General features: G+C 38.1%; 1 protein-coding gene and 2 pseudogenes across 1 annotated transcript; all 3 read right to left on the reverse strand.

Moving 5' to 3' along the window:
* Window positions 1-12,843: 12,843 nt before the first annotated feature.
* Window positions 12,844-16,947, reverse strand: LOC113897610 (annotated as a pseudogene).
* Window positions 16,948-23,888: 6,941 nt separating this feature from the next.
* On the reverse strand, window positions 23,889-26,969 carry LOC113897612 (olfactory receptor 13C2-like). The gene has a single exon (XM_027550428.1). The coding sequence runs from the start codon at window positions 24,952-24,954 to the stop codon at window positions 23,998-24,000; it is 957 nt and encodes a 318-aa protein (XP_027406229.1). The 5' UTR covers window positions 24,955-26,969; the 3' UTR covers window positions 23,889-23,997.
* Window positions 26,970-36,838: 9,869 nt separating this feature from the next.
* LOC113897613 lies at window positions 36,839-38,075 on the reverse strand (annotated as a pseudogene).
* Between the last annotated feature and the right edge of the window lie 34,014 nt (window positions 38,076-72,089).

Raw genomic sequence — 72,089 nt, forward strand, 5'->3', positions numbered from 1 at the left:
TCTTAGTTTTCTGAATGCTGAGCTTTAAGCCAACATTTTCACTCTCCTTTTTCACTTTCATCAAGAGGCTCTTTAGTTCTTCACTTTCTGACATAAGGTTTGTGTCATCTGCATATCTGAGGTTATTGATATTTCTCCCGGCAATCTTGATTCTAGCTTGTGCTTCCTCCAGCCCAGCGTTTCTCATGATGTACTCTGCATATAAGCTAAATAAGCAGGGTGACAATATACAGGCTTGACATACTCCTTTTCCTATTTGGAACCAGTCTGTTGTTCCATGTCCAGTTCTAACTGTTGCTTCCTGACCTGCATATAAGATTCTCAAGAGGCAGGTCAGGTGGTCTGGTATTCCCATCTCTTTCAGAATTTTCCACAGTTTATTGTGATCCACACAGTCAAATGCTTTGGCATATTCAATAAAGCAGAAATAGATGTTTTTCTGGAACTCTCTTGCTTTTTCCATGATCCAACATATGTTGGCAATTTGATCTCTGGTTCCTCTGCCTTTTCTAAAACCAGTTTGAACATCTAAAAGTTAACGGTTCATGTATTGCTGAAGCCTGGCTTGGAGAATTTTAATCATTACTTCACTATCATGTGAGATGAGTGCAATTGTGCGGTAGTTTCAGCATTCTTTGGCATTGCCTTTCTTTGGGATTAGAATGAAAACTGACCTTTTCCAGTCCTGTGGCCACTGCTGAGTTTTCCAAATTTGCTGGCATATTGAGTGCAGCACTTTCACAACATCATCTTTCAGGATTTGAAATAGTTCAACCTGAATTCCATCACCTCCACTAGCTTTGTTCATAGTGATGCTTCCGAAGGCCTACTTCACTTCACATTCCAAGATGTCTGGCTCTAGGTGAGTGATCTTACCATTGTGATTATCTTTGTCATGAAGATTTTTTTTTGTACAGTTCTTCTGTGTATTCTTGCCACTTCTTCTTAATATCTTCTGCTCTCTTAAGTCCCTACCATTTCTGTCCTTTATGGAGCCCATATTTGCATGAAATGTTCCCTTGGTATCTCTAATTTTCTTGAAGTGATCTCTAGTCTTTCCCATTCTGTTGTTTTCCTCTGTTTCTTTGCATTGATCACTGGGGAAGGCTTTCTTATCTCTCCTTGCTAGTCTTTGGAACTCTGCATTCAAATGGGTATATCTTTCCCTTTCTCCCTTGCTTTTTCTGTCCCATCTTTCACAGCTATTTGTAAAGCCCCCTCAGACAGCCATTTTGCTTTTTTGCATTTCTTTTTCTTGGGGATGGTCTTGATTCCTATCTCCTGTACAATGTCACAAACCTCCATCCATAGTTCATCAGGTACTCTGTCTATCAGATCTAGTCCCTTAAATTTATTTCTCACTTCCACTGTATAGTTATAAGGGATTTGATTTAGGTAATACCTGAATGGTCTAGTGGCTTTCTCCATTTTCTTCAATTTCAGTCTGAATTTGGCAATAAGGAGTTCATGATCCCAGCCACAGTCAGCTCCTAGACAGCATATTGAAAAGCAGAGACATCACTTTGCCAAGAAAGGCCAGATAGTCAAAGGTTTGGTTTTTCCAGTAGTCACATACAGATGTTAAAGTTGGACCATAAAAAATGCTGAGCACCAAAGAACTGATGCTTTCAAATTGTGGTGCTGAACAAGACTCTTAAGAGTTCCTTGACAGCAAGGAGATCAAATCAGTCAATCCTAAAGGAAACCAACCCTGCCTATTCATTGGAAGGACTGATGCTGAAGCTGAAGCTCCAATACTATGGTCACCTGATGCAAAGAACCGACTCACTGGAAAAGACCCTGATGCTGGGAAATATTCAGAGCAGGAAGAGAAGAGGGTGGCAGAGGATGAGATGATTGGATGGCATCCTCAACTCAATGGACATGAGTTTGAGCAAACTCCGGGAGTTAGTGAAACCCAGGAAAGCCTGGTGGGCCACAGTCCATTGGGTTGCAAAGAGTCAGACGTGACTGAGCGACTGAACAACAGCAAAATATGGATGCAAATATTTGTAAAAGTGTGTATATTTACATGTACATAGGTGCATATAAAAGCACATTTATTCCCCACTTGTGACCACTGAGAACACCTGGGAGCAGTGATATGTTAATAGTACTGTATACCTATTGCCAGACCTTGATTACTAAATTCAATTTTCCACTAAAATGGAACCAGTGCTGATTCTAAGAATGATAAATGAAAAAATGTTAACTTTGAAATATATGTACATTGGGTATAGAATACTATCAGTTCAGTTCAGTCAGTGCATGTCCAATCTGTGCAAGCCTTGGACGGCAGCACACCAGGTTTCCCTGTCCATTACCAACTCCTGGAGTCCACCCAAACCCATGTCCATTGAGTCGGTGATGCCATCTAATTGCTCCTTCTTGAACATCTAATTGTTCCTTCTTGACCTGCATACAGATTTCTCAGGAGGCAGGTAAGGTGGTCTGGTATTCCCAACTTGTTAAGAATTTTCTTCCATAGTTTGTTGTGATCCACACAGTCAAAGGCTTTGGCATAGTCAATAAAGCAGAAGTAGATGGTTTGTTTTTTTTTTTTTTTTTTTTCTTGAATTCTCTTGCTTTTTCTGTGATCCAACAGATTGTTGCCAATTTGATCTCTGGTTCCTCTACCTTTTCTAAATCCAACTTGATCATCTGGAAGTTCTCAGTTCATGGACTGTTGAAGCCTAGCTTGGTGAATTTTGAGTATTACTTTGCTAGCTTGTGAAATGAGTGCAATTCTGTGGTATTTGAACATTCTTTGGCATTGCTTCTCTTTCTACGGGATTACAGAATATTATAGAGACTCTTTCTTTCAGTATTTCAATGTTGTGGTTTCTTCATTATCTCAGGCTTGCAGTGAGAACAAACCTCTCTCTTATGAACATAAGGTACCTCTTTTCTGATTTTTAAGCAGTTTGTTGCTGAACCTTGGTGTGGTTTTCTTTCTGTTTCTCATTATTTTGTCTACTGAGATTCTTTTGTCTGTGTATTTATTGTTTTCATCAAGTTTAGAAAATTTCTATCCATTATTTAAATATTATTTTTGTTTTGCATTTTGTGTTTTCTTAAAATACATTTTATTTCAATGCATTTTCTATTTACTACTGCTTTTTATTTTTTGGACTACAGTTATATGTATACCATATCACTTAAAGCTGTCTCACACAGTTAGTGATCTGTTCACTTTTTTTCATTGTCTTTTCTCTTTGTTTTATTTTAAAAAGTGTTACTATTTCTCTGATTTCTTGTTCACTAATCTTTCCTTCTGCAGGGTCCAATTACTTTAATTCCATCCAAAGTATACTGGATAGATTCATATTAGATACACTTCATTACTAGGTCTTAGAATTTGTATTTTTAAAATATCTCTAAATATAATTTTATATATATAAATATAAATAAATACATTTATTTATAAATATATATCTCTAAATATAATTTTATGTATCTCAAATGACATGATTTTTTCTCTACCTTCTTGACTATATTAAATACAGTCAGAATAAATTCTTAATGTCATGTCTAGTAATTCTATCAGTGTCCTGTTTGCCACTTTAAAAATCTACTTTCTTTCTTTTATGTTGTTTTATTAAAATACTATTAACAACTAAAAGGTGTGTCCATTTAGGTTATACAAGGTGAATTTTACAGGTGTGCAATGTGTTGATTTTATTCTCAGCCTTGTGTGAGCTCTGAAAATCATTCCCTCCAGTTCTCCTAGATGATCCTTTCCCAGGTCCTGCTTAGTTTCTTCATACACCTTCACTGATCAGTACTCAGCTGAAAGCAGAGTGGTATCCCTTTAGAGCTCTAGCTCTTTTTTCTGTAGCTTCCTCCTCTCTGGATTTGGACTTGAAAACTAGCTGCCTTGTTCTCCCTGGCCTCTCAATTCCATCCTTAAATCCTTTCCCGATGGGTTCCCTCTCCCTATCTTATTACCTGGAAATTCATCATTCAGGAAGGTAAGTTGGGAAAATTAAAGGGTTCACTTCATTTGTTCCTCATCTCTCAGGGATCACTGTCCTATGTTGTTTCATGTTCGATATCTTAAAATTGATTTTTCACACTTATTTCTGTTTTATTTTTATTGTTTCAGGTAGAAGGGCAAAACACAGTCCCTGTTTCTTCTTGGTCAGAAGCAGAAATCTAATCCTCCCCTCCTTTCTGTTTTCCCCATCAGAAAACAAATCTGTTCAGTTCAGTCACTCAGTTGTGTCAGACTCTGCAACCCCATGGACTGCAGCACACCAGGCTTCCCTGTCCAGTACCAACTCCCAGAGCTTGCTCAAACTCATGTCCATCAAGTTGGTGATGCTGACTTAGTTAATGAAATATTAAACAAATATTTCAGTATATTCTAGAATGGGTGGCAATGGAGTAAAGCTGAGAAAGAAAGGTAAATAGAGAGAGACAAAGAGGACAGAGATAGAGTGGAGAGAGACAGACAGCAAAGAGAGGAGGAAAGATTTGGGGGTATTTTATGCTAATATTCCTAGAGCTGCCAGAGTGAAAGGACTAGACATGAAATAAAGTAACAGGTGCTGCTCAATCTAATTGAAATCACAAGTAAATTCAAACGAGCTGAATTTAGAATCTAGCCAGAATAGAGATCAAAAACTGACTATGTAGCCAAGAAATGGAAGCAACCTAAGTGTTCATTGACAGGTGAGTGGATAAAGAGGTGATATACATACTGAAAGGAATATTACTCAACTATTAAAAAGAATGGAATAATGACATGTGCAGCAACATGGATGACATATAGATTGTCATACAGAGTAAAGTAAGTCAGAGAAGGACAAATACTGTATGATATCACTTTTATTCAGAATCTAGAAGAATTGATGCTTTTGAACTGTGGTGTGGAGAAGACTCTTGAGAGTCCCCTGGACTGCAAGGAGATCCAACCAGTCCATCCTAAAGGAGGTCAGTCCTGGGTAATCATTGGAGGGACTGATGTTGAAGCTGAAACTCCTGTACCTTGGCCACCTGATGCAGAGAGTTGACTCATTTGAAAAGACTCTCATGCTGGGAAAGATTGAAGGTGGGGGAAGAAGGGTACGACGGAGGATGAAATGGTTGGATGGCATCACAGACACAATGGACATGGGTTTGGGTTGACTCTGGGAGTTAGTGATGGACAGGAAGGCCTGGCGTGCAGCGGTTCATGGGGTTGCAAAGAGTCGGACACGACTGAGTGAACTGAACTGAAAAGTAGACATGAACTTATAAAACAGAAACAGACTTACCGGCTTAGAGAATGACTTACTATTACCAAGGGAGAAGGAGGGAGGGGGAGGAATAGATAGGGGGTTTGTGGTGGACATGTACACACTGCTGTATATGAAATGAATCACTAGCAAAGATATACTGTATAGCAAGGGAACTCTGCTCAGTATTACTAACAACTTATATGGGAGAAGAATTTGAAGATTAATAGATACATAAACATATTACTGAATCACTTTGCTGTAAACGTAAAACTAACACAACATTTTTTATCAAGTACACTCTAAAATAAAATAAGTTGACTGACAGGTGGTCTTTCAGAAGTAGCAAGAAAGAATTTTATTATAAGTATAGTAAATAAGTTATCTGTATTTCATAGAAGAGAAAATCAAACTAGCATGTTTAAAAAATAGCCTAAGTTCACTCAGTTTGTGCAGACAAAAATCAAATTGGAATTCTATACTCCAAATCACAAGTGTTCTGTTCTTTTCCGTTTACTTCAACTCTGACCAAGTGTAGAAAAATGAAGCCAATCATTTTATAGATATCTGTCCCAAACTTCTGCATAGACCATATCATCCACACCTAGGGCTCAATTGCCATCTGTGAGCAAAGGACTTTTTCATATACAGCTTGACTCCTGATTTCTCTCCTGGACTTCACTAATCTGTCTTCCCCTGGAAGTCTAATCATCAACACAGTCAGCCAGTCATCCAACTTACATCATTACCTTTATGAAGTCATCATCCTTAAGCTTCTCCTCTTATTCAATCAATGGTTGCATCAGAGTTCTTTACTTATACTACTAGAATCATTGTTGATGACTATCCATACATGAAAGATCCTCAAATCCAATACTATAACCATGAAATTCCCATATTCATCCTATCTTTTCACTGCCTCTATGTACACTGTCTCCATGGTCCTCTAACTCATTTGTCCTATTCTCAGTTGATCCTCTATACTGTCAAAAGACCAGTCTTTCTAAACCTAATATCTTAGCCTGATCACATCACAAAAGTATGAGAAAACATTCACTGACCTGCTTTTTTTTACAGAAAAAAGCCCAGTATGATAAGATTTTTGACAAACAAGCTTCATCAAACCATTTTACCTTCATCTCTTAAACAAATGCTCATTAAAGTCCTGAGAGGATCTCTTTCTTCCCTTGCCTTTGATAATAAAAATTACTAGCAATTGGTTGCTTGTTTTTATTTTCTCATTTGATTGTCACAGGTTCATAATGTAGACATTGCAGTGTCCATCTTCCAAAGCACAGAGAGGTCACATTCTTATATGGAAGAAACCATTAGCCTTGACTTCCAATTTCCTCTTTTTATTGTATTTAAAAAGAAATAAATAATGGTAACACCATCCTAATATTAAATGTATTAAATATGTATTAAATGTATTAAAATAATGTATTAAAATAACCAACTATGAAATACTAGTCATAGGAAAAATTTGGCTTAAAACTCAATATCCAAAAAACTAAGATCAGGCATTTGGTCCCATCAATTCATGGCAAGTAGATGAGGAAAAACTGGAAACTGACAGATTTTATTTTCTTCTGCTCCAAAATCACAATGGATAGTGACTGGAGCCATGAAATTAAAAGATTCTTGCTTCTTGGAAGAAAAGTTATGACAAATCTAGACAGTATATAAAAAAAAGAGAAATTATTTTGCTGACCATGGTCTATATGGTCAAAGTTATGGGTTTTTTTTTTCCAAGTAGTCATGTACAGATGTAAGAGTTGGACAATAAAGAAGGGTAAGCATCAAAAAGTTGATGCTTTCAAATTGTGATGCTGGAGAAGATCCTTGAGAGTCCCTTGGACAGCATGGAGATCAAACCAATCAATCCTAAAGGAAATTAATACTGAATATTCATTGGAAGAACTGACACTAAAGCTGAAGCTCTAATACTTTCACCACTAGATGTGAAGAGCCAGCTCATTGGAAAAACCCTAATGCTGGGAAAGACTGGGGGCAGGAGGAGAAGGGGACGTCAGAGGATGAGATGGTTGGATGGCATCACCAACTCAATGGATGAGTTTGCGCAAATTTCAGGATATAGTGGAGGACAGGGAAGCATGGTGTACTGCAGCCCATGGGGTCTCAAAGAGTCGGATATGACTTAGCAACTGAACGACAAGTCATAGGCAATAAAGTAACAAGCATCCACCATTATCTAGTATGTGTACTATGGAAGTTTATTAAAATCAGGTGATTTTATAGTGATACCTATAGTGATACCTATACATTATAGGGATACCTATAATGGTATCAGAAGACTTAAGAGGTCTTCACAAAGTGAAGTTATATCATAGGCTTGAAGATGTCTGGTGAAGTCAGTTTCAGAAAAGTACTTACTGGAGATAATAAACCCAAGGCCAGATAACAGAAAATTTTAAAAGGAATGCAAACTTTACTTTAGAAAGGCTCCATATAGAAATAGAGTTTTAGGGGCTTGGTTAAGTTCTACTTCCTCATCCATAGATCAGATTCTCTCTGACCTTGTGAAGACAGTTAAAGTCTAATCTTTAAAGGAAGGCAGATGAGTGAATATGACAAGTTGGAATTAATAACTATCTTAAGCCTCATCACTGTGTTAGCTTTTATTTATATATACTTCTGATACCTCCATTCTTGCCGGGGTCCAGCCCCGGCTGATCCAGGGTATTCAAAGGGGAGACAGCTTTGGCAACTATTTAAATATTCATCAAAGATATAAAGAGTAATAGAATGAGGATAGCTCAGTAGGAAAATTCAGTGGAGAAAAGAGGCTGAGTAGCTTGGTTTATGCGGGAGACCAATAAAACTTCAAGACAAGAAGTTTGCACCACTTACGTAGGCCACAGGCGTCCTTCCGTTCTCCTGAAGGAGAGGAGACACTGAGGCCACCCCGGTCGGATCTTAGAAGCCCAGGCATAATTAGCAAGCATGGCGGGTTCCATGCTCCAGATGGAGACTCAGCCAGAGTGAGAGAGCGACATGGGGAGACCAGTCTTTCGAGGAACTGATCCCATTTTTTATTTTCCATGGTCTACTTTTATACACTGAGATGTTATGCAAAAGTCACGTGGGGTCAGCAGTCCTGACTTTTATCAAAGTCAGGTGCTTCATACAAATGTATACAGAGGTCTTAGTGGTGTTACATCATCTTCTCGCCAGGGAGGCCTGCTGACAATTTATGACCCTCTCCTTGTGACAGTGGTCAGTCAACCAGAACACTTTTTTCTCCAAGGGTGATTATTCTTAAAACAGACATCACTCAAATAAAGTTACATTCCTATAGGGTGAGGGTGTAGTGGGTTTTAGTTAAGGAAAGAATTTACTTAGCCTAAGGTCTAATGTGATTTATATCAAAGGTTAATACTTATTTCTTCTATATATTCATTAATGTGTATAAGGGCAGGGGATGTTGAGTCAGCAACAAACATTGGCTCAACAAATGAAAAACCCTTCACCAATACAATTTCTAATCAGCCTACTATACTTATGCTAATAGTTTTCTAACTTCTCTAAAGAACCTGTTTTTAGAAGGTTTAAAGCATCTCGTGCCTCACACGGTTGGGAGGCTGTGAGCAATCCCATGTGGCCGGACAAGCCTGTCAGGCAGGCTAGAGAACCTTCAGAGGAGTTTGTAAGTTGAAACACTCCTGTCAGGCCCAGGAATTATTATTAACTGGAGTTCTGAGTAAACTCCTTCTCTGAAAGAGGTGGTGGGGGACAGCCCCCCGTAAAGTCAGAGGTGTAGGTGAGAGCACAAAGTAGTAAAGTAGGCAGGCTCTGGTTATGGGGGTAGATGCTCGAGAATTTCCAGGGGGACTCCTGAGGCTCGATCCCGCCTTTGCATACATCGAGCCTCCTTCCTCATGACCTTTGCCATGGGCGGAGTGCCTCACGCCGACCCCCAACACATTCTTTCACCTTTCTATTATTGCTCCAATAGTCAGAAATCATTGCTTTCAAGTATTATTATCAGATACTTATTGATCAGTCCATTGACTCCAGTCTAACTACCTGAGGTTGTTGCTCTTTGGACAAACTAGATAAATCTTTGTTATAATTTGCTAACATGTCCTAAAATTAATCCCAGTACATCTTCTATCTCTTTCTTCTTTACCAATGGCCAGTCCTCAACTTGAGTCCAAGCCATTAAAAAAAATCTACAGATATCATTAATGATTCCATGACAAAAAACAAATATGTTTTGTACATTTAGCTATCTGGTCCAGAGAGGGATTACAAATGCTATGAAAATTTCTAAGTATACATTTTAATTCTTTGTATATTGTGGTTTATATAATAAGATATTTCACATATTTCAATATTTTACACTCATTTAATAGGCTTTCATTATTGTAACATCTATAGCACAGATTTCATGTCTTTTTTTTTTTCCTAGGTGCTAATGAGTTCATTTATACCATCGGATTTATACCAGGTGTCTGGAATAATAGGAATAAACAGAGTACTAATAGTTTTTGAATATTCATTGGAAGGGCTGAAGCTGAAGCTGAAGCTCCAATACTTTGGCCACCTGATGCGAAGAGCAGACTCATTAGAAACGACCCTGATGCTGGGAAAGATTGAAGGCAGGAGGAGAAGGGAACGACAGAGGATGAGGTGGTTGGATGGCATCACTGACTCAATGGACATGAGTTTGAGTAAGCTCAGGGGATAGTGAAGGACTGGGGAGCCTGGTGTGCAGCAGTCCATGGGGTCACAACAGTCAGACACTAGTGGGCAACTGAACAACAACAGCAACAACTAGTAGCTTCACTGAAACACCTTTTATCTTCTTGTGAATTTACAAAAAAAAAAAAAAAAGATGTAAGCATCTGAAGACTAACAACATGCCACTAAAGTCTCTGATATTTTTTTCTTGACTGGAACTCATCCACTCTATTTCTATTCAGGATATATTTCTGCAGATATTTTATATCTGTATATAGATGTTCACATTACACACACACACATATCTGCATACGGAAACATATCCACACATTTAAAACACAGCCACACATTTAGAGAATATGTAATTATTTCTATTCCATTTAGTTATGTTAAAAAAGAGTTCATACTAGTTTGCTGATGCTGCCATAACAAAACATCAGGGACTGGGTGGCTTAAACAACAGAAATTTATCAGGTCATAGTTTTGGAAGCTAGAAGTCCAAGATTAGGATGTTAGCAGGTTTAAAGTCTTCTGAGGCCTCTGCTTGGCTTCTAGAGCGTCACCTTCTCACTATGTGCATTCAAATTTTCTTCTCTTATAATGACACAAATTAACTTGTATAAGGGCCTAAAATAACAGTCTTGTTTCAATTGAACCACCTTTTAAAGGTCATATCTTCAAATATAGATGCATTCTGAGGTACTAGGTATGTGTGGGAGTAGCGGATGTGGGGCTAGGCCTTCAACAGGAGAGTTTTGAAGGGACACAATTCAGCATTACACAGAGGCTAATAATAAATTAGCTAAAAATCTAGTAAAGTAATTACATTCGCCTATTGTTGTTTTTATATCAGTTGTTGTTGTTCAGTTGCTCAGTCGTGTTCAAATGTTTGTGACCCCATGGACTGCAGCACACAATTGAGTAATGCCATCCATTGAGTCAGTGTTGCCATCCAACCATTTCATCCATTGTCATCCCCTTCTCCTTCTGCCTTCAATCTTTCCCCGCATCAGGGTCTTTCCTAATGAGTTGGCTCTTTGCATCGGGTGGCCAAAGTATTGGAGCTTCAGCCTCAGTATCAGTCCTTCCAATGAATATTCAGGATTAATTTCCATTAGGATTGACTGGTTTGATCTCCTTGCAGTCCAAGGACTCTCAAGAGTCTTATCTAACACCACAGTTCAAAAGCATAAAGTCTTCAGTGCTCAGCCTTTTTTATATCCGACTCTTCACATCCATTTGTATATTACATGTACATAATTTTGAATACTCACCAATATGCTAATTTAATGTTTAAGTTATATTTACACTGAAGTAGCACCTAACACTGATCAGAATGGCTATCATCAATATGTCTACAAATAATAAATGCTTGAGAATGTGTGGAGAAAAGTGAACTCTCCTACATTGTTTGTGAAGATGCAGATTGGTACAACCACAATGGAAACCAGTATGGAAGTTCTTTAAAAAACTAATAATAGAGTTGCCATAGAATACTGAAATCTACTCCTGGGCATATATACAGAGAAAATGCTAATTCAAAAAGATACATGCACCCCAATGTTCATAACAGCAATATTTACAATAGGCAAGACATGGAAGCAACCTAAGTGTCCACTGACAGATGAATGAATAAAGAAGATGTGGAATACATATACAGTGTAATGTTACTCAACTATAAAAAGGATAAAACAATGTCATTTGCAGCTTATTTATTTCTAGGCAATTAGTGCTAGGTTGGGCCTAGAAATAATTATACTAAGTGAAGTAAATTAGAGAAAGACAAATAGATGACACCATCAATTTGTGGAGTCTACAAAAGATGATAAAAATGAATTTATTTACAAAATAGACTCACAGATACAGAAAACAAGTTTATCATTAACAAAAAAGAAAGGAGATGACGGATAATTTGAGAATTTAACACTAATTGATTGCTGTTGTTGTTTAGTTACTAAGTTATGTCTGACTCTTTTGCAACCCAATAGACTATATAGCCCCCCAGGCTCCTCTGTCTGTAGGATTTCCCTGGCAATAATACTGGAGTGTATTGCCATTTCCTTTTCTAGGGGATCTTCTGGACCCAGTGATAGAACCTGAGCCTCCTGTATTGTCAGGCAAATTCTTCACCACTGAGCCACCAGAGAAGCCTGAGGTTAATAGATACCCAGTTAGCTGATACTACATACAAAACAGATAAATAACAAGGACTTACTATAAACATGGGGAAATATATTCAATATCTTATCATAACCTACTTTGGAAAAGAATCTGAAAAAGAATACACACACACACATAATTGAATTATTTTGTTATACACTGGAAACAATATTAATCAATATATTTCAATTTTTAAAAATTTTAGAAAGAAATAAAAATATCACTAAGACAACAAAAATAATTATATTTAGCCCTATCAGATCAGATCAGTCACTCAGTCATGTCAGACTCTTTGTGACCCCATGAATCACAGCACGCCAGGCCTCCCTGTCCATCACCAACAACCAGAGTTCACTCAGACTCATGTCCATCGAGTCGGTGATGCCATCCAGCCATCTCATCCTCTGTCATCCCCTTCTCCTCCTGCCCGCAATCCCTCCCAGCATCAGAGTTTTTTCCAATGAGTCAACTCTTCACATGAGGTGGCCAAAGTACTGGAGTTTCAGCGTCAGCATCATTCCTTCCAAAAAATCCCAGGGCTGATCTCCTTCAGAATGGACTGGTTGGATCTCCTTGCAGTCCAAGGGACTCTCAAGAGTCTTCTCCAACACCACAGTTCAAAAGCATCAATTCTTCGGCGCTCACCCTTCTTCACAGTCCAACTCTCACATCCATACATGACCACAGGAAAAACCATAGCCTTGACTAGACGGTCCTTTGTTGGCAAAGTAATGTCTCTGCTTTTGAATATGCTATCTAGGTTGGTCATAACCTTCCTTCCAAGGAGTAAGCGTCTTTTAATTTACCCCCAATAAAAATTAAAATTTGTCATCATGAGACTATTTGTTTAAGATCAGATAAACTTATGTATGATACATTGATATTACTTAGACTTTCAGTGATTAGTCAAAGAAGAGACTTAGAAAATTACACATCACATTTAAAAATGAGTGTCAAAAAATAAATAAATAAATAAAAATGAGTGTCTACCCCAATTATCTCCTGATATATATAGAAAGCACTAAATATCCTTAATATTTACAGATATTATGTGCTACTAGAGACTGAAAGAGCACAAAGAGAATTCCTAACCAGCAATTTTTTCACAGCCACTTTCACTTCTCTGTTCCGTAAACTATAAATGATAGGATTCAACATGAGGGTTAAGCCAGCATATACCAAGGCTACAAATTTATCTATTTCCTGTGAATCCATAGTTGATGGCTTCAGGTACATGGAGAGAGCTGTCCCATAGAATAAAACCACTACACTCAGGTGGGCTGCACATGTTGGAAAAGCTTTGCTTCGACCATCCAATGAGCTGATTCTTAGGATGCTAGAGAGGATGAATGCATAAGAAATACAAATGAGGAGCATTGGCATAGGAAGAAGTACACTGATCACCAGCATGATTAACTGCACCTTGGAAGTGTCTACACAAGCCAGTTTCAGGACGGCCAGAATCTCACAAGTGAAATGATTGATGACACCACTTCCACACAGTGACAGCTGCAACACAGACACAGTTTCCACCAGGGCAGTGAAGGAGCCTGTCACCCACGAGCCAGCTGCAATCTGAACACAAATCTTCTTGTTCATGATGATGGGGTATCTCAGGGGGTTGCAGATGGCTACATACGGTCATATGCCATCACAGACAGGAGCACACACTCAGTTGAGCCCATGGCCAGAGAGAAGTACATCTGAGCAACACACTCTGAGAATGAGATGGTGTTTTTCCCTGAAATAAAATTTGCCCAGAATTGGAGTCAGGGCAGAAGAAGTATACCAGATGTCCAGACATGACAGGTTGCTGAGGAAGAAGTACATGGGTGTGTGTAGGTGAGAATCCAGGACACTAACCACGATCAGAATAATATTACCCAGTAAGGTGATCAAGTACATCAGTAAGCACAACACAAATATGGTGATTTCAACTTTGGGATAGTGAGTAAATCCCAGAAAAATAAAATTAGAAATGACTGTTGCATTTGTCTTGTCCATTTTATTCTTCTTTGTTCATCTGGAATAGTGAATAAAAGTACACATGGTCTATGTTTAAAATTTACACTCTACCAACTTTTCAAGGAGTTTTTGTTGGAGGAACTTTAAAGGGAGCATTGCCTTCCAATATTACTAGCAATATTCACTCATTAATCCAACATTTACTGAATACACTCTAAGGCACTGAGAATCTAGAGTGAGATTATACAAGTTCTTCTCTCAGGCAAAACAAAATCAAATGAAAACACACTCTTGTAAATTAAAAGTTACAATAACATGATATACATATTCCCCAAGATACTAGGCAAACACAGAGACAAATGCTAACCTATGTCAGGGGTATTGCTTCGTAAGATACTTTGAGATTTTTTTTAATCAAAATATGAACTGGCCTCAGTCAAGTTAAAGATCAGAAGAAGTTTCTGGGCAAAGAAACATTTTTTTGTGGTTGTAAAAGTTGAAACAGGAAAGGTTTTGGTTGCAATTCAAAAAGTTTCACATTATATGGGGGAAAAAAAAAAAAAAAACAGATGGAAATGCCACACACTAAGGAATATAAACAGGAGATCAGCAGGATCCACTCACTCTAATACTATGTGCTATCTGTCTTCAAGAAGGTATTTTTGACTATGGAATAATCTTGAACCCATCCTTTATTACAAAGGTAACTACTTCATAATGTAAAGCAAATTATTTACAATATATCTCACAACTGATCACATATGGAAGTATGTTTGAAAACCACTGTCTTTCAAAATAGAGTTCAAACAAATTCAGTCACAAATTACACAAGCCTCACATTCTCATCGTTGCCTAATTCTCTGATCTCATCTTCCAACACTACTTCTACCCTTTTGTCTAAAACAACCACTCTGTGGGTCCACATTCTTAGCATGCAAACTTATTTTTTATATATTTTAATATACAATTATCTACCTGAAGTACCTTTCCTTCCCGGCTCTAATCTTAACTTTCTTGAATATTTCAATTAGGTATCAAAACTGTATGCCATACATCATAAGTACAGCTTCATTTTTTGTACACAGTTACGTTGTTCAAGTATATCACACTGACTATACCCAGATATGCACATCCCTATTGCCGCTGCAGTGGATGCTGAGCTTGTGAAGAGATTGTTCCTCACAATACTAGCAAAGTAACGTCATGTTTTAGATTTTTAATTACACATGGCTGCTTTGAACATGGCAAGTTTTTGATATGTGTTAAGATAAATGCATTTTCCCTTTGGTTCTCTGTGTCAACATAAAAGCCTGAAGACCTCTGAACTTGTTATATACATCTGCAAAGTTCTCTGATCATTTCTCTGATCTTAAAGAAACCAGTTGAATTAAGAAACAAAATGATTAGCTCTTAGTTTTAAGTATTTGATATACAATGAGATGTGAAAAAGACAATGATCACTTGTGCTCTTAGAAGAGGAAGAAATAGTTTCCAAAAGGTCATCTTCTGTAAGAATTAGAGCACTATCCTCAGAGTGTGAGATTTTAGGCTCTGAAACCAACCATGATATTTACTGGCATGCAAAATTTAGCAAATCACTTGACCTCTTTGAAATGTGATTTTACCGGCTCTCTGGTGGCTCAGCAGTAAAGAATCTGCAAGCGATGCAAGAGACACAAGTTTGATTCATGGGAGAAGAAGAAAGCCTGGAGGAGTGTATGGCAACTCCCACCAGTATGCTTGTTAAGAAAATGCCATGGACAGAGGAGCCTCACGGGCTACGATCCATGGGGTCACAAAGAGTTGGACACAACTGAAGGGTAACAGCTTCTACTGTGTGCAGATTTGCAAGATCTAGATTAACTTGCTTTAAATTCTCCCTCCATAACCCCAATTCCATGATCGCTTTAATGTTTCACAGAACCACAATAGTGGTTTATGATTTCACGTTCTCCCTGCTTTCCTGAAGCATAATTGCCTCTGTGCTGCTACAGTGCTGGCCCACATTGACTCAGATTTTTAAAACATAGCAAATTTTTCAAAATTTATTAAAATTTCAACCTCCAATCCATGTATGAAAATGAAACACTTTACCAATTATTTCCAGAAAGGCAAAAGTTAGACATGTCTAGTCTCTAACATCCACTTTGGTCAGAATATACCTCCACTCCACTGAGGGTTTCTCTATTGGGTTTTCCCCACCCAGCACTCAGTTTTCTTTTTCTGGCTCTGGGCCCTCGTGTTCCTTCTCCCTTCACCTGCTCTTCTGTCTACTTTTAGAAACAAAACAACGAAGTCTTCTCCTTTTCTCATCCAGATGGAGTCCCACTCATTCTCTCATTCTTTTTTTTTTTTTTTAAACTTTACAATATTGTATTAGTTTTGCCAAATATCGAAATGAATCCGCCACAGGTATACTTATCTTACATCTTTGTCAGGGTCTCACCTACTCCAAGTCACTTTATATTTTCTCTTTCTCTAAATGATTTCTGATTACAATGCTAAGATAATTAAACTTTTTTCAACAAATCCTTCTCTTTCTTGCTAAATGTCAGAGCCAGAATAGACTCTAAACTCCTAACCCAACCTTCTCATTTTAAAATTGACAGATAATTCAGGGAACTATAATATATGTAAATCCTATAATAAACCCTAATGAAAGAGAATATGTGGATATATTTGACTGAATCACTTTGCCATACACTAGACACTGACACAAATTGTAAATCAACTATTTTTCATTAAAAAATTTTTAATGCAAAAAAATAGTTGACATATACTTGAGGGAGTTCAATGACTTGTCTAGGCAAATGAGAAACTCTGGAACACACATAGTCAAAAGTTTTATCCCACCTTCAAAACTCATTTCTTCATCTCAATATTTTTCCTACCAACTAGTGTTTCTTTTTATTTATTTATTTATTTTATTTTATTTTTAAACTTTACAATATTGTATTGGTTTTGCCAAATATCTAAATGAATCCGCCACAGGTATACATGTGTTCCCCATCCTGAACCCTCCTCCCTCCTCCCTCCCCATACCATCCCTCTGGGTCATCCCAGTGCACCAGCCCCAAGCATCTCGTATCGTGCATCGAACCTGGACTGGCGACTTGTTTCATATATGATATTGCTCATATTTCAATGCCATTCTCCCAAATCATCCCACCCTCTCCCTCTCCCACAGAGTCCAAAAGACTGTTCTATACATCAGTCTCTTTTGCTATCTCGTATACAGGGTTATTGTTACCATCTTTCTAAATTCCATATATATGCATTAGTATACTGTATTGGTGTTTTTCTTTTTGGCTTACTTTACTCTGTATAATAGGCCCCAGTTTCATCCACCTCATTAGAACTGATTCAAATGTATTCTTTTTAATGGCTTAGTAATACTCCATTGTGTATATGTACCATAGCTTTCTTATCCATTCATCTGCTGATGGACATCTAGAATATTGGAAATAAAAGCAAAAATAAACAAATGGGAACTAATTAAACTTAAAAGCGTCTGCACAACAAAGGAAACTATAAGCAAGGTGAAAAGACAGCCTTCAGAATGGGAGAAAATAATAGCAAATGAAGCAACTGACAAACAACTAATCTCAAAAATATACAAGCAATTCCTACAGCTCAATTCCAGAAAAATAAATGACCCAATCAAAAAATGGGCCAAAGAACTAAATAGACATTTCTTCAAAGAAGATATACAGATGGCTAACAAACACATGAAAAGATGCTCAACATCACTCATTATCAGAGAAATGCAAATCAAAACCACTATGAGGTACCATTTCACCCCAGTCAGAATGGCTGCGATCCAAAAGTCTACAAGCAATAAATGCTGGAGAGGGTGTAGAGAAAAGGAAACTCTCTTACACTGTTGGTGGGAATGCAAACTAGTACAGCCACTATGGAGAACAGTGTGGAGATTCCTTAAGAAACTGGAAATAGGACTGCCTTATGATCCAGCAATCCCACTGCTGGGCATACACACTGAGGAAACAAGAATTGAAAGAGATACGTGTACCCCAATGTTCCTCGCAGCACTGTTTATAATAGCCAGGACCTGGAAGCAACCTAGTGTTTCTTTTTAAAGTAAATATCTTTATTCTGGTTTCCTTTATTCTGGTTTCCTGGCATAGCTAAGATCTATTAATATATTTTGTAAATCTGAGATTTCAGAAGGAGATGGCTAATGTCTGTTCCCATTTACCTCAGCACATGGAATGCACATCTTCACTTTTGGTTAAAGTGTGCTTCAATATTTAAAGGTGATCTTCAGCAAAGTCTTTCTTGACAGTCCAGTGTAGTGCTCAAAAGAGTAAAAGATTCTAAAACTTGCAATTTTGATAGTATTCTATGAAAACTGTATTAAAGTGGGTTGTGCAGAGGTATTTTTACTCAGAAGATTACACTAGAAAAGGACATGGATATTCCTAGTTGGCAAAAAATCAACCCAAATCTTGCCTGACTCACTGTGTCAACATACATAGCACATGTTAATTAAAAACTGTTTAATAATTTCTTAAGAGAAATAATGATCTGAAGATTTGTTCTGCCCAAATCACCCCCTATGACTTTCTCCAAAATCGTCCAAAGGGCAATCCCTAGAACTTCACTACTAAAGTCTCCTACTGCTTTAGGGACCTTCCAACTCCCTTAACAATTTAACTTTGTTATTCTGAAACCTAAAGAAGTTACCAAAGTTTCCATTTCTCCTGGGTGTAATTCTCCAAGTTCAATTAAGAAATTCAGGGCAAAAAAAAAACAATAGTAAAATTTTTGTAATTATTTCAAGGCACTTGGCTAAGTAAAAGGCCTGATTCTTGAGAAATATCTGTGCAAGCAGAACTAGAGGGGCCTATTTGCCTATTCCATTCCTCTGCAGATGGCCCTTGAACTATATAGCAAACATTCCAATTAATAGAACTGTAGAGATGCCATCCCAAATTAGCCTCTGAGCTTGTAATGTGACCCATTCATTTTCAGCAATCTCTACAATTATCTCAGTTATCAGAGTAATAGAAGATAAAACATTCTTATTCCACTTTAAAATGGCCACAAGGTGAGATTTGGGCTCTAGATTGTTTTCTTGGGCTCTATTTCTTTGAGGAAAAATGTCTGTTATTTACTTTGACTGAATTTTATATTCATTTTTATTATTGGTTTTCTAAAATCTTACAAAGAGATTCTTAAATGTGGCTTTCTTTTTATTTACCCTTCTTAACATTATAGATCTTCTTGAGTTTAAGGCTTGATGTCTTTCATAAGTTTGAAAAAATCATTCAGTATTAGCCAATTTCTTTTCTACCCCATTTCCCCTTTTTCCTCTCCCCCTGAGTGTTCAGCTATACATACTAGTCTTTTCCAACACGACCCATATAAGCTCTTACACTCCTTTCTCTATTTTCCATTCTTTTTTTCTCCATACATCAGTCTGGATATTTCTACTGATTAACCTTTCAATTTGTTAAGCCTTTCTTCAACTTGGTCTAAGTTGTGGTAAATCCATCTCTAGTTCCTCATTCTGGCTGTATTTTTCAGCTCTATAATATCTACTTGACGATTTAATATAATATCAAATTCTCTAGTGAACTCGTCATCTTATAATGTATGTAAAGGTACATGTTAACACTGGTTCTTTTCAAATAGATCTGGTAACTTCTATATTTGGATCATCCTGAGAGACTTTCAATCATCTGTTTTTATCTTTTGATCTTATATCTTACCAGTTTTCATACATAAAAAACATATAATCACTGGATGATGTTTTATTTATACAAAGAGAATTTCCCTTATCCTTTGATACAAGCCTAGATTGAGAAAGACTGCTTTAATCCAAAGAGTCACTGAGACAAGGTAGAGATGGATTTCAGATTTTGTAGAACTTGGCCAAAAATCTGTTTCATCTCCTATTTTAGATTTATCCCTTTAAGTTCCAAACTGAGAACCTGGAGTTTGTACAAGGGAGATTTCCCTTTCAAGAGTCAATGGACTTCAGTTTTTATCTCATACCCACTGTGGGACTGATAAAACCTAACTTAACATATTTAACCTCCTTTTGCTCAATTTACAGCACTCTTACTCTGGGCAGCCTAAAAATTAGCAAGTGCTTCATGTGGTAAATGAATTATATCTGTTGAGATCATTTAACTTCCTTAATTCAGAAACTTGGCCTCCCTTCAGTTCAGAATAGAATGTCTTGGTAGGTTTAACTTGCTCTCTAGAACCTTAGTTCCTCATATCCTGACTCATTCAGAAGCAATCTAATTTGTTAAAAAATATATATATATATACTTGTCTACGCTTGTCATAACTTTTCTTCCAAGAAGCAGGCACCTTTTAATTTCATGGCTGCAGTCACTATCTGCAATGATTTTGGAGCCCAAGAAAATGAAATCTATCACTGTTTCCACTTTTTTCCCATCTCTTTGCCATGAAGTGATGGGACCAGATGCCATGATCTTCATTTTTGAATACTGAGTTTTAAGCCAGCATTTTCACTCTCGTCTTTCACCTTTATCAGGAAGCTCTTTAGTTTCTCTTTGCTTTCTGCCATTAAAGTGGTAACATCTGCATATCTAAGGTTGTTGATATTTCTACCAGCAATCTTGCTTCCAGCTTTTGATTCATCCAGCCCAGCATCTAACATAATGTACTCTGCATATAAGTTAAATAAGCAGGATGACAATATACAGTCTTGGCTATTGCAAATAGTGCCACTATGTACATTGGGGTGCACATATCTTTTTCAATTAGAGTTTTTGTGTTTTCTGGATGTATATCCAGGAGTAGAATTGCTAGGTCATATGGTAGTTCTATTTTTAGTTTTTTGAGAAATTTCCATATTGTCTTCCACAGTGGCTGCACAAATTTATATTCCCTCCAACAGTGTACAAGGGTTCCCTTTTCTCTACATTCTCATCAACATTTGTTATTTATGTTCTTTTTGATGGCAGCCATTCTGATATGTGGGAGGTGATATCTCATGATTTTGATTTGAATTTCCCTGATAATTAGCTATGCTGAGCATCTCTTCATGTACCTGTTGGCCATCTGCGTTTCCTCTCTTGAAAAATATCTATTCAGTTCTTCTGCTTATTTTTAAATCAGGTTGTTTTCTTTTTTGAGGTTGAGCTGTATGATTAACTTATATATACTGGATATTAATCCTTTATTGGTCATATGATTTACAAATATTTCCCCTATTCACTAAGAGGTCTTTTCATTTTGCTGATGGTTTCCTTTACTGTGCAAAAGCCTTTACATTTAAGTAGGCCCCATTTTTTTATTTCTACTTTTATTTCCTTTAAGATACATATCCAAAAAAAATTATTGCTGCAATTTATGTCAAAGAATGTTCTGCCTATGTTTTCCTCTAGGATATGTGTAATATCTGACCTTACACTTAGATCAAAAGATTTGCGGTTTGCAGCAATATGGATGGTCTCAGAGGGCATTATGCAAGTGAAACAAGTCAGACAAAGAAAAAGTGATATGATATCACTTATACATGGAACCTAAAAAATACAACAGACTACTGAATGTAACAGAAAAGAAGCAGACTCACAGACCTAGATCTCCCCTCTACCCTGATGTTGGGAAAGATTGAGGATGGAAGGAAAATGGGGCGACAGATGATGAGATGGTTGGATGGAATCACCAGCTCAGCGGACATGAGTTTGATCAAACTCCAGGAGATAGTGAAGGACAAGGAAGCCTGACGTGCTGCAGTTCATGGGATCACAAAGAGTTGGATGTGACTTCTCAACTGAACAACAACAAACAGAACAAATGAGGGCTTACCAGTGGTATTGAGTGGGGCAGGATATATGGGCAGGCAAGTGCGAGATAGAAACTACTGAGTATAACACAGGGTGCTGCTGCTGCTGCTAAGTCGCTTCAGTCGTGTCCGACTCTGTGCGACCCCATAGAGGGCAGCCCACCAGGCTCCCCCATCCCTGGGATTCTCCAGGCAAGAACCCTGGAGTGGGTTGCCATTTCCTTCTCCAATGTGTGAAAGTGAAAAGTGAAAGTGAAGTCGCTCAGTCGTGTCCAACTCTTTTCGACCCCATGGACTGCAACCAGGCTTCTCTAGAAATATGTACTTACAACATGGAAAATATAGCCATATTTAGTGATAACTAAATATTATATAACTTTTTAAATTGTACTTTTAAATATTTTAATTATTTTTTAAAGTGATTTTCTGATGAAACACTAACATTTTCAGTGGGAAAACTAAGTTTCTTTGTTTGGGGCTCATATTTTTTACTTGTTATTTAATGCTTACTTATCATTTTAGGTAAGTTGATTATCAGTCCCTCTATAATGAAGAAAATAACAGTTTTTAAATAAACAGATGATACAGTATTAGTATCCTAATGAGGAGCTGCCAGAAATAATGACTATTCTAGTGAATTACTGCCTGAATGTTCATAGATCCATACAAAGTTACTATTATGGATAGGCATTACATAATTTTCAGTGACAACTCAAAATCTAATTTGTAGCATTTTTACCTCACTGCTTCATTTGTGAAATATAAGGGGAAAAATGTATGCCATCCTTATGGTGAAAATAAATACAAGGATTAAAAAGAATTAAAGGATAAGATAGAAAAATAAGAATATTTTAAAATCTAAACAAAAATGAACAATTAAGTATTATGGGATTTTTGTTAGCATTAGAAAGCTAAAGCAATCAAAGAGAAATAAAACCAAGTAACTTAGTACCTCAAAGTTTTTTTTATTTTAATTCTAAAATAAACATAATCAAATCTAAATAAAATTTAAAATTCAGAGGCTAATATGATAACAGTTACAGAGAGAAGAGATGTAATATTAAAATAAACATTAAAGTCTAAGATGAAAATCTGAAGTGTGCAACTCAGATCAAGAAGAAATAAGGACTTCCTTTATGGTACAATAGTTGGGAACCTGACTTGCAGTGAAAGGGACATGGGTTCGATCTCTGATTGGAGAACTAAAATCCCACATACCTGGGACAACCAAGCCCAGTAAGCCTAAGTGCTACAACTATTGAGACCATGAGCTCTGGAGTCCACATGCCATAACTAGAAAGTTCATGTGCTGCAATATCCCACATGCTGCAACTAAGATCCAACAGAGCCAAATAAATAAATATTTTAAATAAAAAGAAATAAAATGACAGAGGTTATTTTTTTAAAGATTGAAGGTTACAAACAGAGGAAAGAAATATAAACCCCAGATAAAAATCAAATGTAAAAACCACCTAAAAGATAGATTGACATTTCTTAATAACAGATTCTTCTTGAATTGGCAATACATTGAATACTTCATGGATAGTGAGCCAATGGAACAGAGAAAAAGATATAGCTCTATTTTTATCAGTGGGTAATTTGACTCAGAAGTTATTTATATTTACAGCTTTAAATATCAGGTATTTGGTTGTAAGACCAAAGCAGTTAGATCCCATGTATCAGAAGGTATATATATTTTAAAAGAAAACTGCCAAAGAAGATATGTTGAAAGTAGAAAAGAATAATTAATGCCTCCTGGAGAAGGAAATGGCAACCCACTCCAGTGTTCTTGCCTGGAGAATCCCAGGGATGGGGGAGCCTGGTGGGCTACCGATTATGGGGTCACACGGAGTCGGACACGACTGAAGCGACTTAGCAGCAGTAGCAGCAGCAGCAGTTGGATATGAGGGGCTTCCTAGGTTGCTCAGTGGTAAAGAATCCGTCTGCAATGCAGGAGATGAGGGTTTGATCCCTGGATCAGGGAGATCCCCTGGAGAAGAAAATGGCAACCCATTCATATTCTTGCCTAGGAAATCCCATAGACAGAGGAGCCTGGTGGGCTACAGTCCACTGGGTTGCAAAAAAGTTGGAGAAGACTCAGCGACTAACCTACAAAATTGATTTCTACATTGTGATTATAAAAGTTACCTGTCCCTTTTCCATTTACTTATTAAAATTTTTTCTTCTCAGTAAATGTTTTACTGCTTCCTTCACATCCTTGTTCCTGAGACTATAGATTAAAGGATTAATCATAGGAGTCATCACTCCATAGAAAAAAGATACAAGTTTGTCAGTAGTATCCATGTCATCTGAATTAAGTGTCTCTTTAGACTTGGGCTTCATGTACATGAAGAGAATGGTTCCGTAGAATATTATCACCACAGTCAAGTGGGCTGAGCAGGTAGAGAAGACTTTGCTTCTCCCCTCAGAAGAGCGAATTCTGAGGATGCTGATAATAATTAATGTGTAAGAGATAATGATTAACAATAATGGTGTCATTGTGAATAAGGTTGTGGCCACAAGCATGATGAACTCGTTACCTGAGATATCAGCACAGGCCAATTTCATGACAGCCAGAATTTCACAGGCGAAATGATTGATGACATTATTCCTGCAGAAGGGCAATTGTACTACACACCCAGTTTGTACTGTAGAGTTGACAATTCCTACGATCCAGGAGCCAGCTGCCATGGGCACATAGGAACCCTTGCTCATGATGACAGAATATCTCAGAGGGTTGCAAATAGCCACATACCGGTCAAAGGCCATCATGCCCAGGAGCACACACTCTGTTGTCCCCATGGCCAAGCCAAGGAACATCTGCATAGCACAGCCAGAGAAGGAGATGGTCTTTTTTACTGAGAGGAAGCTCACCAGCACGGAGGGAATGAAGACAGTGGTGTAGCAGATGTCCAGGAAGGAGAGGTTCCCCAGGAAGAAGTACATAGGGGTGTGAAGGTGGGAGTCTAAGATGCTGATGAGAATAAGGGTACCATTCCCCAGAAGGATGACCACATACATTATTAAGACTACCACAAAAAAGAGTAGCTCAAGCCTTGGATAACCAGAAAGCCCCTTCAGAAAAAATTCCACCAGAATGGTTTGGTTTTCCCATTCCATCGTATGGTTTCTTTTTCACCTGTAATATATTAGAATATGTTAAGATGAAATATGTATTCTAGTATGATTATATTCAACTATGTACCAGTGTAGAAGTACCATATACTCATAGGAAGAAAAGAAAATATAAAAAGGAATAGACCAAAGAAGGAAGAAAAGAAATAAAGTGGACCAAATAGAATAGAGAGGGGAAGGGAAGAGAAATGAACATATTTTCAAGCTACAAGCAATATGCCATGCAATTTATTGAATCTCATCAAGGTTCTGGGAGAGAGGTATCATCATCCACATTTTACAATAAATAAATCAAAGCAAAAACATTGAGTAAACTCAATTAAAGGTAAATTTAGAGCAGAGGTAAGATTCAAATCCAAGTCTTCGTTGCTGAAGCCTGAGCTTTTGGTCATATTTGTCACCACAAGTTAACCAAGGTTTAAAACAAATACGAGTATTGCATTATGTGTAACTGAAAAGTAAACTGTTTTTATTGGCTACAAAGCACCACTGGAGAAGGAAAGGGCCACTCACTCCAATGTTCTCGCCTGAAAATCGCATGGACAGAAGAGCCTGGTGGGCTACAGTCCATGGGGTCACAAAGAGTTGGACATAACTTAGTGACTAAACAACAACAACCCCACACACAATAGATTAATGATCTTGTCACTTTTCCATGCTATACTGCTATAATTATTATCTGTCTTGTCCATTAGCATGAAAAATTCATTAAGTCAGGGACTTTTTCTTATTTACTTCTACAATACCAGTATCTACAATATAACAGACACAGAGATAAGAGGTTCAGAAATATTTGTTGAATAAATGAATACAGTCAAGGACCAAATGACTACTAATTATTTTATTTATACATTACCTAATTTAGTCTGAGAAGCAACCCTATTAGGCAATTATTGCTATTATTAGCATTGTCATTTTCATTATAAAAAGGGAGAAAATGAGTAATTTGCTTAAGGTCAAGGTCAAGGTCATAGCTAAATAAGTGGTTGAGCCAGAACTTGAATTCAAGCCGTATGGCTGTGGAGTTCAAACTTAATTGCCCATTTTGCAGAAACTTGACTCACGGTCTAGAATATCTTATAATCTAATAGACAATACTAATATTTCAAAAGAAATATCAGACCAAAATAGGGGATTAGTCAGAAAGAAGAGTTCAAAATGGTGATTTGAGAACACTTTAATTCTTTATATTTTGAATGAAATTATTCATTTCTGTGACAAAACTATACCTATTAGTGTATAATTCTTCATAATTCTGTAGTCTCCCCTTATGAGTAGTTCTATCTACTTTTTCACTACTATTCTTAATTGATTTCTCTTTTCATGTGTTTCACAAGAGGTTTTCCCCTATTACAAGTTTTCTCCAAAAAAAAGTTTTAATACTTTTGAAGAGATTTGTCCTTTCCACTTTGTTTCATTAATGTAGGTTTTTGTGTTTGTAAATTTCTTTAGGCTTATTTGGTATTTTATAATTTCATGAAATAAGAAAAACTATTTCTTAATATTTTACCTTTATCCTCTTCCTAGCTCTGAGTCATTTAAAACGCTTTGTAGATTTCTATATGAAATGTTCTTGTTACTGGTTTCCAGATATTTTTTTTCTCCTTCTGTCTTTAATCCAAGTGTTATCTAGATATGCATACCTAGTGATCAGATACTTTTATTCCATTTTATTATATCTAATTCATTTTATTATGATGAAAAATGTGACCTGTAATTCTAAAGGTATATATTTTGGGGTTCCACTTACTTGATCCATGTTGTAAATGTCAACAAAAAATATGAATTCTCTTTGGGGAGATATATTATTTATATGTATGTATATACACACACAACAATACATGTATACACATAATCAGGTTTATTAAATGCCCTATTCAAATCCTTGAGATTATTTTCTGTTATCTATATTTAATTAACTCTATATAATGATGGTTGGATGATTTCACTGATTTGATGGACATGAGTTTGAGCAAGCTCCGGGAGTTGGTGATGGATAGGAAATCCTGGCATGCTGCAGTCCATTGGGTAGCAAAGAGTCTGACATAACTGAGTTACTGAACTGAACTGAACTGAATCAAGTTTTACTTGTATATCTAGAATTATTTTTATAAGCTTAGTTCTGTGTTGTTTAGTGTATACCTATTTATGGCTGATAAACTTCATACATTGTGAATGTTACAATTAATTTTTATCACATTTTGTATTTTAAACTTAAATTCTATGTTTATGATATTGATATCCAGGCAAGAATACTGGAGTGGGTTGCTATTTCCTACTCCAGGGGATCTTTCTGGCCCAGGGATTGAACCTGCATCTCTTACATCTCCTGTGCTTGGCAGGCAGGATCTTTACACCAGTGCCACCTGGGAAGCCCAACTTTAGCTCTCTTTGTTGTGTTACTTTGTTGTGTGTACTCGTGTCCAGTCCTTTGCGACCCTATGCACTGAAGAACACCAGGCTCCTCTGTCCATGGGATTTTCTAGGCAAGAATATGGGAGTGGGTTGCCATTTCCTACTCCAGGGGATCTTCCTGACCCAGGGAAGTACAAAATGTGATAAAAATAGGTCAATTAATTATAACATTCACAATTTATGAAGAAGGTTATCAGCCATAAACAGGTGTACATTAAACAACACAGAAACTAAGCATATAAAAATAATCCTAGATACACAAATAAAACTTGATTATAAATATTTATATAGAATTGATTAAATATAGCTAGCAGAAAAATTATCTCAAAGATTTGAATAGCGCATTCAATAAATGCCCTGATTATGTGTATACATGTATTATGTGTATATATATAAATCATAATATCTCCCCCAAAGAGAATTCATATTTTTTGTTGACATTTTCAACTTGGATCAAGTAACTTGCTGCCAAAAATATATAACTTTAGACTTACAGGTCACATTTTTTATTATAATAAAATAAACTAATATAATAATAATTGTATAAAAATATCTGATCACTAAGTGTGTGTAACATATATGCGGATGTAAGTTGTTAATTCTTTTAACAGTCATTGTTTTTTATGAGCATATTGACTCCATTCACTTTAGAATACAATTATAAATGTACTTCATTTCTTTCCTTCCATATACTTTATTTTTATTACATACTTGTTTTGCATTACTTATATTTCCCACTTTCTTATTTCTGCTGGCTGATTAAATTGTCATTCACCAATTGTTTGCCTTAACTTGAACACTTTGTTCCTTTTTTCCGTTCCATAAGTGGTGAGTTACCTTCTTTCTTTACTTTCACAATCTGACATACAGAGCAAACATTTGTTTGTAAAAAGTAACTATTGCATTGGCCAAAAAGTTCATTCAGGTTTTTCTGCACCAGCTTACAGATAAATCCAAATGAACTTTTTCAACTAGAATGCTCCTAATCTCCTAAATTATCCCTCAAACACCAAATGAGGATAGAACTACAAGCATACCCCACAATTCCAAGATGCTACCAAGATAAATTAGGAGAATCAAATTTAGATTAATTTGAAGATCAAAATATATATTAGCTAGAAACACACAAATGGATACATGAATTGAGGCTATTATTGCTAATTGACATGTTGTTACTCTATTTGGTACTTTATATGTTTATATATATATAAAATATACACACACATATATATATATATTGAAAGGAATGTTTAAGAAACTTAGTGACCAAATTAGTAAGGAACTTCTGCTCAGAGAATTTTCCTAATATCACTCACTTATCCTCTAGGTAGCACTGCACTGATGTCTTACAGGGATGAGCCATGGTTTCATTTCTAATGACCTTGCCTTCTAAAGTAGGGAGACAGGCATTCTTATACATTCTCAGTGAACACATAAATTGGTGCATCCTCTGTGGAGGACAAATTGGCAGTGTTAAACAGAATCATAAATGTGTGTGTACATACACACGCATGCACATGCACACACGTGTGTGTTTTAGTAGCGTGGTTGTGTCTGACTCTTTGTGACCCCATGGATTGGGGCCTGCAGACTCCTCTGTCCATGGGATTTTCCAGACAAGAATACTGGAGTGGGTTGTCATTCCCTTCTCCAGGGGACTTTCTTAACCCAGGGATTGAACCCGGGTCTCCTGCATTGCAGGCAGACTCTTTACCGTCTGAGTCACTATATGTGTCTGTACACACACACACACACGTGCACACACACACATACCAACATTTTTTTGCTCCTATGTAGAATACCTATAGAAAAATAAACAGGAATACCTTGGTATCTCTAAGAAAGGAAATGAATAGTTCATTAACAGAAATGGAAGGGAGGCTGTTTACTGTATGTTGTTCAGTACCTTTTAAACATTTTGAATCTTGTGACTATAATACCTACCATAAAATAAATTACATTTAAGCTAAAGAGTTCTTGTCTTTGAGATGTATAACCTTTCTCCTTTCACTTTTCTGATGGCACACTACATCAAACCATCCACTGCCATGGGACACAACTACATACAGTTAAAAACTGTTCTTATTCAGTAGCACACCTTAAATGGGAATTGCCAAAGACTAACAAGTCCTTTAAATATGGTCATAATTTAATATTCAAGATACTTTCAGTAGTATCATTAGGATTTTCAGGCCCATATGGATCTCCTGTCCCTCCATCAAACTGCAAGCTATCCTCTGATCTGGTTTAGAATCTATACTTCTACCCCATTCATTTCCTTTCCATTAAATGTGCTACTATCTTTAGGAGCTAGTAAGACTCCTGGAACAAAATTACAGCTCAATAAATGTTAGCTATTATTCTTGTTTCATCCACAAGACCAAAGAGCCGTCCCTCTTAAGAATTCTTTGTCCACCTATCTTTAAAAGGTACTTTGCTCTGAATCTCAGGTCTATCTTCCCAATTTCCAGACATAATTAGTCACTTCAGCATCACTGCAAACTCAACTTCATTTCTCCATTCTAAACTAATCTCCTGTTCCCAGCTCTTAATATTTTGTAGCTTTTCATAAAATTTGCATTTTGTTAGAATTTTTCAGGTTTTCTGGGTTACTGTGTAAACTACTTGAAACCCCAAAGGGCAGTAGATACACGTGAAGTTCATTGAGTAATGCAGGTTACACCTACACCTATAAAAATCATCTCTACAAAAACCCTTGTTCCATGAGCTGCCTACATGCTACATGATATTCTACCAAACTTATTCCATAATATTGTTAGGAACACAGGCCTTGGAGGTAGGCTTAGTTTAAATGGTATCTCTGCCCCTTACTAAGCAGGGTGGCCTGGGCATATTTCTGATCATCACCTTCCCCAGCTATAGCATGAAGATAAAGATAGCACCTGTACCATATATTTGTTGATAAGATTAAATGAGATAGTATATATTATACAATTACCACAGGAATGGTTTCCACTATTGGTAGTTTCCTTTATGCCACTCTATCACGGTTCTTCCTTTTGTTAGAGTCTTTTTACATCTTTGAACCAGTCATTGTCTTTTCCATGGCCAGGTATATACAGCCGAAAAAAGTTTAATCACGTCACACACAGTGTTCTGGCAAATGGTATTATGTTCATCTTACCATCAAATCCTAATACACTTTATCACAGTATATAACACTCCAGTCCTTTATCACACTCTGATCCTTTGGATGTCAACAAATTGAGTGGCAAGTAGGAAAAATCACTCATAAGTTTCAATTCACTCCATAAAAAAAAAGGATTTTAGGGAGGCATTAGTATGTTCCTTGTCTTAAAAAGATAGCTGATTTTTTTTTTTTTTTTACTGAGACTGTGTTAACATTTTTAGCAAGCCTATAACATAAAAAAATAAATAGAAAAGTCACTCATTTTTACAGTTATAACCTAATAATAGAAAAACAAATATTAAAAATAGTCACCAATAGTGTATGCAAACACACTAGGATAATGCTCAACCAGGTCTCTTTCTGGCTATTCACTGCTTTGGTAAATCATCTGTTTCAGATATGAGGTTTCTTTAAGGTAAATTGGTCATAGTTTTCCTCCTCACATGTTTTCTCTGCACAAAGCATCCCTAGCACAGTATGTGCCATATAGTTCATCCTGCTCTCAGTTGATTGAGCCAAATGAAACAGAGTTGCTGCTAGGGGACCAGGAAAGACTTGTTTGTTATGAAATTTCATGCTACAGAACACAGAGTTCCCTCTCTACTGTGTAGTGAAGCTTAATTAGCTAAAATGATAACAGAGTGTTCAAATACTGTGTGCTACTCTAAAAAGCTACACACTGACACAAAGGAATTCATAACTACTGAAATTCCATTCTGTTCCTTGCTCAAAGCCTTTGCATGTTAAACTGCTCTTGTGATCTCAAAAGTCTTTATTTCTCCCTATTAGCTCTCAGTGACTAGACCCTTAAATTCCATTTCCAATATTTAGTCTCTCTTCAGTGAGAAAAACATCTTAATTTCAAACTTGACACATTTAACCCATCAGTCTAACTCTTGCTTGTAGTTGATAAGATTTGGTTCTTGTCTTTACAATAACTTACCTTCAAACCAGGTTCTGACTCTCTTTCTAGGTTGGAGCAACAATAAATATTTTTATCTTTCTTTTTTTACATGTAGCCAATTTTCATGACTCCTCATTTCATGAACCTCTAAAGAGGCAGCTACTGATGAGTAATCATTTGCCATAGAAATTCACTGATTTGTTGACATCTATAGAAGTATGCAGGTTGCAAGTATGATAACTAGGATAAATTCCTCTAGGTCAAATAAAGAATTGTTAGATTCCTCTAGTTCAAAATAGAAAGAAAATTAATATTTAGTAATAAATTTTAGGAATAGGACAACTTGCCCCTGAAGCCCAGGCTGAAATACGACCCCATTGTGGAGACCCACAAATACCTAAAGAACATGCTTCAGGCTTTGGGACACAATTTAAATGTTCTAAAGGATGTTTCTAAACCTCTGTGCAAAATTTTCAATTGCTTCATAGATGAAATATGTAAAAACTTATGAGACTCCAGAAATAAAGCCCTGAAGACCTAATTACAGGAAGCCTATTACTCTGCTTCACACAGAATCAGGAGGAGCCTTGTGCAATGTTATCAAAGTTTCCCCAGTTGAATTCTCTCTCTGTCTCTCTCTCTCTGTCTCTGTCTATCCCTCCCCTGTCTCTCTTACACACATACTCATATTAACACACAAACACACCTACACAATTTTTGAAGTATAAATGGTTATTTACAGTACACAATTTCTTTATAGATTTTTTTAGAAACTATAGATTTTATAGACATTCACTTTATATATTTAGCTTATATAAATGCTGACTTTTTGAATAAATATATTATAAATTTCTAAAACTGAGACATACTTTAAAAGAAAATTTTTTAAAAAAATAAAGAAAGAAAAAAGGAAGGAAGAGAAAGTAAGGCAAGGAAAGAAAGTATATCCTTAGGCAATACACACACAGAGATGTAAAGAACAAAGATGAAAATAAATTGAGACTTCTGGCTCAAGATGGCAGAATAGAAGGACATGCACTTATCTCCTCCTGAGAGAACCCCAACATTAGACTAGTTGTTCAACAACCATCAGAAGAGGACTCTGGCTCCCACCAAAAAAGATACACCACATCCAAAGACAAGAAGAAGCTGCACAAAGACAAAGCTGCAGCGAGATGGTAGCACCATGATAAAATCAAATCCCACACTGCCAAGTGGCTGACCCACAAACTGGAGAACAATAATACCCAATAAGTTCTCCTACTGTTGTGAAAGTTCTGAAACCCACGTCAGGCTTCCCCTCCTGAGGATCCAACAAAGGGACTGGGAATGAGGTAGAAATTGCTAGGTAGTCAGGGTAGGACTCTGAGACTTCGGTCCTGTTTTCAATAAACATCTCGCCCCATTAACCTAAAACTATACCTTTTGTCCTGAATTCATGAAACGTGTCCTTTTTCTTATAAATTATCAGCACTCAGATCCAGGAAAGGTCAGTAATTAACACCTGTTCCATAAGCTTGAGGGAAAAACAACTGGTGATCCATTCATCTTTAGCCCTTACATTTGGTCTACTTTTAAATGGCCAGGGGGCATAATAAAGGGTGGCAACTTAATCTAAGGATCAATATAAACCATTCAGTTCAGTTGCTCAGTAGTGACCCTTTTCGTGGACTGCAGTATGCCAGGCTTCCCTGTCCATCATCAACTCCTGGAGCTTGCTCAAACTCCATTGAGTTGGTGATGCCATCCAAACATCTCATTCTCTGTCATCCCCTTCTCCTACTGCTTTCAATCTTTCCTAGCATCAGGGTATTTTCTAATGAGTCAGTTCTTCGCATCAGGTAGCCAAAGTATTGGAGCTTCAGCTTCAGCATCCATCCTTTCAATGAATATTCAGGACTGATTTCCTTTAAGATAGATTGGTTTGATATTCCTGCTATCCAAGGGCCATAAAGATGTTAAGTTAAAATGTGATCTTTAAACTGATTGGTTAGAAATGACAGATTTTAAGGACAGGAGCCAACCAAAAATGCACAGATCAGTGCCAGTAAGTCCTGTCTTTCTGGGGGACTATTTACCCCTCTCAGTGTTTATGCTGTCTATGCAAGGAGATCAAGCCACAGTCAATCCTAAAGCAAATCAGTCATGAATATTCATTGGAAGGACTGATGCTGAAAGTGAAACTCCAATACTTTGACCACCTGATATAAAGAACTGATTCCTTGGAAAAGACCCTGGTGCTGGGAAAGATTGAGGGCAGGAGGAGAAGGGGACGACAGAGAATGAGATGGTTGGATGGCATCACTGACTCAAAGGACATGAGTTTGAACAAGCTCCAAGAGTTGGTGATGGACAGGGAAGCCCAACATGCTGCATTCTATGGGGTTGCAAAGAGTTGGACATGACTGAGCAACTGAACTGAACTGACTGAGTGTTTGTGCTGAGAGCTTTGTACTTTTTTCTCTTTTAAAATAAATCATATTCACTTGCATGCAACTGTGAGTGTTTGCATATTCTGTTCATGAAGTTCAGCTCCAGAAATTAGAACTCAAGTTCCCATTTCAGGAATCTCCAGGGAATCTGGCCTTGAAGTTGGCCTTAGGCCTAATAACTACCAGGGAGGGAATGCAATGCCACTTATCAGCAAATAATTGGATTAAAGTTTTATTGAGTAAGGCTCTGCTCATCAGGTCAAGACCCAGTTTTTCCCATTGCCAGTCCCTCCCATTAGGAAACTTACACTTACCTAAAGCTGCAACAAAAAATGATGACTTGGTGTGCTATTGAGATATGCTGTTGCTGCTGTTGCTTCTGCTAAGTCACTTCAGTCGTGTTCGACTCTGTGCGACCCCATAGACAGCAGCCCACCAGACTCCCCCATCCCTGAGATTCTCCAGGCAAGAACAGTGGAGTGGGTTGCCATTTCCTTCTCCAATTCATGGAAGTGAAAAGTGAAAGTGAAGTCACTCAGTCATGTCTGACTCTTAGCGACCCCAAGGACTGCAGCCCACCAGGTTCCTCCATCCATTGGATTTTCCAGACAAGAGTACTAGAGTGGGGTGCCATTGCCTTCTCCGATAAATGAAGGCAATTCAGAATCAAGAAGTAATTTCCAAGAGAGGTGATAGATGAACTGATCCTTAATTTGTGAGTAAAAACTTGAGAAAGAAGGAATATGGGAAGAAAATTTCAAGAAACAGAACTAATAACAACAAGACTGAAAGACAAGACATGGCATGATGAATCCAGGGAAAGAAAAACTCTGCATCAAAGAAACCTAAATAAAGAGGCAGATGGGGGTTAGGGGAAGATGGATGAAACCAAACAAACCAAAGCAAAGAGGGCCTCATTTGCCATGTGTCAATCATGGCTTAGTTACAAATGACAGTATACACTCTGGATGACTTAACCAGAATGAAATTATTTCATTTAATTTTATTATTATATGATAGTGTGGGGGTGTTATCATTCCTTCTAAAAAACTTTTTTTTCCAAATCACAAATCCTAAGAAAAATTAGTAACATATAGAAGACTTTCATAATAAATTTTCTGAATGAAGAACCCTTTACAGGCTCAAGTATTAAACAAGTATATCAGTATTATGATAGTGTATTTAACATAATGATAGTGTATTTGCCAAGAAAACTTGATACATGGCTACATCAAAACAGGTGACTTGCCTTTCTTTCCTCCACATCTTGATTCCACAACCCTTTGAAGGGGAAACACTTCTGGTGTCCTACTCTGAGGAGAAATATGCACATTAAAATTTCTATTTGCTTTAATAAATTTTCTAGAGGAAATTCATAAATTGTTAAAAGATTGGGACCTAGATCAGTCATCTCAGAGGGTTTTTGGAAGCAGCTGGACTCAAGTTCTTAGAAAAGACAAAATTACTATAAGGGATATCCTATGGGTCAAACATAACATGCCTAAGTTTAGACGTTTTCCACCTACTTGGAACTCTTAGTTGGGGTAGGTGGAGTTCTATGAGCCGGTGTATGGGAAGTAATAGGTTCTCATAACTTATTTTGTCACTGTATGAATCTGATACATCAATGGTCTCAACTTTTGCCATCAGATTTAATCTGTGAATGATGATGATGGAAGTGAAAGTGAAGTCACTCAGTCATGTCCGACTCTTAGTGGCCCCATGGACTACAGCCCAAAAGGCCTTCCGTCCATGGGATTTCCCAGGCAAGAATACTGGAGTGGGGTGCCATTGCCTTCTCCCTTAACAGCGGCAAGGCATATTATATTTACTTGGAGCTGGTATACTTGGTGACACCCTTAGTGCCCTCGGACATGGCGTGTTTGGCCAGCTCCCCAGGTAGCAGCAAGCACACGGCAGTCTGGATCTCCCTGAATGTGATAGTTGAACACTTGTTGTAATGTGCCAGGCGCAATGCCTCTCCAGCGATGCACTCAAAAATGTCGTTGACGAAGCTAGAGGTAATTGAATATAGTTCATGACTGTTTAATACTCCTTCTACTAAAATTAAAAAATAAACTTGGAATAATAAAATAAATATACCTCAAATTCCACAAACATTTTTTCTTATTTGTCTATGTAAAAAATGTTATGCTCAACATCCTATGAATTTACAGATTTATCAATATAAAATGTGTCCAACCAAATGAATTTCCTAGGATGTTCCTCATTCTTGAACAAACCTATCATTCATCTTAGACTTTAAATTAGAAGTGTTCTCTTTTGATAGAGTGAAAATTTGAAGAGAAAGCCAAGGAAAATCAAGATAATGTTATCTTCTTCTGACATCTCCCAATCCTCTGCTTCCAAAGATCACTATGCTAGTTAGTAACAGAGATAAGACATAAAGGCAGATATATACTAAAACCAAGAGCTTGGATATTCTAAGATTTAGAAAAGTAATTAAGATCCTCAGGATAACAAAGAATCTGGTCTTCTAAATCACACTGATATGACCTCCCATCTAACCCAACATTTGTCCACGTTTTAACTTGGATCAGCAGATTGAATTTCAAACTATGTTTTAATTTTGCAAAATGTTCTTTATGATAATACTATCATGTAAGCTGAAAACAATTTTAAGGAAAAACAAAAGGCATCCTGATTGATTGCATAGGGCTCACCCAAAAGCCCCATTTACCCACTCCCTCTATAGTTGCAAATGTTCAATATCATTAAATTCCATAGGAAAAAAATATTGTAAATACTGAACAAGAAAATAGCATTTACTGGTTTCGGACTCTTTGTAGATTAGTGGGAAACTACAACTGAAATGTGGGTACAGTGTTTTGGGAGATTTCTGTTTAGATTTTTTTTCCCAACAAAGACAATTATTTATTTTGAAAGATTTAATGAAGTAATGCCTATAAAATAATGTTGCATAAAATGTGAACATAAAAGGGCATATAACACACAATGCAATGAATATAGCATATTTTTCATAAAGTTTTAGAGCAATACATGACTCTTTTCTTCTCATTCTACTGTCCTGCATCTTGCAAATTCTTTATAAAGAACATGAAATAACTTTGAAATGCTATATGCCATTATTGATCTTTTTAATATAAAAAAGTTAAAACATAAAATAAAATACAAAAAAACACAAAAAGAAGTCAAGATAACCAAAACACTACATATTTCTCAAGTTTCAACACTGTCCAACATGTTTCCAATCCTATGCTTCTTCCATTCACTTGTTGAAGAAACTTCTATTAAATAGATGTGTTACTGCTTCCTTCACATCCTTGTTTCTGAAACTGTAGATTAAAGGACTCATCATAAGAGTCATCACTCCATAGAACACAGTTATAAGTTGTCAGTAGCATCCATTTCATCTGAATTGAGTGTCTCTTTAGACTTGGGCTTCATGTACATGAAGAGAATGCTTCTGAAGAATACTATAACCACAGTCAGATGAGCAGAGCAGGTAGAGAAGGCTTTGCTTCTCCCCTCAGAAGAGTGGATCTTCAAAATGCTGGAAATGATTAATGAGTAAGATGACAATCAAGAGAAGGGGTATCAATGTGAACAATTCCAGAGCCACAAACATGATGAATGCATTGCCTGAGATGTCAGCACAAGCCAGTTTCATGACAGCCAAAATTTCACAGGAGAAATGATTGATGACATTATTCCTGGAAAAGGGCAACTGTACTACAAATGCAATTCGTGCGGCAGAGTTGATAACCCCTGCAAACCAGGAGCCAGCTGCCATGGGCACATAGGAACCCTTGCTCATGATAACAGAATTATCTCAGAGGGTTACAGATAGACATATATCTGTCAAAGGACATCATGCCCAGGAGCACACACTCTGTTATCCCCATGGCCAAGCCAAAGAACATCTGCACAGCACAGCTAGAGAAGGAGATGGTCTTTTCTTTCTGAGAGGAAGCTCACCACCATGAGAGGAATGGAAGTGGTGGAGTAGCAGATGTCCAAAAAAGAGAGGTTCCCCAGGAAGAAGTACATAGGGGTGTGAAGATGGGAGTCTAAGATGCTGATGAGAATAAGGTGCCATTTCCCAGAAGGATAACCACATGCATTATTAAGATTAGCACAAAAAGAGTAGCTCAAACCTTGGATAACCAGAAAGCCGCTTCAGGAAAAATTCTACCAGAATGGTTTTGTTTTCCCACACCATTTTACATCTCTCTTTTACCTGGAAGTAGTCAAATAATTTTTTTTTAGTAATAGTTTATTTACTATAGTAAGTTCATCAATGAACAAATACAGAAATTTTCCTGAACCCAGTGAAAAGAGGGAAGAAAGAAAATAAGGAAGGGGAAGAAGAGAGGTGTAAGGGAATAAAGAAGTAAATAATACAAGAATAATACAAGAAGAGAAATATGAGGGAGAAGCTATTGTACAAATCACTCTTTGTGAACCGGCAACTGTGTATGAGGTTTTCTTCCATGCATTACCTCATTTAAACTTCACAATATATATCACTTTAAAGATAAGGATCTTATCTAAGTAAAACTAAGACAGTTTAAGTCTAAAGTCATATAACTGATGTGTAGCAAAACCTGGGCCTCAAATTCAAGCCTGCTTGTAGCCCATAATTATCTAAGAGTTAGGCAGCCTAGCTCCCGGGTCAGGAGGATCAACAGTAACCCACTGAATACTGAAACACTGAAAGATGTGTGTCAATCTGATGACAGAATGGTTAGCAGTAAACCCAACTAGTGGCTACTGACTGCCTAATTGCCAAAAAAAAAGAAAAACAGTTGCGATTCATATGAAGCCCAGTAATCTAAAGTCTTCTTACAATACAAATACCTTTCTTGGTGAGATATAGAGTGACTTTTAAAATTTTATTTTAAATTATCAGGCAGTAAAATATGCAGAAAAATTTTGTCTCTCTCAGCTTATAGTTCTTTGAGTTCTAACACATATACAGATTCATGTAACTATCATGGTGATCAAGACATAGAACTCTTCTCTCACCCTAAAACCCCCTTGTTTTAGGGGGTTAATAATCACTCATTTCATCTATTCATAAATCCTGGTGGAGATGTATATGTTTTTGATCCCTATAGTTTAACCTTTTGCAGAATGCCATATATAAGGAATCATATGAGTCATTGTTGTCTGGCTTCTTTCACTTATTATAAATCCTTTGAGATTCTTCAAAGTTGTTATAAGTGAGTAGTACTCCATTGTATTGATATTGACTGATATTGTATTGATACAGTTTATCTATTTACCTGTTGAAAGACATTTGAGTTCTTTCCAGTTTGGGGTAGTTATGAATAGGCTGTTATAGACTTTTATGCTCAGATTTTTGTGTCAACACAAGTTGCCATTTTTTAGGGCAAAAATCAAGGGATAGCATACTAGATGATATACGACATGAATATTTAATTTTATAAGACACTGTCAAACAGCTTTCTAGAGTGGTTGCTATCATTTTTCAGTTTTGACAAATTTAAGTTCTAGTTGCTTCCCACCCTGATCAACAATTGGTATTGTCACTATATATATTTTACCCATTCTGTTAGGTATGTGGGGATATAATATCATAGACATTTCCTTAATGACTATTGTTTTGGGGTTTTGCCACCCTTGTGTTCTCTTTAGTAAAGCATCATTCATGTGTTATGCTCATTTTTAATTGGGTTATTTACTATCATTGCAGCTTGAGAATTCTTTATCTAGTCTGAGTATGAAATGTTATCAGATATATGACTTGAATATACTGTCTGTATATTTTCCCTGGTGGCTCAGATGGTAAAGAGTCTGCCTACAATGCCAGAGACCCGGGTTAGATCCCTGGGTTGGGAAGATCCCCTGGAGAAGGAAATGGCAACCCACTCCAGTACTCTTGCCTGGAGAATCCCATGGATGGAGGAGCCTGGCAGGTTACAGTCCATGGGGTCGCAAAGAGTCGGACACGACTGAGCGACTTCACTTTCTTTCTTTCTTATACTATCTGTAAGTCTGTGACTTGTATTGCAAACACCTTTAAGTGCCATTTTAATTGGCTTCTGCTTAAGTCCAGTGGAACTACCCTGGTGGCTCAGATGGTAAAGTGTCTGTCTACAATGTGAGAGACCTGGGTTCGATCCCTGGGTTGGGAAGATTCCTGGAAAACGAAATGGCAACCCACTCCAGTACTCTTGCCTTGAAAATCCCATGGATTTTCATGGAGGAGAGTGGTGCAGGCTACTGTCCAAGGGGTCACAAAGAGTCAGGCACAACTGAGTGACTTCACTTGCACTTAAGTCCAGTGGAAGGGGACACACAGAAAGACTGTGACCAAAAAGACACATCTTCCAACAGGTCTATTCTTTGACAGATCTCACTTGAAGTGATTTGTCAGGGAGACATCCACTGCCACCACCCAGAGAGCACAAACAATGTGCCCTGTATCCAAATACCTTGCTTCATTAAAGCCTCAGGCCCTTCCTTTTAAAGTTTCCTCAGAAATAGCACCTCTCTCCCTCAACACACACAGACACACACATATACATTTCCAGTAATATTGTTCATGGTCACAGAATCCACTGAAACTGCTCTAATTCATTTACCAAACACACAGGCACTTAACATATAGACCATTTCTCCTTACTCAAGTAATTGGTGCATTTAGCCTTTAATTAACACTTTTGGAACTATGCAAACAGCTACTAATCATTTTTATGTGCTTGCTGTTGTTCAGTTGCTAAGCAGTGCCTGACTCTTGGCGACCCCATGAACTGCAGCACACCAGGCCCACCTGTCCTTTAGTATCTCAAAAGTTTGCTCAGATTCATTTCCAATTAGTTGGTGATGCCATCCAATCATCCATCCTCTGACCCCTTTTCTCCTCCTGCCCTCAATATTTCCAAGCATCAGAGTTTTTTCCAATGAGTTGGCTTTTTGAATTAGGTGGCCAAAGTACTGGAGCTTCAGCATCAATATCAGTCTTTCCAATGAATATTCAGGGTTGACACTTCTTTTAGGGTTTGATCTCCTTGCAGTCTAAGGAGCTCTCAAGAGTCTTCTCAGTTCAGTTCAGTTGCTCAGTCATGTTCGACTCTTTGCGACCCCATGAATCGCACCACGCCAGGCCTCCCTGTCCGTCACCAACTCCCGGAGTTCACTCAGACTCACGTCCATTGAGTCAGTGATGCCATCCAGCCATCTCATCCTCTGTCGTCCCCTTCTCCTCCTGCCCCCAATCCCTCCCAGAATCAGAGTCTTTTCCAATGAGACAACTCTTCGTATGAGGTGGTCAAAGTACTGGAGTTTCAGCTTTAGCATCATTCCTTCCCAAGAAATCCCAAGGTTGATCTCCTTCAGAATGGACTGGTTGGATCTCCTTGCAGTCCAAGGGACTCTCAAGAGTCTTCTCCAACACCACAGTTCAAAGACATCAATTCTTCGGTGCTCAGCTTTCTTCACAGTCCAACTCTCACATCCATACATGACCACTGAAAAAACCATAGCCTTGACTAGCAAGAGTCTTCTAAAGCACAACAATTTGAAGGCATCAGTTCTTCAACACTCAACCTTTATGGTCCTACTCTGACATCTATACATGACTACTGGAAAAATCACAGCTTTGACTATATGATTTTTGTTGACCAAGTGATTTTAATACACTGTCTAGCTTGTCATGGCTTTCCTTTCCAGGAGCAAGCATTTTTTAAATTTCATGACTATAGTCATGAAAAACTATAGTTTTGGAGCCCAAGAATAGAAAATCTATCACAGCTTCTACTTTTTACCCTTCTATTTGCCATGAAGTGATGAAACCAGATGCCATGAGCTTCATTTTTTGAATGTTGAGTTTTAAGCCAGTTTTTTTTCACTCCACTTTGATCCTCATAAAGAGGCTCTTTGCTGCTGCTGATGCTAAGTCACTTCAGTCGTGTCCGACTCTGTGAGACCCCATAGATGGCAGCCCACCGGGCTCCCCCGTCCCTGGGATTCTCCAGGCAAGAACAGTGATGGGTTGCCATTTCCTTTTCCAATGCATGGCACTGAAAATTGAAAGTGAAGTCACTCAGTTGTGTCCGACTCTTAGCGACCCTATGGACTGCAGCCCACCAGGCTCCTCCATCCATGGGATTTTCCAGGCAATAGTACTGGAGTGGGGTGCCATTGCCTTCTCCAAAAGAGGCTCTTTAGTTCTTCATTTTCTGCCATTAGATTGGTATTATCTGCATATCTGAGGTTGATAAGATTCCTCCTGGCAATTTTAATTCCAGCTTGTGATTCACCCAGCCCAGCATTTCACATGATGTACTCTGCATAAAATTTAAATATGCACAGTTACAATATACAGCCTTGTTGTTCTCCTTTCCCAACTTTGAACAAGTCCTTTGTTCCATGTCTGGTTCTAACTGTTGCTTCTTGACCTACATACAGGTTTCTCAGGGGCAGGTAATGTGGGTTGGTATTCCCACCTCTTCCAGAATTTCCCAGTTTGTTGTGATTCACACAGTCAAAGGCTTTCATGTAGTCAATGAAGCACAAGATGTTTTTCTGAAATTCCCTTGCTTTCTCTATGACCCATTGAATGTTGGCAATTTGATCTCTTGTTCCTCAGCCATTTCTAAACACAGCTTGTACATCTGGAAGTTCTTGGTTCACATGCTGTTGAAACCTAGCTTGAAGGATTTTGAGCACAACCTTATTAACATGTAAAATGAGCACAATTGTATGGTAGTTTGAACATTCTTTGGTATTGCCCTTCTTTGGAATTGGAATGAAAACTGAACTTTTCCAGTTTTTCTGAGTTCTCCAAATTTGCTGGCATTTTGAATGTAACACTTTAACAGCATCATTCTTTAGGATTTGAAATAGCTCAGCTGAAATTCCATCACCTCCACTAGCTTTATTCATAGGAATGCTTCTAAATGCATTACATACACACTCTGTCTACCAGATATAATGCCTTAAATCTATTCTTCACCTCCACTGTATAATAATCTTCAGGGTTTTCATTTAGGTCATACCTGAACGACCTAGTGGTTTTCCCTACTTTCTTAAATTTAGGTCTGAATTTTGAAATAAGGAGCTCATGATCTGAGTCACAGTCAGCTCCAGGTCTTGTTTTTGTTGACTGTATAGAGCTACTCCATCTTTGGCTGCAAGAATATAAGCAACCTGATTTTTGTATTAATAATCTGGTGATATCCATATGTAGAGTTGTCTCTTGTGTTGTTGGAAGAGGTTATTTGCCATGACCAGTGTGTTCTCTTGACAAAACTCTGTAGCTTTGGTCCTGCTTTATTTTGTACTTTAAGGCCAAACTTTCCTGTTACTCCAGGTATCTCTTGGCATCCTACTTTTGCATTCCCCTATAATGAAAAGGACATCTTTATCTTGGTATTAGTTCTAGGTCTTGGGGGACTTCTTAGAACCAGTCAACTTCATCTTCTTTGGCATTAGTGGTTGGGGCATAGGCATGGATTACTATGATGTTCAATGGTTTACCTTTGAAACGAACAGAGATCATTCTGTCATTGAGACTGCACCCAAATACTGAATTTCAAACTCTTTGTTGACTATGAGGGCTATTCCATTTCTTCTAAAGGATTCTTGTCCAGAGTGGTAGATTTAATTGTCATCTGAATTAAATTTTCCCAGCCCATCCATTTTAGTTCACTGATTCCTAAGATGTCACTGTTCACTCTTTCTATTTCCTGCTTGACCACCTTCAATTTACCTTCACTCATAGACCTAACATTCCAGATTCCTATGCAGTATTAATCTTTATAGCATCGGACTTTACTTTCACCACCAGACATATCGATAACTTAGTGTCATTTCCTCTTTGGCCCAGCTGCTTCATTCTTTCTGAAGCTACTAATAATTGCCCTTCCGCTTTTCCTCAGTAAAACACTGGACACCTTCTGACCTGAGGGGAGCTCATCTTCAGAATCGTATCCTTTTGCTATTTCATAGTGTTCATGAGGTGGTCAAGACAAGAATATTGGAGTGGCTTGCCATTCCCTCCTCCAGTGTATCTGGAGTGTTTTGCCATCCTCTCCTCCAATGTAATTGTACTGGACCAATATTAGGGTACCTCTCCTTTCATCCTATTTCCCCTACTTCAATCAATCTAACTTTTTATGCTTTTGGATATTTTTATTCCGTAAACATGCATTCTTCTTTCACTCTGAGTCCCAGATTTAGCTTTCTTAATTCTAGGTGATAAAAAAAGGCACTCAAGAACCAATTACCTGGTAAATAATGACTAACAAGCAGTTTTACTCTGTAAACTCACTATGTCTGTTGGAAAGAATATCCATTTTTTGGTATGAAGTTGAGATTTTTTTTACTAATAGGCAGATGTGCTTTAATATTTCTGTGAAAAAGTTATAAAGACAGTATAAAAATTCTAGCATGAAGCCACAAGATGTTAAAAATATTCAGTTCAGTTCAGTTCAATCACTCAGTCGTGTCCGACTCTTTGTGACCCCATGAATCGCAGCCCGCCAGGCCTCCCTGTCCATCACCAAAACCTGGAATTCACTCAAACTCACATCCATCGAGTCAGTGATGCCATCCAGCCATCTCATCCTCTGTCGTCCCCTTCTCCTTCTGCCCCCAATCCCTCCCAGCATCAGAGTCTTTTCCAATGAGTCAACTCTTCGCATGAGGTGCCCAAAGTACTGGAGTTTCAGCTTTAGCATCATTCCTTCCAAAGAAATCCCAGGGCTGATCTCCTTCAGAATGGACTGGTTGGATCTCCTTGCAGTCCAAGGGACTCTCAAGAGTCTTCTCCAACACCACAGTTCAAAAGCATCAATTCTTTGGCACTCAGCCTTCTTCACAGTCCAACTCTCACATCCACACATGACCACTGGAAAAACCATAGCCTTGACTAGATGGACCTTTGTTGACAAAGTAATGTCTCTGCTTTTGAATATGCTATCTAGGTTGGTCATAACTTTCCTTCCAAGAAGTAAGCGTCTTTTAATTTCATGGCTGTGATCACCATCTGCAGTGATTTTGGAGCCCAAAAAAATAAAGTCTGACACTGTTTCCACTGTTTCCCCATCTATTTCCCATGAAGTGATGGGACCGGATGCCATGATCTTTGTTTTCTGAATGTTGAACTTTAAGCCAGCTTTTTCACTCTCCACTTTCACTTTCATCAAGAGGTTTTTTTAAGTTCCTCTTCACTTTCTGCCATAAGGGCGGTGTCATCTGCATATCTGAGGTTATTGATATTTCTCCCGGCAATCTTGATTCCACCTTGTGTTTCTTCCAGTCCAGCGTTTCTCATGATGTACTCTGCATAGAAGTTAAATAAGCAGGTGACAATATACAGCCTTGACGTACTCCTTTTCCTCTTTGGAACCAGTTTGTAGTTCTATGTCCAGTTCTAACTGTTGCTTCCTGACCGGCATACAGATTTCTCAAGAGGCAGGTCAGGTGGTCTGGTATTCCCATCTCTTGAAGAATTTTCCACAGTTTATTGTGGTCCACATAGTCAAAGGCTTTGGCGTAGTCAATAAAGCAGAAATAGATGTTTTTCTGGAACTCTCTTGCTTTTTCCATGATCCAGTGGATGTTGGCAATTTGATCTCTGGTTCCTCTGCCTTTTCTAAAACCAGCTTGAACATCAGGAAGTTCACAGTTCACATATTGCTGAAGCCTGGCTTGGAGAATTTTGAGCATTACTTTACTAGCATGTGAGATGAGTGCAATTGTGTGGTAGTTTGAGCATTCTTTGGCATTGCCTTTCTTTGGGATTGGAATGAAAACTGACCTTTTCCAGTCCTGAAGCTACTGCTGAGTTTTCCAAATTTGCTGGCATATTGAGTGCAGCACTTTCACAGCATCTTCTTTCAGGATTTGGAATAGCTCAACTGGAATTCCATCACCTCCACTAGCTTTGTTCGTAGTGATGCTTTCTAAGGCCCACTTGACTTCACATTCCAGGATGTCTGGCTCTAGGTCAGTGATCACACCATCATGATTATCTGGGTTGTGAAGATCTTTTTTGTACAGTTCTTCTGTGTATTCTTGCCATCTCTTCTTAATATCTTCTGCTTCTGTTAGGTCCATACCATTTCTGTCCTTTATCGAGCTCATCTTTGCATGAAATGTTCCTTTGGTATCTCTGATTTTCTTGACGAGATCCCTAGTCTTTCCCATTCTGTTGTTTTCCTCTATTTCTTTGCATTGATGGCTGAAGAAGGCTTTCTTATCTCTTCTTGCTATTCCTTGGAACTCTGCATTCAGATGTTTATATCTTTCCTTTTCTCCTTTGCTTTTCTCTTCTCTTCTTTTCACAGCTATTTGTAAGGCCTCCCCAGACAGCCATTTTGCTTTTTTGCATTTCTTTCCCATGGGGATGGTCTTGATCCCTGTCTCCTGTACAATGTCACGAACCTCATTCCATAGTTAATCAGGCACTCTATCTAGGCCCTTAAATCTATTTCTCACTTAAATGGGTTTCCCTGGTGACTCAGTGATAAAGAATCCACCTGCAATGCAGGAGAAATGGGTTCGATCCCTGGGTCAGGAAGATACCCTGGAGATGGAAATCGCAACCAACTCCAGTATTCTTGCCTGGGAAATCCCATGGACAGAGGAGCTTCACAGGTGACAGTCCATGGGGTTGCAAAAGACTCATACACGACTTAGCAACTAAACCATAACAACAACAAAAAATTATATAAATGTCTATCTCTATATAATGGGGTCCACAGAGTGTGTGTTCCTTGCAGTGATGACATACATTCCTACATGGTAATCAACAAATTTCTGTGATAACTCATCATCATAAACAGGACATCTTGTGTTTAGATGACAGCTATCTCCTGGGGACTAAACTTTCTGAATGGATTGGCCGAAATATACTCATATTATGAGTATTCTTTTGTGAAAGAATAGAAGTAATATTTTTTGTGTGTGAAATACTGCCTTTATTAAATCTGTCTTCATTAAGTATTTTCTTGAATGAAAGTATAATGTTAGACAATGTAATATTTTCATTTGCTCCATTGCTGTTAATTTGTTTCCTATATTTTCATCATCTATGCTGTTACTGAGAATCAGTTCAGCTGAAGAAAGAAAAAGGCCTCTTCTACCTGCTCAGCCCACATAACAGTGGTTATTTGTGTTTTATGAGACGATTTTATTCATGTGCATGCAGCTAAAGTCCAAAAAATGACTTGAACAAACTGATTACCCTGTTCTATGGTGTAGTCACCCCTATGATCACTCCTATTATCTGTAGCCTGAGGAACGAGGAAGTTCTATGAGAAAAATAGCAAGTAAGAACTGTTTCTGGAGAAAATAATAAGAAACTGACACCTTTGAGTTTATGAACAAAACAAGCTGACATATTTTGAGGCAAGGGTTTTAAATATAAACAGAACAAATGAAAGTCATACATAGAATCATAGAAATTCAGAGTTAGAAATGTCAATATCACAAGTCTAATTATACCATGTTCTGAAAACAACTGTGATCTCATAAAAGTAAACATTAAGTAGTCTAAGAAATTCAACTAAACTTATGAGGACAAGACAAAAAATATATTTAAAATTAAGTCTTTTCCAGAAAACCAAACACATCTATTTTCAGTACCCTTTATCTGAAATACTTTTGACATTTTTTTTTTTTTTTAACCCAGAGAACTCAAAAACTGCCTCAGCCTACATTTTGAACCACATATTTCACCTTCTGGTTTCCTGCCCACATTGCCCCCATTCCTTCACACATACTGTGTGACATTCAGTGTAGTTACCCAATTATTTCATGTTCTTTCTCACCTAAGGACAATAATGCACACTATTTCCTCTGCATTACTAAATTTCTCTTTCTCTAGTGGAATCATAGTGGAATTCTAGTGGAATCATAGAAGTAAATCAAGTGATACATCCTCTGTGAATCTTTCTAATACTTGCTTGTGTTAGTCACTCCATCCTCTATGCTATTCTTACCCTTACCTACTCCAGAAATTTTTCTTTTATGCTGTAATCACTTAGCTTCTGAAATCTTCCCAGTGATACACTATCATTCACTGTTCTCTGTTCAAAGTACAATGCCAATTTAATTAAAAATAGGGGACATTTATTCATTGTTGAATTATTTTAAATGGAAAAAAATGGTTAAAATAGAAGTTAAAGTATCTAAAATACTACATAAGAAAATAAGAGAAATAAACTTTATATACTATTCCATCCCCCAAACCACAATTTCACATGCTTTTGTAAAACAGAACATAATCTTTAAATGTAGGATAGAACAAGGGAAGATAAAGGTCTGAGTAGAATGTACTGAAGAGGTCAAAAATGTCCCCTTTGAATGACTAATGTAAAGTTATGGTAGTGTTTCTTAAGATCTCATTGACCCTCTGATTTTATATTTCTTCTCCAATTCTGCACTATAAACTCAGGTTTTATTTTTAAGAACAAATTTTAAATTAATTCTACATATATGCTGATGATAAGAATGTTGTCAAAATTCCTTGGAAGATAAAGGTTTTCTTTGCTGCTTTGTTTTCCACAGATGGGGAGATTTTCCTAATTCAAAATAAAACTTCAGAATCAAAACTACAATCATCTTCCAGAGAAATGACAGCATGCCTAATAGACAATCTTTTTTTTCACTTTCTAACAATTTCTCACAGTTCCTATCCTTCTGAAATATCTCTTCATATTTTACCTATTCCTCAAATGTATTCTAAATGTAATATAGGAAATATAGGCATACAATGCATTCAAGTCTTGGCCACCATGTATGACCTGTGTGATTTTTATTCAAGCCTAAATTTTCTTATCTACCTTACAACATTATCTGGTGATAATCCTTAAGAGTAGGGAAAATGTCATATCCATAATGAATCCCCAGCACATACGAGGCACTTATGCAGTGTTGAATAAATGAAAAAAGAAATAAACCCAAAATCACTACATACACTAACACAATCTATCACTATTAATTAGTGAAAAAATTTTAAAAGATGGTGTATATATATATATATGACACCTAGCACACCACATAGCATATCTTATACATTAATTAAATTATACTGCCTCTTCCACCTATTACATTCCTGATTTGCTCTCTGGTTTTTGAAAATAAGGAAGACAAGCAAGGATTCCTGGTTATCTGTATCTGAATGGGACAGTGAGAGACAATCTTATGTTGCACTTTTCACCATTGTTACTTAATTATAAGGAACTTTAAAATAGCTATATGTATATTTTTGAGATTAGTTGTTTGTCAGTTGCTTCATTTGCTATTATTTTCTCCCATTGTGAAGGCTGCCTTTTCACCTTGCTTATAGTTTCTTTGTTGTACAGAAGCTTTTAAGTTTAATTAGGTCCCATTTGTTTATTTTTGCTTTTATTTCCAATATTCTGGGAGGTGGGTCATAGAGGATCCTGCTGTGATGTATGTCGGAGAATGTTTTGCCTATGTTCTTCTCTAGGAGTTTTATAGTTTCTGGTCTTACGTTGAGATCTTTAATCCATTTTGAGTTTATTTTTGTGTATGGTGTTAGAAAGTGTTCTAGTTTCATTCTTTTACAAGTGGTTGACCAGTTTGCCCAGCACCACTTGTTAAAGAGATTGTCTTTAATCCATTGTATATTCTTGCCTCCTTTGTCAAAGATAAGGTGTCCATATGTGCGTGGACTTATCTCTGGGCTTTCTATTTTGTTCCATTGATCTATATTTCTGTCTTCCTCCAGCTCAATTCCAGAAAAATAAATGACCCAATCAAAAAATGGGCCAAAGAACTAAATAGACAATTCTCCAAAGAAGACATACAGATGGCTAACAAACACATGAAAAGATGCTCAACATCACTCATTATCAGAGAAATGCAAATCAAAACCACTATGAGGTACCATTTCACACCAATCAGAATGGCTGCGATCCAAAAGTCTACAAGCAATAAATGCTGGAGAGGGTGTGGAGAAAAGGGAACCCTCTTACACTGTTGGTGGGAATGCAAACTAGTACAGCCACTGTGGAGAACAGTGTGGAGATTCCTTAAAAAACTGGGATTAGAACTGTCTAATGATCCAGCAATCCCACTGCTGTGCATACACACTGAGGAAACCAGAATTGAAAGAGACACATGTACCCCAATGTTCATCACAGCACTGTTTACAATGGCCAGGACATGGAAGCAACCTAGATGTCCATCAGCAGATGAATGGATAAGAAAGCCATGGTACATATACACAATGGAGTATTACTCAGCCATTAAAAAAATACATTTGAATCAGTTCTAATGAGGTGGATGAATCTGGAGCCTATTATACAGAGTGAAGTAAGCCAGAAAGAAAAATACCAATACAGTATACTAATGCATATATATGGAATTTAGAAAGATGGTAACAATAACCCTGTATACGAGACAGCAAAAGAGACACTGATGTATAGAACAGTCTTTTGGACTCTGTGGGAGAGGGACAGGGTGGGATGATTTGGGAGAATGGCATTGAAACATGTATAATATCATATATGAAATTAGTCGCCAGTCCAGGTTCGATGCACGATACTGGATGCTTGGGGCTGATGCACTGGGACGACCCAGAGGGATGGTATGGGGAGGGAGGAGGGAGGAGGGAGGAGGGAGGAGGGTTCAGGATGGGGAACACATGTATACCTGTGGTGGATTCATTTTGATATATGGCAAAACCAATACAATATTGTAAAGTTAAAAAATAAAATAAAAAAATAATTTAAAAAAGAGCATATATGAATTTCCTAGTTATGTTTTTGACCTAGTACATTTCATGTATAAATCACTTATCTTCCTCATTTGTTCTCTGAGATTTGGACAATAAAGTAGCTAATCATGATTTGCTGGGGGGCTACATTTAAGAAGGGAGAAGGCAATGGCACCCCACTCCAGTACTCTTGCCTGGAAAATCCCATGGACGGAGGAGCCTGGTGGGCTGCAGTCCATGGGGTCACTAAGGGTTGGACACGACTGAAGTGACTTCACTTTCACTTTTCACTTTCATGCATTGGAGAAGGAAATGGCAACCCACTCCAGTGTTCTTGCCTGGAGAATCCCAGGGACGGGGGAGCCTGGTGGGCTGCCGTCTATGGGGTTGCACAGAGTCAGACACGACTGAAGCGACTTAGCAGCAGCAGCAGCAGCACATTTAAGAAAGATGCAAACTGAAGGAAATACTAGCAGTAAGTGAGCAAAAAAGAGAGGTTGGCCAAAGGAAGTAAACTCTGGAGTTCAGCCTTCATTTTACTTGATCAAGGCAGGAATGGATGATGGGGAGACTAGGCATGAAAAGAGACTAAAAGGGAAGATGGAAAAAAGAAAGCTACAAAATGTAATGAGGCCACGATACTGGATGCTTGGGGCTAGTGCACTGGGACGACCCAGAGGGATGGTATGGGGAGGGAGGAGGGAGGAGGGTTCAGGATGGGGAGCACATGTATACCTGTGATGGATTCATTTTGATATTTGGCAAAACTAATACAATTATGTAAAGTTTAAAAATAAAAAAAAATTTTAAAAAAATGTAATGAGGACTTCCTATGAGCCAGATCAGAGAAGGCAATGGCACCCTACACCAGTACTCTTGCCTGGAAAATCCCATGGACGGAGGAGCCTGGTAGGCTGCAGTCCATGGGGTTGCTAAGAGTCAGACACGACTGAGCAACTTCATTTACATTTTTCACTTTCATGCATTGGAGAAGGAAATGGCAACCCACTCCAGTGTTCTTGCCTGGAGAATCCCAGGCACCGTGGAGCCTGATGGGCTGCCGTCACGGGGTCGCACAGAGTCGGACACGACTGAAGCGACTTAGCAGTATGAGCCAGATGTTTTTAAATAATGCCACATTTAACACTTAGCAGGACAAAATTAAATTTGACTATTAAGTTATATTTTACTGTTTAACCCTTATGATATGCTCAACTCTAGCCTCTAGCCTCAGGAGTATTTCAAATTCCTAATTCACTGTAGCATATTCTCCATCTCAAATATAAGCATTACTTTGTTTTGATGTATACTAGGAAATAACATTAAGTATGAGCAGTTAATGAATTAGAAAGGGGATCATCTCAGAGAAAGGAAGAGGTGTAAACCTTCTAGTCATACAATAGGAAGCAGGGGACTTCTGATTTCTGTCGTGCTCACTGTGGCTGAATAAGCTCCTATAAGACTCAAGCATGTCAGAGATGAAACTATAAGCTTTACATAAAGTATCAAAAAAAATTACTGAAAGAAGTAATGTTTTTGTGTGAGTTTCACATCTGTATGGCTCTAGGCTGAGCTAAGCATTGTATGGAGTGGGAAAAGAAAAAAGAAAACTCTGATATTAAACTGGCACTCTTTCTGGAAAAGCTAGCAATCTTCTGGGAAAACAGCCATTGTAATGTAAGTGAGAAATCCCACAAAGGGGAGCTATAAAAGAGGAAGCATCAAATTCTACATTAAAATCTTGATCAAGTTCTATAATTGACCCCTGTGCCATGTACGTACAATTCAGCTAAAGATGAAAATAAAGTACATGTTGAACTCAAATACGAACTCTTAACAAAAAGACCCACTTTGCAATTTCAGGCAAACCACATTCATCACAAAACCAACACACTAGTAGTCAGAGGAAGTTAATGGAATTTAGAGTCTCCACAATACCATGTTATCCAAAATACAATCCAAAATTACTCATCATATAAAGAATGAGTAATATGTGACACATTCCCAAAATAAAGTCAATCAACAGAAAACAACTCTGTGATAGCCCAAATGCTGAAATTTTCAGAAAGCATGATAAAGCAACTAGTATAAGAAGAAGTGGCAAGAATACACAGAAGGATTATACAAAAAAGATCTTAATGACCCAGATAACCACGATGGTGTGATCACTTACTCAGAACCAGGCATCTTGGAGTGTGAAGTCAAGTGGGCCTTGGGAAGCATCATGAATAACAAAGCTAGTAGAGGTGATGGAACTCCAGCTGACCTATTTCAAATCCTAAAAGATGATGCTGTGAAAGTGCTGCACTCAATATGCCAGCAAATATGGAAAACTCAGAAGTGGCCACAGGACTGGAAAAGATCAGTTTCATTGCAATCCCCAAAAAGGTCAATACCAAAGAATGTTCCAACTACCACCCAATTGTATTCATTTCACACATTAGCAAAGTCATGCTCAAAATTCTCCAAGCCAGGCTTCAACAGTATGTGAACGGAAAACTTCCAGATATTCAAGCTGGATTTAGAAAAGGCAGAGGAACCAGAGATCAAATTGCCAACATCTGTTAGATCATAGAAAAATCAAGAGAATTCCAGAAAAACATCTACTTCTGCTTCACTGACTATGCTAAAGCCTTTGACTGTGTGGATCACAACAAACTATGGAAAATTCTTACAGACATGGAAATAGCAGACCACCTTACCTGCCTCCTGAGAAACCTGAATGCAGGTCAAGAAGCAACAGTTAGAATTTGACATGGAATAATGGACTGGTTCCAAATTGGGAAAGGAATATGTCAAGGGTGTATACTGTCACCTTGCATATTTAACTTATATGCAGCGTACCTCATGCAAAATGCCAGACAGGATGAAGCACAAGCTGGAGTCAAGATTGCGGGGAGAAATATCAATAACCTCAGATACACAGATGACACCACCCTTATGGCATAAAGTGAAGAGGAACTAAAGAGGCTTTCGATGAGGGTAGAAGAGGAGAGTGAAAAGGCTGGCTTAAAACTTAACATTAAAAAAAAAAAATCAAAAAACTAAAATCATGGCTTCTGGTCCCATCACTTCATGGCAAATAGATGGAGAAAAAATGGAAACTGTAACAGACTTTATTATCTTGGGCTCCAAAATCACTGCGGATGGTGACTGCGGCCATGAAATTAAAAGATGCTTACTCCTTGGAAGAAAATCTATGACAAACCTAGACAGTGTATTAAAAAGCAGAGACAACAAAGGTCTATCTAGTCAAAGCTATGGTTTTTCCAGTATGCATGTGTGGATGTGAGAGTTGGACCATAAAGAAGGCTGAACATTGAACAAATGATGCTTTTGAACTGTGTTGTTGAAGAATCTTGAGAGGAGTCCCTTGGGCTACAAGGAGATCAAACCAGTCAATCCTAAAGTAAATCAATCCTGAATATTCATTATAAGGACTGAGGGTGAAGCTAAAGCTCTAATAATTCGGCCACCTGATGCGAAGAGCCAACTCATTAGAAAAGACCCTGATGCTGGGAAAGATTGAAGGCAGGAAGAGAAGCAGACAACATCCGGACAAGATGGTTGGACTGCCCTGATTCAATGCCATCACTGATTCAAGGGCCATGAGTCTGAGCAAGCTCCAGGAGTTGGTGATGGGTGGGGAGGCCTGGCATGCTGCAGTCCATGGGGTTGCAGAGTTGTACATGACTGATCAACTGAACAACAACAAATAACTATTTAGATAAAGTAAAGGAAAAAAAATATTCACAAGAGATGAAAAGAAACCAAATCTCAGTAAAGAATTAACTACAAAAAGAAAGAAATAGAGATCTAGAGCCAAAATTTAAGCTTTCAGAAGTTTAAAATTCTTAGAATGGGTTAAACAACAGAATACAGGTGATAAAGAACCCGAGATTTGCAATATCAGTATCATAATACCATGAATCATTATTTTTCCTCTCCCCTTTAATTTACAAGTAATTAGACACCCATAAACAAATGAAAAAAGCTCTACACAGCCCACCAAGACACCCAAGATATCCATCTATCTGTACATGTGAAAGTGCATGGGTGCTCAGTTACTCAGTTGTGTCTGCCTCTTTGCAACCCTATGGACTATAGCCTGGCAGGCTCCTCTGTCCATGGGATTTTCCAGGCAAGAATGTGGGAGTGGGTTATCATTTCTTCCTCCAGAGGATCTTCCTGACCCAGGGATCAAACCAGAGTCTCCTGTGGCTCAATCATCAGCAGGCGAGTTCTTTACCACTGAGCCGCCTGGGTGGATGGATTAAACTTCAGGGAGGCTTTAGAGCCAGAGGAGTGGTGCCAGAGGAAGCAACAGCAGAGGCAGCAGTGGCTGGAATGGCACAGAGTCAGCATAATCTTTCTGACAGGGGAGGTGATTGGTGAAGATGGTGAGTAGGATACCGCCCCTACCATGCATTTTGCAGGTGAAAGGACTGATTGCTCTCTGAGGGGAAACCATAGTGAGAGGTGGGAAGGAAGGAAGAAAGAAGAAAGGCAGACAAATACAGCTGAAGGGATATCTGTCCAGGAATTTTGGCAAGAGATCCACCAGGAACCTCGGAATTCCCCCTTCATAGATCCCTCTTATGGACTACTGTTGTTCAGTCGCTAAACCATGTTTGACTATTTGTGACCCCATGGACTGCAACACACTAGGCTTCCATGTCCTTCACTATATCTCAGAGTTTGGTCAAACTCATGTCCATTGAGTTGGTGATGCCATTCAACCATCTCATCTTCTGTCCCACCCTTCTCCTCCTGCCTTCAATCTTTCCCAGCATCAGAGTTTTCTCCAATGAGTCAGCTCTTCAAATAAGGTGGCCAAAGTATTGGAGCTTCAGCTTCAGCATCAGTTCTTCTAATGAATATTCATGGTTGATATCCTTCAGGATTGACTGGTTTTATCTCCTTGCTATCCAAGGGACCCTAAAGAGTCTTTTCCAGTATCACAATTTGAAAACATCAATTCTTCAGTGCTGAGTCTTCTTTATGGGTCAACTTTTACATCCATACATGACCACTAACAAAACCATAACTTTGAATATATGCATCTTTGTTTGCCTCTGGTAATGCCTCTGGTTTTTAATATAGGTACACCTAAAAGAGCTAAGTACTAAGAATATACTTTTCACCACCCAAAACTGCTACCACCCAACTTTTTGTTTAAAAATTCTAAAAAAGAAAGAAAGGAAAGAAGCCCTTGCTGCTGCTAAGTCGCTTCAGTCATGTCTGACTCTCTGCGACCCCATAGATGGCAGCCCACCAGGCTCCCCCATCCCTGGGATTCTCCAGGCAAGAACACTGGAGTGGGTAGCCATTTCTTTCTCCAATGCATGAAAGTTAAAAGTGAAAGTGAAGTCGCTCTGTTGTGCCCAACTCTTAGTGGCCCCATGGACTGCAGCCTACCAGGCTTCTCCGTCCATGGGATTTTCCAGGCAACAGTACTGGAGTGGGTTGCCATTGCCTTCTCTGAAAGAAACCCTTAGAATACCCCAATTTCTCAGATTTATAGAGTATGAGAAATAGTATTTCTGAGCAACTCTACTCTGTGGCAAGGGCCAGACATCACTTATAATCCAAACTTGGACACTTTTGACACTGAAACGGAATGTTTTTAACAATTGTACTTGGACATTCAGTATAAATTTGGATCACCTAATGAAAATCATACTATATGGTCACAGAGATTATGCCATAAACATAGTTTAAAAGAACATTCTTTTCCTGATGTTAGTGGCATATTTCATTGACCAAAGGTTGTAATCATCCTTTTAGCTCAGGCCCCTGCCCTTGATATTATTGGGGTCTGTTTCAGAAGACCTTTACATACTTTAACTTTTATTTACCATGTGTGTCCCACCAAGAAGTCTGAAACATTTTCAGAGCTAATATCCAGTTTTCTTTACAAACGCATGTCTGTGGATAAATGGTATATTTTCATTACACACAGATGGAATCCTCTTAGGCAAGACACTGTAGATCAATTTAGAAGAAATCTGACAATCTAAAAATATTTGTCTTCATTTGAAATTACTACATTTTTTTTTCTAATAAGGGCAACAATATATATGGATCCATAAAAATAATCTATTCCATTTGTTAACACAACAGATATGTTCTATGATGAAAAAAGCAAAACATTCTCTAATGATCTATATCCATTATCCTGACTTAAGTTTCTTAAGACCAGGTGGAGTAGGCTGTAAGTAAAATTGGGCAGAAGAATCCTCCCTTACACTTAACACCTGCATGAGGAGCTTTTTTCCAAAGAATGTTACAGGAAAACCATAGCAGTGTGTCTCTCTTCTAAGTGTCAGACAGGAGCCAAGCAGGACTTTAAGAGATCCAAATACATGAGAGTATAAGGAAGTCTTAATTCTGAATTCACAAAATCTATATATTGGGTACATCTTATTAGCACTTCTAATCATTTATTCATTGTTAAAATAAATCCCCTGTATCCTTATTAAATAAAGTACCTAAGCTTTGTTCTGACTCCTGTCATCTTTTTAACATGCCCCAAGAATCAAATCCCCATCTTCCTTTGAAAAGGCTGTTCTACTGTATTCTTCACCTGGGATGTCTGTCCTCAAATTTGCACTTGGAAAAACATTACTTATCCTTCAAATCCAGGTAAAATGCTCATGATTTACTCATGCAAGATATTTTTCTGTTCAGATAGTTCAGTCACTCAGTCATGTCCAACTCTTTGTGACGCCATGGACAGCAGCATGCCAGGCTTCCCTGTCCATCACCAATTCCCGGAGCTTGCTCAAATGAATATTCAGGACTGATTTCCTTTAGGATTGACTGGTTTGATCTTTTTGCAGTCCAAGGGACTCTCAAGATACTTCTCCAACACCACAGTTCAAAAACATCAATTCTTCGGCGCTCAGCTTTCTTTATGGTCCAGCTCTCACATCCATACATGACTACTGGAAAAAATCACAGCTTTGACTAGACGGACCTTTGTCAGCAAAATCATGGTCTTCAAGGAGATCAAACCAGTCAATCCTAAAGGAAGTCAGTCCTGAATATTAATTGGAAGGATTGATGCTGAGCTGAAACTCTAATGCTTTGGCCACCTGTTGTGAAGAACTGACTCATTTGAAAAGACTCTGATGCTGGGAAACATTGAAGGCAGGAGGAGAAGGGGATGACAGATGAGAAGGTTGGATGGAATCACCGACTCAATGGACATGAATTTGAGCAAGCTCCAGGAGTTGGTGATGGACAGGGAAACCTAGTGTGCTGCAGTCCATGGGGTCTCAAAGAGTTGGACACAACTGAGCAACTGAACTGAACTGAACTGAATTTACCTTAATTCATGGACCTAACATTCCAGGTTCCTATGCAATATTGTTCTGCTACAGCATTGGACTTTGCTTCCATCACCAGTCACATCCACAACTGGGTGTTGTTTTTGCTTTGGCTCTGTCTCTTCATTCTTTCTGGAGTTATTTCTCCAATCTTCTCCAGTAGCATATTGGGTACCTACGACCTGGGGAGTTCATTTTTCAGTGTTATATCCTTTTGCCTTTTCATACTGTTCATGGGGTTCTCAAGGCAAGAATACTGAAGTGGTTTGCCATTCCCTTCTCCAATGGACCATGTTTTGTCTGAACTCTCCACCATGACCTGTCCATGTTGGGTGGCCCTACATGGCATGACTCATACTTTCATTGAGTTAGACAAGGCTGTGGTTCATGTGATCAGTTTGGTTAGTTTTCTGTCATTGTGGTTTTCAGTCTGTCTGCCCTCTGATAGATAAGTATAAGAGCTTTATGAAACTTCCTGAAGGGAGAGACTGACTGTAGGGGAAACTGGGTCTCCTTCTGATGGGAGGGCCATGCTCAGTAAATCTTTAATCCAATTTTCTGTTGATGGGCGGGGCTCTGTTCCCTCCTTGTTGTTTGACCTGAGACCAAACTATGGTATGGGTAATGAAGATAATGGTGACCTCCTTTAAAAGGTCGTATGCAAGCAGTGCTGCATTCAGTGCCCCTGACCCTACAGCAGGCCACTGTCGACCCACGCCTCCACCAGAGACTCCTGGACACTCACAGACAAATCTGGGTCAGTCTTTTGTGGGGTCACTGTTACTTTCTCCTGGGTCCTAGTGCATACAAGACTTTCTCTGTGCCCTCCAAGAGTCTATTTCCCCAGTCCTGTGTAAGTTCTGTGATCAAATCCCACTGGCCTCCAAAGTCAAATTCCCTGGGGGTTCTCAGTCCCTTTGCTAGATCCTCAGGTTGGAAATCTGTTGTGGGTCCTAGAACTTTCTTAACAGTGTGAGAAATATTTGGTATAATTGTTCTGCAGTTTGTGGGTCATCTGCTTGGTGGCTCTATAGTAGGGTTAATGGTGATCTCCTCCAAGAGGGCTTATGCCACAGGCTGTGTGACCCAGGTAGCTGCACCCAGAGCCCCTGCCCCTGCTACAGGCCACTGCTGACCTGTGTCTCCACAGGAGATACTCACACTCTCAAAGGCAGGTCTGGCTCAGTCTCTGTAGGGCCTCTGGGTCCTGGTGCACACAAGCTTTTGTTTGAGGTGGGCTCCACATCCTCCTACTACACTATCTTGAGGTGGGGCCACTGCTGACTCATGTATCTGCAGGAGATACTCAAACACTCAAAGGCAGGTCTGGCTAAGTCTCTGTGGGGTCTCTGCGTCCTGGTGCACACAAGGTTTTGTTTGAAGTGAGCTCCACATCCTCCTACTATACCATAACCTACATTTGTCTGTGATTTTACTGTTTTTAGCTTTAAAATAGGTTTTATCATAACATATAATAGCTTCATTACCTCATTCTCTTCCATGTGATTCAACATTACTCAAGAGTAAGATACAAAGCTTATTTGTCTTTGCTTTTCCATTCCTTACTACAGCATATTGATTTTCTGTACCCTGGGGTTTGTGATCTTTGAGTAAAACAAATATATCTTGAACATCACTTCTGAATGGTTTTCTTCTCAGAAGTATCATAAAGCCTTCCAATTAACACATAAAGTCAAATTACATCTGGCAGCCAGCAAAAATCCACTTCTTCTATTTAGTAGGACTGAACCTCTCATTTTCTCAACAATCTCTCCTCTCTCTCTCTCTTTTTTTTTTTGCCTATGACTTTATTTTCAGTTGTTTTATCTTTTCATTCACCTTAGCATAACAAACATATCTCTCCAATGGTACATTCTACATTCAGTTCAATTAGCAAAATTCAATAAATCCATCAACTAAACAACAAGTATCCTATTCAGTGGACTCTTAATAGACCTAAAAACATTTATAGAAATTATGGTATACTGGTAGGTTATAGTGGGACAGAGAATATACAAAGGATCTATTACTACTCAGGGAGGATCAGGGTGGTATAGTGGGAGGATCAAGGTGGTATAGTAGGAGAATGTGAAGCTCACCTACTCATACAGACACATCAAAAATACATCTACATGTGGAACAATTCTCACAGAAAACCAACTGGAAACTGGCAGAAGATCTCTTATACAACCAAAGTTACAGGAAATATCCCCACATAACCAGGCAGGATGTGCTGGCTGGCTAGAAATCAGGACAGAGAGAGATTGTTACTGGTGGCTGCCACCTCCTTGCACTTCCCAACTCAAAATACATGCAACTGCTGGTATGCATGGTGGCTAGGCACTGAATTTTGGTCAGGCCAACCCTGGGAGAAGACTTATCTAGCTGAAAGGGGACATCTGGAGAGCTTCAGATATGGTCCAGACTGAACCTCAGAGTGCACTGTCAGTGAATACACTGTAGGGTTGCACAACCATCTTGATTCCTACAGCCACAGCACTTCATTTCCCCAAACCACCTAGCACTAGATCAGGGACAAACACAAAAGAGCAAGGGATATGACCTTAGGATGGTTCCAGACACCTGCACCAGCAGTGAATAGGTTCACTGTGCCCACATGGGCCTCATCTGATTCAGTGCTCATCTCCTTTTGGATGGAGTACACACTTAAGTGCAACAGAGCCAAATAGAACCAGATACTCATTACTATTACTTCAACAACTGGGGAGCAAACCCTGCCTCCAATAAGCCTGTAACAACTATTAAGCTAAGAGGGGCCCTGCCTCCAATCGGGCTGTGATAGCTTTAAAGCAAAGAGGAGGACACATCCAAAACCCAGTGCAGGCTCTGGACACCACAATATCAATTATACCCCTTCTATCAAGTGGATAACATTCAGCACACTCAGAAAAAAACATGGCTTACATCCATACCCAAAGTGGCAATTGCATCAAAAATATTGGACTCACTTAATCTACTTAAGGATGCTCCTACATAAAAACACCTTTCAAGACCACAGCAGATTACTGTTTCCACTCATTTCATAGAAACAGAGATAATTAAGAAAAACGAAAGAGAAGAGAAACTACTGTCAGTTAAAAGAACAAGAGAAATCCCTTGAAAGAACACATAATGAAACACACATCACCAATCCAGTAGACCCTGAGTTTAAAAAGGAAATTAAAAAAAGTGCTAACAGAATTAAGAAAGTTTATCAACAGAAACACAGATCACTCTAGCAAGGTAGCAGAAACTATACAGAGGAATCAATCAAAATTAAACAATTTAACTGTTGAGATAAAAATCAATCTAGAAGCAATGAAAAAAGACTAAATAATGCAAAGTGAATAAATTATCTGGAACACATAATTCACTGTACAACATACAAGATAATATAATATGAAGTGTGCCAACCTGTGCATAATAGGCTCCAGAAAGAGAAGAGAGAAAAAAGGGATTAAAAATGTATTTATAGAAATGATGGCTGAAAATTTCCTGAATCTAAAGAAGGAAATAAGGGGAAATCACAATAGGAAAGGTAAATGTATGAAAAGACTGAAGATCATTTTAACAGGCTAATATATAGATTTAAAAAAACATTTATAATAACTAAAACACACAGCAACAGGAGTACACATGCACATGTACAATAGAACATCACAAAATTTGGGGGAGAGAATTAAAAATGTAGATCTTTCAGAATGTGTTTCAACTTATATGACTATTAGGCTAATGCAAGCAGATAGAGTTATGGGTTAACATACTTAAAACTATGGTAACCACAAACAAAACATATAATAATATATGTTTTATTATAATAATAAATATTAATAATTCACAAAATAATATATATAATAATAAATAATAATAATTCACAAAAACAAACCATAAAAGTAACTAATGCATAATATGAAAGAAAACCTTTAAAATTACAAAAAGAAAATCAGAAAAAAGAAGAAATACACAAGGAAGAACTAAGAACTCAACTATAAACAAGGTTTAAAATGGCAATAATTATATCAGTTCAGTTCAGTCGCTCAGTCATGTCAGATTCTTTGTGGCATCATGGACTGCAGCACACTAGGCTTCCCTGTCCTTCACCAACTCCCGGAGCTTGCTCAAACTCATGTCCATCCAGTCGGTGAAGGCATCCAACCATCTCATCCTCTGTCTTCCCCTTCTTCTGCCTTCAATGTTTCCCAGCATCAGGCTCTTTTCTAATGAGTCAGTTCTTCACATCAGGTGGCCAAAGTATTAAAGTTTCAGCTTCAGCATCAGTCCTTCCAATGACTATTCAGGACTGATTTCCTTTAGAATGGACTGGTTTCATCTTCTTGCAGTCCAAGGGACTCATAGTCTTTTCCAATGCCACCGTTCAAAAGCATCAATTCTTCGGCACTCAGCTTTCTTTATAGTCCAACTCTCATATCTATACATGGCTGCTTGAAAAACCATATCTTTGACTAGATGGACCTTTGCGGGCAAAGTAATGTCTCTACTTTTTAATATGCTGTCTAAGTTGGTTACACCTTTTCTTCCAAGGAGCAAGTGTCTTTTAATTCCATGGCTGCAGTCACCATCTGCAGTGATTTTGGAGCCCCAAAATATAAAGTCTCTCACTGTTTCCATTCTTTCCCCATCTATTTGCCATGAAGTGATGGGACCAGATGCCATGATCTTCGTTTTCTGAATGTTGAGTTTTAAACCAACTTTTTCACTCTCCTCTCTCACTTTCATCAAGAGGCTCTTTAGTTCTTCTTCACTTTCTGCCGTAAGGGTGGTGTCATCTGCATATCTGAGCTTATTGATATTTCTCCTGGCAGTATTAATTCCACCTTGTGCTTCATCCAGTCCAGCATTTCTCATGATGTACTCTGGATATAAGTTAAATAGGCAGAGTAACAATATACAGCCTTGATATACTCCTTTCCCAATTTGGAACCAGTCTGTTATTCCACGTCCAGTTCTAACTATTGTTTCATTTAAAAAAAATAATACTTTATTTATTTTAATTATAGGTTAATTACTTTACAATATTGTAGTGGGTTTTGCCATACACTGACACGAATCATCCATGGATGTACCTGTGTATCCCATCCCGATCACCCCTCCTATCTCCTTCCCCATCCTATCCCTCTGGGTTGTCCCAGTGCACCAGCTTTAAGTGGCCTGTTTCATGCAACAAATTTGGACTGGTGATCTATTTCACATACGGTAATATACATATTTCAATGCTATTCTCTCAAATTATCCCACCTTCGGCTTCTCCCAGAGTCCAAAAATCTCTTTTTATATCTGTGTCTCTTTTGCTGTCTTGCGTTTAGGATTGTTGTTAAAATCTTTCTAAATGTCATATATATGCATTATTGTACTTTACTGGTGTTTTTCTTTCTGACTTACTTCACTCTGTATAATAGGCTCCAGTTTCATCCACCCCATTAGAACTGATTCAAATGTGTTTTTTAATAGCTGACTAATATTCCATTGTTTATATGTATTAGAACTTTCTTATCCATTCGTCTGCTGATGGACATCTAAGTTGCTTCCATGTCCTAGCTATTGGAAACAGTGCTGTGCTTAACATTGGGGTACAAGTGTCTCTTTCAATTCTAGTTTCCTCATTGTGTATGCCCAGCAGTAGGATTGCTGGGTCATATGGCAGTTCTATTTTCCATTTTTTAAGGAATCTCCACATTGCTCTCCATAGTGGTCGTAGTAGTTTGTATTCCCACCAACAGTGTAAGAGGGTTCCCTTTTGTCTGTACCCTCTCGAGCATTTATTGTCTGTAGACTTTTTTATAGCAGCCATTCTGACCCGCTTGAGATAGTACCTCACTGTGGTTTTGATTTGCATTTCTCTGATAATGAATGATGTTGAGCATCTTTTCCTGTGTTTGTTAGCCATCTGTATGTCTTCTTTGCAGAAATGTCTGTTTAGTTCTTTGGTCCAGTTTTTGATTGGGTCATTTATTTCTGGTATTGAGCTGCATGAGCTGCTTGTATATTTTGGAGATTAATTCTTTGTCACTTGCTTCATTTGGTATTATTTTCTCCCATTCTGAAGGTTGTCTTTTCATCTTGCTTGTAGTTTCCTTCGTTGTGCAAAAGCTTTTAAGTTTAATTAGGTCTCATACGTTTATTTGTGCTTTTATTTCCATTACTCTGGGAGGTGGGTCATAGAGAATCTTGGTGTGATTTATGTCAGAGAGTGGTTTGCCTATGTTTTCCTCTGGGAGTTTATAGTTTCTGGTCTTACATTTAGATCTTTAATACATTTTGAGTTTCTTTTTGTGTATGATGTTAGAAAGTGTTCTAGTTTCATTCTTTTATAGGTGGTTGACCAGTTTTTCCAGCACCACTTGTTAAAGAGATTGTATTTTCTCCGTTGTATATCCTTGCCTCCTTTGTCAAAGATAAGGTGTCCAGAGGTGTGTGGATTTATCTCTGGGCTTCCTATTTTGTTCCATTGATTTATATTTCTGTCTTTGTGCTGGTACCATACTGTCTTGATGACTGTAGCTTTGTAGTATAGTCTGAAGTCAAGCAAGTTGATTCCTCCAGTTTCATTCTTCTTTCTCAAGATTGCTTTGGCTATTAAAGTTTTTTTGTATTTCCATACAAATTGTGAAATTATTTGTTCTAGTTCTGTTAAGAATACCGTTGGTAGCTTGATAGGGCTTGTGTTGAATCTATAGATTGCTTTGAGTAGAATACTCATTTTCATTGTATTGATTCTTCCAAACCATGAACATGGTATATTTCTCCATCCATTTGTGTCATCTTTGATTTCTTTCATCAGTGTTTTATAGTTTTCTATATATAGGTCTTTTGTTTCTTTAGGTAGATTTATTCCTAAATATTTTATTCTTTTCATCTCAGTGATGAATGGGATTGTTTCCTTAATTTCTCTTTATGTTTTCTCATTGTTAGTGTATAGGAATGCAAGGGATTTCTGTGTATTAATTTTATATCCTACAACTTAGCTATATTCTTTGATTAGCTCTAGTAATTTTCTGGTGGTGTCTTTAGGGTTTTCTATGTAGAGGATTATGTCATTTGCAAAGAGTGAGAGTTTTACTTCTTTCCAATCTGGGTTCCTTTTTTTCTTTTTCTTTTCTATTTGCTGTAGCTAAAATTTCCAAAACTATGTTGAAAAGTAATGGTGAGAGTGGGCACCCTTGTCTTGTTCCTAACTTTAGCGAAAATGCTTTCAATTTCTCGCCATTGAGGATAATGTTTGCTGTGGGTTTATTGTATATGGCTTTTATTATGTTGAGGTGTGTTCTTTCTATGCATGCTTTATGGAAAGTTTTTATCATAAATGCTTGTTGAATTTTGTCACAGGCTTTTCTGCATCTATTGAGATAACCACACAGTTTTTATCTTTCAATTTGTTAATGTGGTGTGTCACATTGATTGATTGGTGAATATTGAAGAATCCTTGCATCTCTGGGATAAAGTTCACTTGGTCAGGATGTATGATTTTTTTAATATGTTGCTGGATTATGTTTGATAGAATTTTGTTGAGGATTTTTCCATCTATGTTCATCAGTGATATTGGCCTCTTCATTTCAGTTCAGTAGCTCAGTTGTGTCCGACTCTTTGCAACCCCATGATTGCAGCACGCCAGGCTTCCCTGTACATCACCAACTGCTGGAGATCACCCAAACCCATGTCCATTGACTTGGTGATGCCATCCAACCATCTCATCATCTGTCGTCCCCTTCTCCTCCTGCCCTCAATCTTTCCAAACATCAGGGTCTTTTCAAATGAGTCAGCTCTTCACATCAGGTGGCCAAAGTATTGGAGTTTCAGCTTCAACATCAGTCCTTCCAATGAACACCCAGGACTGATCTCCTTTAGGATGGACTCGTTGGATCTCCTTGCAGTCCAAGGGACTCTCAAGAGTCTTCTCCAACACCACAGTTCAAAAGCATCAATTCTTTGGTGCTCAGCTTTCTTCACAGTCCAACTGTCACATACATACATGACTACTGGAAAAACCATAGCCTTGACTAGACAGACCTTTGTTGGCAAAGTAATATCTCTGCTTTTTAATGTGCTGTATAGATTGGTCATAACTTTCCTTCCAAGGAGTAAGTGTCTTTTAATTTCATGGCTACAATGACCATCTGCAGTAATTTTGGAGCCCAAAAATATAAAGTCAGCCACTATTTCCACTGTTTCCCCACCTATTTGCCATGAAGTGATGGGACTGGATGCCATGATCTTAGTTTTCTGAATGTTGAGCTTTAAGCCAAAATTTTCACTCTCCCCTTCATTTTCATCAAGAGGCTCTTTAGTTATTCTTTACTTTTTGACATAAGGGTGGTGTCATATGCATATCTAAGGTTATTGGTATTTCTCCTGGCAATCTTGATTCCACCTTGTGCTTCCTCCACCCCAGTGTTTCTCATGATATACTCTGCATAGAAGTTAAATAAGCAGGGTGACAATATACAGCTTTGATGTACTCCTTTCCCTATTTGGAACCATTCTGTGTCCCAAGTCCGGTTCTAACTGTTGCTTCCTGACCTGCATACAGGTTTCTCAAGAGGCAGGTCAAGTGGTCTGGTATGTCCGTCTCTTTCAGAATTTTCCACAGTTTATTGTGATCGACACAGTCAAAGGCTTTGGCCTAGTCAATAAAGCAGAAATATATGTTTTTCTAGAACTCTCTTGCTTTTTCCATGATCCAGCAGATGTTGGCAATTTGATCTCTGATTCCTCTGCCTTTTCTTAAATCCAGCTTAAACATCTGGAAGTTCATGGTTCATGTATTGCTGAAGCCTGGCTTGGAGAATTTTGAGCATTACTTTGCTAGTGTGTGAGATGAGTGCAATTGTGTGGTAGTTTGAGTATTCTTTGGCATTGCCTTTCTTTGGGATTGGAATGAAAACTGACCTTTTCCAGTCCTGTGGCCACTGTTGAATTTTCCAAATTTGCTGACATATTGAGTGCAGCATTTTCATGGCATCCTCTTTTAGGATTTGAAATAGCTCAACTGGAAATCCATCACCTCCACTAGCTTTGTTCACGGTGATGCTTCGTAAGGCCCACTTGATTTCACATTCCAGGATGTCTGTTCTAGGTGTTAGTGATCATATCATCTTGATTATCTGGTTTGTGAAGATCTTTTTTGTACAGTTCTTCTGTGTATTCTTGCCACCTCTGTAGCTTTCCTTTTTGTGTGTGGCATCTTTGTCTGGTTTTGGTATTAGGGTGTTGGTGGCCTCATAGAATGAGTTTGGGAGTTTACCTTCCTCTGCAATTTTCTGGAAGAGTTTGAGTAGGATAGGTATTAGCTCGTCTCTAAATTTTTGGTAGTATTCACCTAAGAAGACATCTGGTCCTGGGTTTTTGTTTATTGGAAGATTTTTGTTTACTCTTTTGATTTCCATGCTTGTGATGGGTCTGTTAAGATTTTCTATTTCTTTCTGGCTCAGTTTTGGAAGGTTATACTTTTCTAAGAATTCGTCCATTTCTTCTAAGTTGTCCATTTCGTTGTCATATAATTGCTGTTAGTAGTCTCATGATTCTATGTATTTTTGTGTTATCTGTTGTGATTTCTCCATTTTAATTTCTAATTTTTTATTTGATTCTTCTGTCTTTTTTCTTGATGAATCTGGCTAATGGCTTATCTATTTTATTTATCTTCTCAAAGAACCAGCTTTTAGTTTTGTTGATTTTTGCTATAGTCTCCTTTGTTTTGTTCTCATTTACTTCTGCCCGAATTTTTGTGATTTCTTTCCTTCTACTAACCCTGAGGTTCTTTATTTCTTCTTTTTTTCTGGTTGCCTAGGTGTCTGGTTAGGTTATGTATTTGATTTTTCTCTAATTTCTTAGGTAAGCTTGTATTTCTATGAACCTTCCCCTTAGCACTGCTTTTCCTGAATCCCATAGGTTTTGCATTGTCGTGTTTCCTTTTCATTTGTATCTATACATATTTTTATATCCTTTTTGATTCCTTCCATGATTTGTTGATTATTCAGAAGCATGTTGTTTAGCCTCCATATGTTTGCATTTTTAATAGATTCTTTTCCCCTGTAGTTGACATCTAATCTTACCTCATTGTGATCAGAAACGATGCTTGAAATGATTTCAATTTTTTTGGATTTACCAAGACTAGATATATGGCCCAGGATGTGATCTATATGGAGAATGTTCTATGTGCACTAAAAGGTGAAATTCATTGTTTTGGGATGAAATGTCCTATAGATATCAATTAGGTCTAACTGGTTGCCGGAGTCCAACTCCAGCAACCAGGGATTCAACCTGAAGAGATGGACAGTGTTGGCGAGAGAAATGAGACAGCCTCTCAGTTTTCTATGGACTGCCTATTTATTCCAAGTTTAAGATTCTCTTTTATACTTTTACAAAAACATTAGGCCAGAGGTTTGACATTTTCAATTCCCGCTTTCCCAGATTTATTATCTCCATAAATCATAGTTGCTCTTCAGAGTTCCTGCTTCAGGGATTCTCTCCAGCCCAGCCTTATCATCTATTATCTATCTCCTCTAATGTGTCTAATGTGTAATCTAAGTTAACTTGTGATTACATTGTAACTCATGCTACATTCCTCAGTTTACTACTTATCTTCCTAAGTCCTGTTTGCCCCTAACATCCTGAGCTCACTATCTCTTAAAAAGGCTTCTAGCTATAGTGTCTCTAAAAAATTCCTAACTTCTAGAAGCGATAGTAAAATATGCTAACTTTACAACATTCCTTAAATCTTTAACTTCTAACTATTTTAATTATTTCTAAGCCCTAAATTCAGTAAACTTCTTTGCCATAAACGTTCTCCTCACAAATAGGCTTCAGATATCAATCCCTCCCATGGCCTCAAGCTACAGCCTATGTGCTAATCCTGGAACACTCTTTTGTAAAAGTCCTTGAACAAATGTCAATGATTAACTTTATGAATTATTTTCTGAGCAATGCTGCAGAAGGCTTTGTGCCTTCTCTTGCTCCTCTCAAGAACAATAAGCACCTTAATATTCCTTTTCAGTCAACTCAGCCAAGGAGAGGAAAAGACAAGTCAGAATTACAAGGCTTAAATCCTTCATCCCGGGATCCGTGCCTGCAGAATGAGGAGAGGGGGTTGGGGATCGTGCCTCCATTTTGTCAGCAATGCCTAACGTGGCTCCCGACAACTGGTCCATTGTATCATTTAAAGTTTGTGTTTCCTTGGTACTTTTCTGTTTGGTTGATCAATCCATAGGGGTAAGTGGTGTACTAAAGTCTCCCACTATTATTGTGTTACTGTTAATTTCCGCTTTCATACTTGTTAGTATTTGCCTTCCATATTGCAGTGCTCCTATGTTGGGTGCATATATATTTATAATTGTTACATCTTCTTGGATTGATCCTTTGATCATTATGTAGTGTCCTTCTTTGTCTCTTTTCAAGGCCTTTATTGCAAAGTCTATTTTATCTGATATACGTATTGCTACTACTGCTTTCTTTTTGTCTCCATTTGCATGAAATATCTTTTTCCAGCCCTTCACTTTCAGTCTGTATGTGGCCCTTGGTTTGAGATGGGTCTCTTTTAAACAGCATGTATAGGGGTCTTGTGTTTGTATCCATTCAGCCAGTCTTTATCTTTTGGTTTAGGCATTCAACCTATTTGCATTTAAGATAATTATTGATAAGTATCTCCTGTTACCAATTACTTTGTTGTTTGGGGTTTGAGTTTATAAACCTTTTCTGTGTTTCCTGTCTAGAGAAGATCTTTTAGCATTTGTGAAGAGCTGGTTTGGTGGTGCTGAATTCTCTCAGCTTTTGTCTGTCTGTAAATCTTTTTATTTCTCATTCATATACATGTACATATACACCCATAAGCAAAATAAAAACAGTCCAACAAAAATAAAGTACAATAGATTGACCTGGTGAACAAAGGGAACCAAAGATTATGTCTACCAGAACAGAACTAACTAAAGCACAAGCTGGAAAACAAAACCAAAGCAAGGTGCCCAGTGGGGAATAAAGCAATGAAAATAAAACTAACAAATATGTTGAGACTAAAGAGAAAAAAAAAAAAAGAAAGTAAGAATAGATATCCAAAGTTAAATAGAAGTAAATAAAGATTTATATACATTAAAGATTAACTTCAAGGGAAAAAGAACAATAGGAAAAGCAAACAAAGGAATAAATGTAAAAAATAATAATAGATTTAAAAAATTAAAATTAAAAAAAGTGAGAGAGGGGAAAAAAAAACCTCCTCAGAATCACAAAAGCCCAGTATAGAGGCAGAGGTTTATAATAACAATAGAAAATATGACTGAGAGAAAAAAGAGAAGAAAAAAAAAGCTCAAAAGCTTAGTTATATTTCATAGTGCCAAAAAAAAACAACAATTACAACAGAGGGGGGAAAAGAAAGAAAAAGGAAAAAAAAAAAAAAATCCATAGAATCTACAGAACAAGTCAAAACATAAGAATAAAAAATGTTTTTCTTGAGTCACTGTTGTCAGAGTCCTTTCCCTCTCTGGAAGTCACAGTCCACTTCACTTCCCTAGGATGTGAAGAAAGGATGCCCTCCAACACTGTGCTGATCTCTGGACCTGCTGTGAGGGCAGCTCAGATGCTAATCTGCTCCTACTCCTCTATGTTCTTGCCTCCAAGGTCCACAGCTATCAGAACTAGTGTGTTTTCTTTTGTGAGAGCTTTCAATGACCTTTTATATGTTCCATAGACACAGAGTATGCCTAGTTGATCATATAGATTTGATCTGTAGCTGTACAGCTGGTAGGAGGGTTTTGGGTCTTCTTCCTTAGTCACACTGCCCCTGGGTTTAAATTGTGATTTTATTTCCACCTCTGGATATGGGTTGTTCACTGGGGTTTGCTCCTGAGGCTGTGCTAGAGGACTTGGGTTTGCCCATGTGAGGCCAGGTGTGGAGGTGGTGCAGCTGCTTGAGTCGCAGGGGTTCTGGAAGCACCAGGTACTCAGGGGAGTTGGCAGCTAGGGCAGCAGGAAATATAGCACCCTAGAAGGGTATGGCAACCAGTATTGGCCAATACGCTTCAGTATTCTTGCCTGGAGAACTCCCTTCCCTGCAGAGAGGCCTGGCAGGCCACCATCCAGAGAGTCACAGTGAGTCGGACACTAAGGAAGCAACCCTATGCACACAGAAGCAAGACTTTTTTGCCTGTGGCAGCTCTGCTCCAGTGAGAGTTGAATGTGAAGGTAGCACAACTGCTTGTCTTGCAGGGGCCCTGGCAGTGCTAAGTGGGCAGGGAGACAGACTGCCACTGCCACAGGAGTTATGGCACTTGGTTCAGTTCAATTCAGTCACACAGTCATGTCCAACTCTTTACGACCCTTTGGACTGCAGCATGCCAGGCTTCCTAGTCCATCACCAACTTTGGAGCTTGCTCAAACTCATATCCATCGAGTTGATGATGCCATCCAACCATCTCATCCTCTCTCTTCCCCTTCTCCTGCCACCTTCAATCTTTCCCAGAATCAGGGTCTGCCAGGGTCCAGCCTTGGTGGATCCAGGGAAATTAGAAGGAGAGACAGCTTCGGCAAATACACTGGCTTTAATTAGATATTAATTAGAGATATAAAGAGTAATAGAATGAGGATAGCTCAGCAGGAAAATTCAGTGGAAAAAAGAGGCTGAGTAGCTTGGTTTACATGGGAAACCAATAAAACTTCAAGACAAGAAGCTTGCACCACTTACGTAAGCCGCAGGCGTCCTTCCATTCTCCCGAAGGAGAGGAGACACAGAGGCCTCCCCGGTCGGATCTTAGAAGGCCAGGCATAATTAGTAAGCTTGGCTGGCTCCGCTCTTCAGATGGAAACTCAGCCAGAGTTTGAGAGAGAGAGCGACATGGGGAGACCAGTCTTTTGAGGAACTGATCCCATTTTTTATTTTTCCAGGGTCTGTTTTTATACACTGAGATGTTATACAAAAGTCACGCAGGGTCAGCAGTCCTGACTTTTATTAAGTCAGGTGCTTCATACAAATGTATACAGAGGTCTTAGGGGTGTTACATCATCTTCTGGCCAGGGGGGCCTGCTGACAATTTATGACCCTCTCCTTGTGACAGTGGTTAGTCAACCAGAACACTTATTTCTCCAGGGGTGATTATTTTTGAAACAGACGCCACCTTCCGAAGGTACCAGATAAAGTTACATTCCTATAGGGTGAGGGTGTAGTGGGTTTTAATTAAGGAAAGAA

Source organism: Bos indicus x Bos taurus, chromosome 8 (genome assembly GCF_003369695.1).
Source record: "Bos indicus x Bos taurus breed Angus x Brahman F1 hybrid chromosome 8, Bos_hybrid_MaternalHap_v2.0, whole genome shotgun sequence".
In the NCBI taxonomy this organism is placed as follows: Eukaryota; Metazoa; Chordata; class Mammalia; order Artiodactyla; family Bovidae; genus Bos; species Bos indicus x Bos taurus.

Excerpts from the sequence above, each read along its gene's own strand:
- LOC113897612 (XM_027550428.1), bottom strand. The coding sequence starts at position 24,954 with ATGGAATGGGAAAACCAAACCATTCTGGTGGAATTTTTTCTGAAGGGG.